The sequence below is a fragment of the Lampetra fluviatilis genome, chromosome 3 (genome assembly GCF_964198595.1).
Source record: "Lampetra fluviatilis chromosome 3, kcLamFluv1.1, whole genome shotgun sequence".
NCBI classification, from domain to species: Eukaryota; Metazoa; Chordata; class Hyperoartia; order Petromyzontiformes; family Petromyzontidae; genus Lampetra; species Lampetra fluviatilis.
Window position 1 is genome coordinate 763,606 of NC_136277.1, and position 70,998 is coordinate 834,603.

General features: G+C 55.9%; 2 protein-coding genes across 2 annotated transcripts; both read right to left on the bottom strand.

Annotated features, from left to right (window-relative positions):
- Positions 1-17,456: 17,456 nt before the first annotated feature.
- LOC144948767 (uncharacterized) lies at positions 17,457-28,349 on the bottom strand. Its single transcript, XM_078878417.1, has 3 exons — positions 28,256-28,349; positions 27,834-27,975; positions 17,457-18,439 (listed from the first exon to the last, which is right to left on the bottom strand). Exons 1-3 carry the CDS (start codon positions 28,340-28,342, stop codon positions 18,273-18,275), a joined length of 396 nt encoding a protein of 131 aa, XP_078734543.1. The 5' UTR covers positions 28,343-28,349; the 3' UTR covers positions 17,457-18,272.
- Positions 28,350-28,620: 271 nt separating this feature from the next.
- On the bottom strand, positions 28,621-36,507 carry LOC144947940 (uncharacterized). The gene is made up of 2 exons (XM_078877363.1): positions 36,316-36,507; positions 28,621-28,751 (listed from the first exon to the last, which is right to left on the bottom strand). The coding sequence occupies exons 1-2, from the start codon at positions 36,503-36,505 to the stop codon at positions 28,621-28,623; spliced, it is 321 nt and encodes a 106-aa protein (XP_078733489.1). The 5' UTR covers positions 36,506-36,507.
- Positions 36,508-70,998: the final 34,491 nt, after the last annotated feature.

The following is a 70,998-nucleotide window of genomic DNA, read 5'->3' on the forward strand; positions in this document are numbered from 1 at the left end:
GCCTCATATATCTAGACGATATAATTGTCTTTAGCCGAACGTTCGAGGAACATCTCCAACGCCTTGAGACAGTTTTTCAAAGAATGCGTGCGGCTGACCTTAAGTTTAAACCGAGGAAATGCCACCTCCTGCAACACTCCGTCCGTTACCTGGGTCATATTGTCAGTTCGGACGGTGCATCCACTGACCCTCTGAAAACGAAGTGTATACGTGAGTGGCCCACACCCACTTCAGTGGGTGATGTTCGGCGGTTTATTGGATTCGCTTCCTATTATCGCCGCTTCGTTAAGAACTTTGCGACGTTGGCAAAACCATTACACGTTCTGACTGGCAAAAATCAAAGGTTTAAATGGGGGGCGGAGGAAGAAAGTTCCTTTATGGCACTTCGGGACCACCTCGCCACGGCGCCTACGTTAGATTACCCAGATTTTTCACAGCCGTTCATCCTTGATACGGATGCTAGTGATATCGGCATTGGGGCCGTTTTGTCGCAACGTAAGGACGGGGTTGAGAGGGTGGTGGCGTATGGCAGCAGGGTTCTGTCCCCTGCGGAAACGCGATATTGCGTGACAAGGCGGGAACTTTTGGCAATTGTCCATTTTGTTCGATTGTACCGACCGTACCTGTATGGACGGAAATTCCTGGTCCGCACAGATCATGCGGCTTTGCAATATTCCCTCAAATTGGATCAGCCGTCAGGCCAATTGGCCCAGTGGTTGGAATCGTTACAGGAATTTTCCTTCGATATAACATACCGAAAGGGGGCCCGTCATGCGAATGCTGATGCGCTCTGAAGGCTGCCGCCCGTTCCTCCGTGCACTTGCCTGACGGGCACGCACCGCTGCGCCGCACCGCCCACGTCGCCCTGCCCGGTTATGGGGGCGATAGCGAATGAGGACGACGCAGGGGCGAAAGCGAAAGAGGAGGACCAGCAGGTGTCGGTGGACACCGATGATACCTTACGGCTGCCGCACGCGGTCTGGTTGCGCGAGCAGGAGGCCGATGCCTCGCTGTCTCTGCTACGTAAATTGGTTGGGAAACAGAAATCGCAATTGGCGGGCTGGAAGTGGCAGATGTTCCGGGGTAAGTCGGGATTGCTAATGTGTACCGATGGGGTGTCTGACCGACCACGCTTGGTGGTGCCTACTTCGCTTCGCTACGACCTGCTCCGTGCTCTGCACGCTGATAAGTTGATGCACCTCGGCGTCCAAAAGACTGTGGCCGCGATGCAAAAGGATTTTTTCTGGGCCGGTATGACGGCGGACATCAATGATTTTGTCCGCTCGTGCCATGACTGTGCGAAAAGGAAGCCGCCTCAGAACCACTATGTACCACCGTTGCGTTCTATTGAACTGTCCCGTATCAACGAATTAGTGGCTCTCGACATTCTGGGGCCGTTTCCCCCATCGGCTAGGGGCAATAAATACCTTCTGGTCGGGGTGGAATATTTTTCTCGATGGCCGATGGCCTGGCCTCTGCCCGACCAAACGGCAGCGTCCATCACCGATGCTTTCTTGAATGGGTATGTCATGGACAAGGGGGCACCTGAAAGGCTGCTCACAGTTCAAGGCCGGAATTTCTCCTCTAAATTGCTTAGGGAAGTTTGTGACGCGCTAGGTACAAAGAAAGTTCGCACCTCCCCATACCATCCACAAACAGATGGTATGGTGGAACGATTCAACCGTACCCTTTCCGCTATGCTTTGTCACACGGTCAGTGAAAAGCAAACCGATTGGGACTTGCACATACCAGGCGTCTTGGCGGCATACCGCATGGTTCCGCACACGTCCACGGGATACTCACCGTTTTTTTTTATGTATGGCCGTGAAAATGTTCCACCCATCGATGTGCAACTGGGTACGCCGAGTAAACAACCGTCCCGCTCCCTGCCTGACCACGTGCGTGACTCGCTTGAACGAGTAACGGAAGCGCGAGAGGCTGCCCGGTGTGCGACGGCCCGTGCTCAGGCAAGGAACGAACGGTACGCGCGTCGATCGCATACTCGCATGCCTTGGTCAGTGGGAGACCTGGCGTGGCTCCACTGCCCCCAGGTACCGGCGGGCACATCCCCTAAACTGCATAGGCCATGGCAGGGGCCTGTGACGCTCGTAGATGTTCGGAACTCGCAAAGTATCCGCGTTCAATACGGCAAACGTCGGTGGTATGTTCATTCCTCGCGACTTAAACCCTATGTTGACGCGCGTGTCGGTCATTCATCCCCAATAGCTGACCTGCCGGGTTCTGCTGGGCCGACTGCGCCGCTTGACACGCCCGTTGATCCCAGGGGGGACTGTGTTGTGCCTCCTGCAGATGAACAGGTTCTGAGGGCTGAGGAAGCCCCCGCTGCCCCCCCTCCAACGGGGCCCGCCCTGGACGTGACCAAGCACCAACAACCGACTTCTTCTTCGAGCCTGCCACCTCCTGTCCATCCGGAAGCAAAGCGACCTTGCGCTGGGAGCGGAGAGGGTCCCGCGTCGCGTACGCGGTCGAAATCTCTTCTGTTTTGTTAACGTTTGATCGTTCGCTGATTCCCTGTCGTTACCTCGCTGCAGGGGCGCCCTAATGTATGTTGTGATTTTTTTATAATTATTATGGGTGACTGTTTTACATGTTGTTAGGCGCGGGAACGCCGGTTCACCCTCAAATTGTTAAACGCACCTTGGTGCCCTAATAAGATGTTGCGGAATTGGTTCTTCACCATTTTCCCAGCCGAGACGGCTAAATTTTTTTCACCGGGGGGGGGGGGGGTGATGTAATAACAGCCATCGAGGGTTCACGTGGGGATTGGCTTGCCGGTTCTGCTTGTAGCCAATAAGGGTTGAGATAGGGACCATGGCCCATGCGTCATCACGACAGGTCATCAGGAGTGATTGGCCTAGCCATTCTGGGCCCCAGCTAATTGGGAGCCGGATGAGGGGCGTGGTCCCGGGATTGACAGGGAACCATCGAGAATGGTCGAAGCTGTCCATGAACGATTGGCTGGGGGAACCACGTGAAGAAGGTATTAAGAGCGAGTGAGAGAGAACGATCGGGAGCAGACTGAAACTGACAAGAGCAGGGTCACGCGCGGACGGGGGCTCGGGTTGCCACGTGCGCGGTGGGGACTTAGTGCGTAGTCTGTCCTCTCTCCGTTGTCTGCCAGCAACGGAGAGTGAGTGAGCAAAGTGTATTGTGGAGTGGAAATAAAAGGACTGATTCCGAAGCCGTCTCCTGAAGGATTATTACACCTACACACACACACTCACCAGTCCCTAACCGACACACACACACACACACTCACCAGTCCCTCACCTACACACACACACACTCACCAGTTCCTCACCTACACACACACACACTCACCAATTACTCACCTACACACACACACCAGTCCATCACCTACACACACACACTCACCAGTTCCTCACCTACACACACACACCAGTCCCTCACCTACACACACACACACCAGTCCATCACCTACACACACACACACACCAGTTCCTCACCTACACACACACACACACTCACCAGTTCCTCACCTACACACACACACTCACCAGTTCCTCACCTACACACACACTCACCAGTTCCTCACCTACACACACACACACACTCACCAGTCCATCACCAACACACACACACACACCAGTTCCTCACCTACACACACACACACACCAGTCCATCACCTACACACACACACACACACTCACCGGTTCCTCACCTACACACACACACACCAGTTCCTCACACACACACACTCTCCAGTTCCTCACCTACACACACTCACCAGTTCCTCACCTACACACACACACACCAGTCCCTCACCTACATACACACACTCACCAGTTCCTCACCTACACACACTCACCAGTTCCTCACCTACACACACACACTCACAAGTCCATCACATACACACACACTCACCAGTTCCTCACCTACACACACACACACTCACCAGTTCCTCACCTACACACACACTCACCAGTCCCTCACCTACACACACACACCAGTCCCTCACCTACACACACACACACCAGTCCCTCACCTACATACACCCACTTACCAGTTCCTCACCTACACACACTCACCAGTCCCTCACCTACACACACACACACTTACCAGATCCTCACCTACACACACACACACTCACCAGTTCCTCACCTACACACACACTCACCAGTCCCTCACCTACACACACACACACCAGTCCATCACCTACACACACACAGACACTCACCAGTCCCTAACCAACACACACACACTCACCAGTTCCTCACCTACACACACACACACTCACCAGTTCCTCACCTACACACACACACTCACCAGTTCCTCACCTACACACACACACTCACCAGTTGCTCACCTACACACACACACTCACCAGTTCCTCACCTACACACACACACACTCACCAGTCCATCACCAACACACACACACAGACCAATTCCTCACCTACACACACACACACCAGTCCATCACCTACACACACAGACACTCACCAGTCCCTAACCTACACACACACACTCACCAGTTCCTCACCTACACACACACACACTCACCAGTTCCTCACCTACACACACACACACTCACCAGTTCCTCACCTACACACACACACTCACCAGTTCCTCACCTACACACACACACTCACCAGTTCCTCACCTACACACACACTCACCAGTTCCTCACCTACACACACACACACTCACCAGTTCCTCACCTACACACACACTCACCAGTCCCTCACCTACACACACGCACACACTCACCAGTCCCTAACCTACACACACACACACACTCACCAGTCCCACACCTACACACACACACTCACCAGTTCCTCACCTACACACACACACCAGTCACTCACCTACACACACACACCAGTCCATCACCTACACACACACACTCACCAGTTCCTCACCTACACACACACACACTCACCAGTTCCTCACCTACACACACACACACCAGTTCCTCACCTACACACACACACCAGTCCATCACCTACACACACACACACTCACCAGTTTTTCACCTACACACACACACACTCACCAGTCCCTCACCAACACACACACACCAGTTCCTCACCTACACACACACACACCAGTCATTCACCTACACACACACACACACTCACCAGTTCCTCACCTACACACACACACACCAGTTCCTCACACACACACACTCACCAGTTCCTCACCTACACACACACACCAGTCCCTCACCGACATACACACACTCACCAGTTCCTCACCTACACACACTCACCAGTTTCTCACCTACACACACACACTCACAAGTCCCTCACCTACACACACACCAGTCCCTCACCTACACACACACTCACCAGTCCCTCACCTACACACACACTCACCAGTCCATCACCTACACACACACACACTAACCAGTCCCTCACCTACACACACACACTCACCAGTTTCTCACCTACACACACACACACTCACCAGTTAATCACCTACACACACACACACCAGTTCCTCACCTACACACACACACACTCACCAGTTCCTCACCTACACACACACACTCACCAGTTCCTCACCTACACACACACACCAGTCCCTCACCTACACACACACACCAGTCCATCACCTACACACACACACACACTCACCAGTTCCTCACCTACACACACACACACTCACCAGTTCCTCACCTACACACACACACTCACCAGTTCCTCACCTTCACACACTCACCAGTTCCTCACCTACACACACACACACCAGTCCCTCACCTCCATACACACACTCACCAGTTCCTCACCTACACACACTCACCAGTTCCTCACCTACACACACACACACACCAGTCCCTCACCTACACACACACACCAGTCCCTCACCTACACACACTCACCAGTTCCTCACACACACACACCAGTCCCTCACCTACACACACACACACACTCACCAGATCCTCACCTACACACACACACACACCAGTCCCTCACCTACACACACACACTCACCAGTTCCTCACCTACACACACACACCAGTCCCTCACCTATACACACACTCGCCAGTTCCTCACCTACACACACACACACCAGTTACTCACACACACTCACCAGTTCCTCACCTACACACACTCACCAGTTCCTCACCTACACACACACACCAGTCCCTCACCTACACACACACTCACCAGATCCTCACCTACATACACACACACCAGTCCATCATCTACACACACACACACCAGTTCCTCACGAACACACACTCACCAGTTCCTCACCTACACACACTCACCAGTACCTCACCTACACACACACACACCAGTCCCTCACCTCCATACTCACACTCACCAGTTGCTCACCTACACACACTCACCAGTTCCTCACCTACACACACACACACACCAGTCCCTCACCTACACACACACACCAGTCCCTCACCTACACACACACACTCACCAGTTCCTCACCTACACACACACACTCACCAGTTCCTCACCTACACACACACACACCAGTCCCTCACCTACACACACACTCACCAGTTCCTCACCTACACACACACACACCAGTTACTCACACACACTCACCAGTTCCTCACCTACACACACTCACCAGTTCCTCACCTACACACACACACTAGTCCCTCACCTACACACACACTCACCAGATCCTCACCTACACACACACACCAGTTCCTCACCTACACACACACACCAGTTCCTCACACACACACACTCACCAGTTCCTCACCTACACACACACACACTCACCAGTTCCTCACACACACACACTCACCAGTTCCTCACCTACACACACACATCAGTCCATCACCTACACACACACACACACTCACCAGTTCCTCACCTACACACACACACACCATTTCCTCACACAAACACACTCACCAGTTCCTCACCTACACACACACACACCAGTCCTTCACCTACACACACACACATTCACCAGTTTCTCACCTACACACACACACACTCACCAGTTCCTCACCTACACACACACACCCACACCAGTCCCTCACCTACACACACACTCACCAGTTCCGCACCTACACACACACACCAGTTCCTCACACACACACACTCACCAGTTCCTCGCCTACACACACTCACCAGTTCCTCACCTAGACACACACACACCAGTTCCTCACACACACACTCACCAGTTCCTCACCTTCACATACTCACCAGTTCCTCACCTACACACACACACTCACCAGTCCCTCACCTACACACACACATTCACCAGTCCCTCACCTACACACACCCACACACACTCACCAGTCCCTGACCTACACACACACAAACACCAGTTCCTCACACACACACACTCACCAGTTCCTCACCTACACACACACACACCAGTCCCTCACCTACATACACACACTCACCAGTTCCTCACCTACACACAATCACCAGTTCCTCACCTACACACACACACTCACAAGTCCATCACATACACACACACTCACCAGTTCCTCACCTACACACACACACACACCAGTTCCTCACCAACACACACACACCAGTTCCTCACACACACACACTCACCAGTTCCTTATCTACACACAGTCACCAGTTCCTCACCTACACACACACACTCACCAGTCCCTCACCTACACACACACACACTCACCAGTCTCTCACCTACACACACACTCATCAGTTCCTCACCTACACACACACACACTCACCAGTCTCTCACCTACACACAAACTCACCAGTTCCTCACCTACACACACACACACTCACCAGTTCCTCACCTACACACACACAAACACCAGTTCCTCACACACACACACTCACCAGTTCCTCACCTACACAAACACACACCAGTCCCTCACCTACACACACACACACCAGTTCCTCACCTACACACACACACCAGTTCCTCACACACACACACACATCAGTCCATCACCTACACACACACACACACACTCACCAGTCCCTTACCTACACACACACACACCAGTCCTTCACCTACACACACACACACTCACCAGATCCTCACCTACACACACACACACACCAGTTCCTCACCTACACACACACACCAGTTCCTCACACACACACACTCACCTGTTCTTCACCTACACACACTCACCAGTTCCTCACCTACACACACACACATCAGTCCATCACCTACACACACACACACACTCACCAGTTCCTCACCTACACACACACACACCAGTTCCTCACACAAACACTCTCACCAGTTCCTCACCTACACACACACCCCAGTCCCTTACCTACACACACACACACCAGTCCTTCACCTACACACACACACACTCACCAGTTTCTCACCTACACAGACACACCCACACCAGTCCCTCACCTACACACACACTCACCAGTTCCACACCTACACACACACACCAGTTCCTCACACACACACACTCACCAGTTCCTCACCTACACACACTCACCAGTTCCTCACCTACACACACACACACCAGTTCCTCACACACACACACACACACCAGTTCCTCACACACACACACTCACCAGTTCCTCACACACACACACACACCAGTCCCTCACCTACACACACACACACTCACCAGATCCTCACCTACACACACACACACACCAGTTCCTCACCTACACACACACACCAGTTCCTCACACACACACTCACCAGTTCCTCACCTACACATACTCACCAGTTCCTCACCTACACACACACACTCACCAGTCCCTCACCTACTCACACACACACTCACCAGTTCCTCAACTACACACACACATTCACCAGTCCCTCACCTACACACACACACACACTCACCAGTTCCTCACCTACACACACACTCACCAGTTCCTCACCTACACACACACACACTCACCAGTCTCTCACCTACACACAAACTCACCAGTTCCTCACCTACACACACACACACTCACCAGTTCCTCACCTACACACACACAAACACCAGTTCCTCACACACACACACTCACCAGTTCCTCACCTACACACACACACACACACCAGTCCCTCACCTACACACACACACACTCACCAGATCCTCACCTACACACACACACACACCAGTTCCTCACCTACACACACACACCAGTTCCTCACACACACACACACACTCACCTGTTCTTCACCTACACACACTCACCAGTTCCTCACCTACACACACACACACAAACACCAGTTCCTCACACACACACACTCACCAGTTGCTCACCTACACACACATACTCACCAATTCCTCATCTTCTCACCAGGCTCTCACCTCCATACACACATAACCAGTCCCTCAGCTACACACTAAAACCCCCCCGTATAGCCTGTAGCGAGCACCTATGAAGGCCGGCACGGCACACGAGGGGGTGGGTGGCCAGCACCACGCCCGGCCGCCTTTGTCTCCCCAGGGACAATGTTTTGACGCACCACACCAGGTACTCATTTGAGGCTGAGTCGACCTAGGGGCTGCCCAAAACCGGTTCAGATAATCGTCAACGGGTATTGGCCGCGAGCGGGAATCGAACTCGGGTCGCCGGGTTCGTAGTGCAGAGCGCTGACCACTACATCACCGCTCCCCACACACACACACAAATGACAAAAATCCCCGTATAGCCTCAGCATTATTTTGGAGCAAGTGCTGTTAGAAAATAGCAGCACCTATGAAGTCCAGAACGGAACACGAGGGGGTGGGTGGCCTAAAACCACGCCCGGCCGTCTTTGTCTTCCCAGTGGTGATGTTTACACACCGCACTAGTCACACACACAGCAGGCTCACACATACACACACCAGGATCACACACACACACCAGGCTCTCACACACACACCAGGCTCTCACACACACACCAGGCTCTCACACACACACCAGACTCTCACACACACACCAGGCTCTCACACACACACCAGGCTCTCACACACACACACCAGGATCACACACACACCAGGTGCTCACACACACACCAGGCTCTTGTGATGCCGCCGCCGCGAAGCCGCTCTGCGGGCGCCCCATCTACGACCTCGCTACCACCAAGCGACGAGGCCGACACTGCTTCCCCCTCACCACCCCCCACATAAACACACCCTCACACATTCCCCCCCCATAGAGCTCCGAGGGGAGGTCACCTGGCCGACAGGTAATAAATAGGAGAGAGAAAGCCGGGAGACGGGCTCGCTGCGGCCACGCCCAAGCGAGAGGGAACCTCTCTGGCCGCTGGTTGTATACCCCTCCCCCACCCCACAAGCTCCGACACAGCGCCCTGCCTCTGCTTAAAACAATAGTTATCAAGGGTACAATACAACGCACACGCAACACGCACACGAAGAAGACTATTTCAAAAAGTTATCTTTGTGTTTCGAAAAGGGTTGCCATTTCAAGGTGGTGCGTTCAATATCAACTGATTGTGCAATGCCGTTGCTGCCGTCGAGTTACATGAATAAGAAGTGTTGTAGTCATTCATTTTCGTTAATTGCATAATCTTGCTCATGAATCTATTGACGTTTGCTTTCGCCTTTGCATATTAGAGTGTCATAATTTTGTTTAGAATAAAAATTGCTTAACAAAAGCGTTTGAGTTTTTCTTTCCAAGTCCATGCAAAACTCTTATTTATAAAAACTGTATCCTGCGTTGAGATATGAATTTGGAGACCTAACATAACATAAACACACTAAGATAATCAATAAATGATTAATCAAAGAATCGTTTTATCCTGATTGATACAACTCTGGATAACGAAGCTAAGCCTAATTATCATAACTGCACACATTAACATAATTGCAAGCATTCGCATAAATTAATACGATTACCTCCGTGATTATCATAATTTATACATATAATTATATACATTAGCATAATTTATGCGAATTACGCATATTTTAAACATATTTATTGATTTTTTTAATTTTTTATCAAAATTTCTTAACCCGACATATACAACACACCCCAATGTAGACTGTGCACGCCTTCCCTTTGACACCCTTGTCGAGTGCGCGCGTGCATGTGAGAGACTCTCTGGTGAGCGCACGCAGTGCCGAGGAACGGGGAGAGCCGTTTGAGTGGAGGAGAAGACCGCCGCGGGAACCCCAGAGGACGGAGCCACCCGCCCCGAGACCAGTCACGAGGTCCGGATGGATCCCCCGGACCCCGCAGCACTACCTCGTGGGGGCAGCCCAGGCGAGGTGCTCCAGTCAACCCGGGACGGGGACTGGCACCTCGGGGGGCTATGTGATGCCACCGCCGCGAAGCCGGTCTGCGGGCACCCCATCTACGACCTCGCCAGCACCAAGCGACGGGGCCGTCACTGTTTCCCGCTCACCACCCCCCACATAAGCAATCCCTCACACATTTCACCCCCCACCCCCCCCATAGAGCTCCGAGGGGAGGTCACCTGGCCGACATGTTTTCACCCAGAAGCCCTCTCATAGGGATAATCTTCACGGTTTCCTGCGGCCAGGGAATTGGGCGACCTCCCCCGATGCTAATTCGCACCGCAGCGCTGTGACTTGGGTTGAGATTACATGGTCACGGCGGGGTTACCCAGCCACCGCGGTTAAAACGCACCCCCACACACGGATCGGCAGGCAGGTAGGGGGGCGCAGCCACGAATGGCGGGAAGCCAGGGTGGGCGTCTGATTGGCAGGGCGAATGTGCTTGTGCACGGCCGCCGGCGCAGCAGCCAACGGCGGGCCCTTTGATATGGAAACCGGGATGTGGGCGGCGATGAGGACGCCAAGTGCTATGGCGCAAGACGAGCAATCTGATTGACCGATAAAGCCCTAGGATTAGCGATGGCTTTCTTTGATCTGGGTTAACACTAAAAGGGGGACGCAGAAAGGTAAAAGGTCTCTTGCTTCTCGAGTCAGCCACCGGGGCGGTCGTCTCTTCAGGGCAGCTAATCGAACGTCCGTGAGAAGAGTCGAAGTGCTGCGAGGACAGGCGCACGGGAGCGGCGAACTATGAGTAAGGGAGAGAGAGAGAGAGCCGGTATTGAGCATAATAGCCAAAGAGGCTTAAGTCACAACCGACCAGGGTACAGACCATCAGGAAATAGTGTAAGCCTACATTGCCGATTTCTACTGACTCAACAGTGGCTCACAGTCAGCCGGTAATAAATAGTTAATAACTCACCACAGTATCGTGTGGATTCTACGAGTGTGTTGAGAGTGAATTGTAGTGTGTGTGCGCTCGCTTTAACGTGTGTGGCTGGGTGCACCGCATCCCGGTGGAAGAAACGCTGCGCCCGCAGGACTCCGCGAGGGCGCGTCTCGTCCTGTGGCCCCTACCCTCCGCGCCGCGTGTGTGTGCATAGGCGTGAACGACGGGTTAACGCGCGGATCTGACCCCCTATTAGGTTATCCTTACGTTTGCACTGCGTTAACTGTTTAGCGTATGCCCACGGGGAGCGACGGTAGACTCGCAAGGGTACATGTGAGATAATTCATACGGCCTTGGTTTAGTGTGTGCCCACGGGGGGGGGGGGGGTGCTGAAAGCGCGTGGTGCTGTGTGTGTACGCTCGTAACGTGGGTGGTCGGTGTTTCCGCGAGTGCGCGCTCCGTTCTGTGGCTGTGGAAACTCGTGCTGCGTGGGGGCTCACAACTACCGTAAACACCTGTCCCACGGCCCTTTAAACGAGCGCTATCACCCGCTCACGGCGGCCGCGCGTGTGCGAGCAACGCCACTGCCCTCCGACCTCCGACCACCAGCTGCCGTGCTATTTTTAGAGTGTGCACGGGGTTGAGCAGTAGCGTGCGGGTAGTTATTACCAATGTTTGAGGGAAGGCACGCGGAGGGTGTTTGAATGACCAAGGTGGCCAAGGGGCCAGCCGAGAGTTATGTCTCACAGAGAGTAATCGGGGTTTCAGTAGCCCCGACAAATTGGTGTCAGAAGCGGTACGATCCCCCGCACCTCCAAGGGAAAGAGGCGCTTCACCCCACGCTAAGGTAAGACATGTATTCACCGGGCGAGGGATTCCTTCATTGAAATCGTTCGCCCGCAGAATGACGTGTGCTAAAGATATTAATGGCTGGACGGACGCGCAGGCGTTACAGCAGCTTAATATGCATTTGGATGGGCGGGCAGCCGACTTTGTGGAAGCTTTACCCGCAAGCACACTCTCACACACACACACACCAGGCTCACACACACACACCAGGCGCACACACACACACACCAGGCTCACAAACACACACACCAGGCTCACAAACACACACACACACCAGGCTCACAAACACACACACACCAGGCTCACAAACTCACACACACCAGGCTCACAAACACACACACACCAGGCTCACAAACACACACACACCAGGCTCACAAACACACACACACACCAGGCTCACAAACACACACACACCAGGCTCACAAACACACACACACCAGGCTCACAAACACACACACACCAGGCTCACAAACACACACACACCAGGCTCACACACACACACACCAGGCTCACACACACACACACACCCCAGGCTCACACACACACCCCAGGCTCACACACACACGCCCCAGGCTCACACACACACACCCCAGGCTCACACACACACGCCAGGCTCTCACACAAACACCAGTCTCTCACACACACACACACCAGGATCACACACACACACCAGGATCACACACACACACTCACACACCAGGCACTCACACACACACACACTCCAGGCTCAGACACCAGGCACTCACACACACACCAGGCACACACACACACCAGGCTCACACACACACACCAGACGCACAAACACACACAGCAGGCTCACACACACACACACCAGGCTCACACACACACACACACACCAGGCTCACAAACACACACACACCAGGCTCACAAACACACACACACACACACATACACCAGGCTCACAAACACACACACACACCAGGCTCACAAACACACACACACACCAGGCTCACAAACACACACACACCAGGCTCACAAACACACACACACACCAGGCTCACAAACACACACACACCAGGCTCACAAACACACACACACCAGGCTCACAAACACACCAGGCTCACACACACACACACCAGGCTCACACACACACACACCAGGCTCACACACACACACACCCTAGGCTCACACACACACACCCCAGGCTCACACACACACACCCCAGGCTCAACAACACACACCAGGCCTCACACACACACCAGGCTCACACACACACACGCCAGGCACTCACACACACACACCAGGCTCTCACACACACACACACCAGGATCACACACACACACCAGGCTCACACACACACTCACACACCAGGCACTCACACACACACTCCAGGCTCACACACCAGGTACTCACACACACACACACACACCTGGCACACACACACACCAGGCTCACACACACACACCAGGATCACACACACACACACCAGGATCACACACGCACACACACCAGGCTCACACACACAAACACCAGGCTCACACACACACCAGGCTCACACACACACCGGGCTCACGATCCTCCGACTCCTGCTCCCCCCGACTCACCTCCCGTACCGTGGGACGTGGAGTTCCTCAGCTCCCTGGTGGATGTCGCTGGCGCTTCCACCACCACTAGCACCACCACCAGCACCATCAGCTGCAGCAGCAGCAGTGTGCGAGTTGCAGCTCCTGCCGCTGTCACCGCGAGCTGCATCGCCCCGAACAGCAGCATCAGCAGCCCTGTGCGTGTCTGTGTCTGTGTGTGTCTGTGTGTGTGTCTGTGTCTATGTGTGCGCGTGTCTATGTGTGTGCGTGTCTACGTGTGTGCGTGTCTACGTGTGTGCGTGTCTACGTGTGTGCGTGTTTACGTGTGTGTCTGTGTCGATGTGTGGGTCTGTGTCTATGTGTGCACGCGTCTATATGTGTCTGTGTCTATGTGTGTGTGTACGTGTGTCTGTGTGTGCGTGTCTACGTGTGTGCGTGTCTGTGTGTGAGCGTGTCTGTGTTTATGTCTGTCTGTGTCTATGTGCGTGCGTGTCTATGTGTGCGTGTCTGTGTCTATGTGTGTGTCTGTGTCTGTGTGTGTCTGTGCCTATGTGTGCGTGTGTCTATGTGTGTGCGAGTCTGTGTGTCTATGTGTGAGCGTGTCTGTGTTTATGTCTGTCTGTGTCTATGTGCGTGTCTCTATGTGTGCATGTGTCTGTGACTATGTGTGTGCGTGTGTGCGTCTCTGTGTGTGTGCGTGTCTATGTGTGCGTGTCTGTGTGTGTGTTTGCATGTCTATGTATGTGCCTGTGTGTGCTTGTCTTTGTGTGTGCGTGTCTTTGTGTTTTCGTGTCTATTTGTGTCTGTGCGTGTGCGTCTATGTGTGGCTTTGTCTTTCTGACTTTGGTGTGTATGTGTGTGCAAGTGTGCCCGTGTCTACGTGTGTGTCTGTGTGCTTATGTGTTTCTGTCTTTGTCTGTGTGTTCAAGTGTGTCCGTGTCAATGCGTACCCGCCCCTCCCGGACATCTGTAGAAAAAGAGCTTTATAGCTCATCGGATTTCTCCGGTATTCTGATGCTGCGGCGATGTGCGTCTGTGTGTGTGCACCAGTGACCGTGTCGACCTATGTACGTGCGAAGTGTGTCTCTGTAAGTGAACCCGACTATCCGCGCCTGTGTGTGTGTCCGTGTCTGTGTGTACCCGTGTGTGTGTCTAAGCGTATATGCGTGTGCGTAGTCAGTTATACGTGTACACGGGGCTCTCTCTCACTCTGTGTGTGCGTGCACGGATCGATATCTTATGCGTGTTTGTGTGTGCGCCTGGGTCTGGGCACGTACTTGGGTAGTTCTGGGGCCGCAGTTTCCGCTGCTGGAAAAAGTGCAGCTGGGTGCGATAAGCGGCCAACATGAACTCGTTGCACACTCCACGCGCATTCCATTCGCGAACCCCTACCGAGGCCGGCTGGCGACAGGACACGATGGGGTGGGTGGCCAGCAGCACCACGCCCGGCCACCTTTCGTCTGCCCCAGTGGCGATGTTTTTACGCACCGCGCCAGCTACTCATTTGAGGCAGAGTCGACCTAGGGGAGGCCCAGGACCGCTTCAGAGAATCTCGTCACCTGGTCTTGGCCCCTGAGCAGGAATCGAACTCGGTTGCACCGGTGTTCGGAGCATAGCGCACACGCAAGCATACGCTCGTAGATACACACACCTACACACGGTTACGCCCAGGTGCCATGGGTTAACTCAACAGGGATTCCTTGACAAGATGCACCACCCATGCTCCCCCACTCTGTTTTATCCACCCGGCGTTCCAACGAGCGTCGCTCCTCCGCCTCAAGCTGCCCAATAAGCCTCGCGGTGCACCTAGCCTGGCACTGCCCAGTATCGTCCATTTCTCGATCCTCCCTTGTAGTGGCCGATTTCCTCCCACACCACATCAGCCTCATCTCCTCCCCAAGCCCGTGCCGAAGCCCGTTTCGCCTCCTCTGCCGATGCACAGCAAACGCCGCCTTCGTCTCCCCAGTGGATGATGTTTACACGTGGACACCAGGTTACTCATTCAAGGCCGAGTCGACCTAGAAGCTCTGATATCACTGCCAAGTCGAGTTGCCGGTGGGGGAGGGGGGGGTCATAGCCCAATGCACGAACTTGTAACGTGCTGCACAGTGTGCGTGCGTACGCATATGCTGAACTTCTTTCGCGCCGTACGTAGCCAGCCGTGCTAATCGGAGGCGCGAGTGTTCACTCTGGAGGAGCGAAGAGGCGCGAGGAAGGAACCACAGACAGGCGGGAAAGGCGTGAAGCCGGCGCCAATCCCACCATCCGAGCCCTGCGGCTTCTTAACGCGCGGAGGTGCCTGTTGGTCGACTCATGAGTTGCTGTTGACGCGCGCGAAGACAGCGGTGCAGCGAGGGAAAAGCCGCGATTCCGCGGGAGCAACGCTTCCATGCCATACGGATGGAACAGGTGGAATACCAAGTTTGCTGTGCCGCTGGTAACAACAAATCGCACCTCGCACCCACCCCACTCGCACGCCACTTGCACGCGGTGCGTACCGTGTGTGCTTAATGTGCGTACTGCGTGCGCACAACTCTGCGTGCGTGCGTACTGTGTGTGTGCGTACTGTGTGTGTGCGTACTGTGTGCATACTGTGTGCGTACTGCGTGCGTGTGCGTGCGCGAGCTATGGACGGCGAGCGGGGAGAGGAGATGGATCCGAGTTTAATCCGAGATAAATCCACAACAACAATCCACACCCACAGCCCCCCTCCACCGGCACCCCCCCGCCCCGTGCCATGCACCACAAAAAACGTGTAAAGAAAAATAAATGTCTCCCGTTCGCCCGAGAGGCTCTCTTTAAACGACAACGGCGATCGACTTCTCACTGAAGCAGCGATACATTCTGCGGTCTCTGGAGAAATGAATGATTGGCCGAAGAGGTCCCCAGCCGGGTGCCGAACTCGTGCGCTCGAGACTACAAGCCGAGGAGCGCCACCGGTTCTGGAACGATATATACCGCCCCCCCACCGCCCACCACCCACCACCGTACCCCCCCCACCCACGCGCCGCCCGTGTCGACCGTGTTCACAAAATGCCACTTTAACCAAAAACCACACTCGACGTAAACAACCGAGCGGATGCGGAAAACGCAACGTTTAAATTAACGCAAAGTCACGGCCAAGCCGCGCACTATCGCCAAAATCTGCCCGACGGCACACAGACACACAGGGAAAATAAAGAGACGGGAGCTTCAGGGCAGGGAATTCTGGGGCGTGAAAATCAGGTGCAGGGAACTCTCGGGCAGGAAACTAAACTATGATCTATTTTTTATTTTACCAGGTAAGGCCCACTGAGCTATGTAGCTCTTTTTCAGACGACCTGGCCACAAAGAATAGCTCAATGAAGTGGCGTATCACGTGGTAATGTATAGCAGCCAAACACTCAAAACGCGTGATGTTGTTTCTAAATGCGAGGGAAAAACCGGAGGACCCGGAGAAAAATCCAAGCGACCACGGGGAGAGAGAGAGAGACACGCAGACTCCAAAATATACAGCAGGTGTCAGGGTCGAGATCGAACCCACGCCCCTCGTGCATACCAGGCGAGGTAGTTAACATCTCGCCACAGCGGCACCCCTAAAAATCAGGGGCAAGAAACCCAGACGCAGGGAATTCTAGGGCAAAACAATTAGGGGCAGGGATCAAGAGGGAGGAAAATCGGGGACAGGGAAGCCAGGGGGCAGGGCTCTCGGCGCTAGGGGATAAGCGAGGCCATGGTCCACGAACACAGCAATCCTCGAGCCAAGCGAGGGCACGGCTGCCGGGGCAGGGGGGCACAAGGCAGTGGTGGGCCCCCGTGCTCCGTGTAAACGGCGGCGCGGAGAGCCGTCAGGCGGCACGGACGCCGCAGGGGGAGCCGCCGAGCTGCTGGCACGGCCACTCGTCCGGCACGAGCACCACGGTGGCGGCGCGGTCGCCCTCGCACGGCGTCGCTGCCGCCGCCTCTTCCTGGCCGGGCAACGCCCGCCGCAGCCTCGCATCGCTCGCTGGGGTCACTGGCAGCGGCGTGCGGGGGACAAAGGGGGGACGCAGGGACAATCGGGGGCAAAGGGGGTCACAGAGGCGGAGTATTAGAATGCGACTGACAAAAACTGGGACATTTAATGCCTTGGGAAGATTTACAGATGTCCCAGGATGGCTACCAGGAAAGGAAGGCAAATCCTGGGATCCTAGGAAAACTCGATGGCAACTCTATCATAACTACCCACTCACCCAAACACCAACCCAACCACATACCCACCCACTAACCCACTCACCCAAACACTAACCCACCCACCTACCCACTAACCCACCCACCTACCCACTCACCCAAACACCAACCAACCCACTTACCCACTCACCCAAACACCAACCCAACCACCTACCCACCCACTAACCCACAAACCCAAACACTAACCCACCCACCTACCCACTAACCCAAAGACCAACAAACCCACCTACCCACTCACCGAAACACCAACCCACTACTTACCCACTAACCCACCCACCCAAACACCAACCCAACTACCTACCCACCCAAACACCAACCCAACCACCTACCCACTCACCCAAACACCAACCCACCCACCCACCTACCCACTAACCCACCCACCCAAACACCAACCCAACCACCTACCCACCCACTAACCCACTTACCCAAACACTCACCCACCCACCTACCCACTAACCCACTCACACAAAGACCAACAAACCCACCGACCCAAACACTAACCCAACCACCTACCCACTCACCCAAACACCAAACCATCCACCTACCCACCCACGAACCCACTCACCCAAACACCAACCCACCCACCTATCCACTCACCCAAACACCAACCCACCCACCTACCCACCCACTCACCCATTCACCCAAACACTAACCCACCCACACACTAACCCACCCACCCACACTCACTGAAACACCAACCCACTAACCCGCCCACCCAAACACCAACCCAACCACCTACCCACCCAATATCCCAGGAGGACTCACCGGACTTAGGGATATCCCAGGACAGCTATCGATCACTACCTCAACAACAATAGGAAGATCCTAGGGCAAACCAGGACAGGTGGCGGGGGGGGGGGTCTGTGGTGCCACAGCGACGGGGCCGCTCGGCCGAGCCAGGGAGCCGCCCGGCTTCCACCGCCGCACTGCCCCCCATCACCCCCCCCACATAAACACGCACCCGCACCCACGTAGGGCCTCGTGGTCGGGTCACCTACCCTGAGTTTTCACCCGAGGGCCCCCTAGGGGGGTTACCCCACGGTTTCTCAGGGCCAGGGAATTGGACAGGACCCTTCCCAGGCCAAGTAACACTGCGGCGCCGTGGGCGGATTTGAGATCGCACGACCACGGCGAGCTCAGAGAGCCCCGCAGTTAGAAACGCATACAAACACAAACACGGGTCAGCAAGGCAGATAGCTGGGATCAGGACCCGGGACGACTGATTGGTCGAAAGTTCAAAGGCCGGCGGGATCGCAAAAGAGCGGGAAATCCTAGGCTCAGGATTGGTCGAGAGACCAAGGCGGTCGGGATGGGGGCTCCTAGCCTTTGAGGTGAATAGTTGAAAAGAAAACGCAGGGGCAGTAGGGAACTCTCTTCTTCTGGAGTTTGGACACGGGGTCAGCGACGAAGGAGTCATCGGGCGAGCCGCTAGATTGTCTGCAGGACGATCTGAGCGCCGCAAGGTCACCAAGGACTACAGACGGTATCGTGTTGCGCGCCTTACAACACCTCAGAGCGGAGGGTAGGATCCGTAGGAGAGGGTTAGTTCGGGGTAAGGACGAGTAGGAAAGCGGTTTAGCAGAGAGCGCAGCATAGAATAGGGCTACACGGCACCAGAGTGTGGGTTAGAAGCGCCTTGCTGTCCCGCACACACACACGGGTGGCTCGGTTGGTTAGCAAGGGCTAATAAAATCTCGAGCGTAGTAACAAAACCGTGTTGTTGGGTGTTTTTGGAACGTGGTATTAGCGTGCACTGCATTCGCGAGTGTGTGGTCGTTGTACGCATAAAGGCCGTGGTCTCTGTACGATTGTGCGGGTACGGAGGTGTGTGCGTTAACGCCCGGGGAGAGCACTTTTGGTGTGTTGGCGTGACTACGCAGCCGTGTGAGAGGAGAATCGTCCTTGTCCGATATTTGTGTTGACGTGCACGCGCGAGTGGGGGAGGGGACGAGTCGTCGTGTCGGCGTGTGCCCCGCTTGCGTGCGCTCGTTACTTGCGTAAGCTCTCGGCGTGCGTAATCGGCGTGCCCAAGGTGCGCGATCGTAACGTGGGCGGCCAGCGCGGCGCAGAGCGGCGCAGGAGTGGGTATCGCGTGTGGAGCTGTATGCGTGTGTGCGCGCACGTTCACGACGTGTGTAACACAGGTGCGCGAACCTAACGTGAGTGGTCAGGGTTGGGTGAGTGCCGTGCAGAGCTGTGTGTGGGTGTGCGCGTGCGTGGTTATCCATGCCTGCTACGCGGACCCGCGGTGGAGGGGAATCCTCGGGTGACGGCTCCCACACCCTGGGTGAGGAGCCTAGCGGCGGTTCGCTTAGCAGCGGGGGGGCGATTGATGATGTTAGTCCGGCCGTTAGTATTATCGAGGGAGGGATCTCGGGGGCTAGCGACCCCCACAAATTGGTGTCGGAAGCGGTACGGACCCCCGCGTTACCTCACGCTAAAATAAGACTGATATTTACCGGCCGGGGGGCCCCTTCGTGGAAGGCATTCGCCCGCAATCTCTTAGGGGCCAAGGAAATTAATGGATGGACGGACGCGCAGGCAGTACGTCAACTTAATATGAATCTTGATGGGCGGGCAGCCGATTTTGTAGAAGCGTTACCCGCGAGCGCACAGACACAGCTAGAGGAGCTGATGCGCCGACTCGATCAGCGTTTTGGCACACGGGACGAGGAGGAAGCAAAATCGGCCTTAGAGGCGCGCCGTCGCCAACCTGGCGAAGATCTCCGTGATTACGCCGAGGATGTGCGCGAGTTAACAAAGATCGCACGCCCGGGGTACGCAACTGAGGTTATTGAGGAACTGGCTGCCGAGAAAATCCAGCGGTACCTGTCTCGCACGGCGTGGTGGCAGCCAGACATGAGCTGCCCACGTCTTCCCTTTAACACCCTTGTCGAGCGCGCACGTAAGTGTGAAAGAATTCACAGCGAACGCGCGCAGCTCCGGGGGCTGGGACGAGAGCGCGCCATTGCGAGCCTGCTCTCGGAAGACGAGGAGGAGGAACAGGAGCTCGCGAGGACGGTAAGGGGCCGGGAAAGAGAACCTCCAGTGTCCCGCGAGACAACCCCGGGTTGGGTAGCTGGGTTACAGACCGGCATGGGAGATATAGCCGGCCAGGTAACCCAGGTGCAATCCTCCGTTGAGACCATCCGATCCGAAATGGGGGACCTACGCGCCACGGTGGGAGGGTTATCTGGGAGGGTAGCCCGACTAGAGGCAGAGTCGGGGCAGCGGCGTGCCGGAGGGGGGATAGGAAACGGACGGGGGGGCTCCTACGGGACGGCCCCCCGTGCGTGTTACCTGTGTGACCGGCGAGGGCATCTCGTGAGAGACTGTCCGCAGATCGCCCGCGCTAGAAACGCGCCGGGGTTAAACCCCAACGCCCCCTAGAGAGTGGACCATCTGGGGGTGCATTCGAAGCGGTCCCGATGCAAAAAGACGGTAATAATGGCGAGCGAGTGATCTCCACACAGGTTCCAACAACAACGCCCACGGAAACGGTGACTCCTGGCGACTGGCTACGGGAGCTGGTGGCGGGGATCACGGGGGCCACGTCGCTCGTGGAAGGGGAGGTAAACGGAGTGCGTACCCGAATTCTGCTGGACACGGGGGCGGTGGCCTCGCTCGTGAGCGCAGCGCACTGCAGCGCGATCGGGGTCGACGTGCGTCACCTGCAGGCACCGGACCGCGCGCTGCACACGGCGAGCGGAGCCGGAATGGGGCTGCTGGGGAGAGCCACCCTAGAGGTCCGCATAGGCAGTCAGGTGTGCACCCAGGAGTTCTACGTGTCGAGTGCGTTGTGTCACGAGTGTATCGCAGGTACCGACCTCTTAGAACGGCTGGGACTCAACGTGCAACCCCGCCAGCGATGCGCCACCATGGAGAGCAACGGCGAGCGGATACCGTTCCTGGGACGAGAACCAACGCGCCCCCGCTTCGCACCTGTGGTCGCTATCCTGGCGACGGCAGTCACCATCGACCCACTCACCGAGATGCTGGTGCCGGTGGCAACATCCCCAACCGACCCCGCGCTCCGACCATCAGGAGAGGTAATGCTAACTCCTCACCCGGAGTTGGCAAAACGGTATGGGATAGTGGGATCCGCCACGTTGGTAAACGCAGATGGGGACCGATTGTTTATACGTGTGTTTAACCCACACAGTACCCCGGCAATGATACGACGACGCACCCCGGTAGCCACCGTACACCCCCTGCACGCTCGCCACTCGAACGACTCGGTGTTCGCACTCTGGGCGGAGGACCCTGGCCGCCCCGAGGACAGCCAGGATCTGGCCTGGCGGGTCGGCCCGACCCCCCGAGCCGAGATTGTTCCCCTGCAGGATGCGTTACATGTGCCTTGGGCAGCCTTACCTAAGGGGGAGGCCGATCAGCTGCGCGGGTTATTGCGGGAGTACGCCGACGTGTTCAGTGAGCACGATTCGGACGTGGGCCGGACCGACCTGGTCAAGCACCAAATTGACACAGGTGCAGCCCGACCCATCAAACTCCCCGCATACCGAGTGGGCGCGCCTGAACGGACCCAGATCAAAGAGGCAGTCACGGATATGCTACGCGATAACATAATCCAGCCCTCCGCGAGCCCTTGGTCTGCCCCGGTGGTACTGGTAACGAAAAAGGACGGATCGACTCGGTTCTGCGTTGACTACCGAAAATTGAACGCAGTCACCCTCGGCGACGCTTTTCCCATCCCACGCATCGACGACACCTTCGACAGTCTCGCAGGAGCGCGGTATTTTTCCACCCTCGATCTCGCGTCCGGGTACTGGCAGGTGGAGATGACGGAGGAGGATCGGCCAAAAACAGCATTCACCACCCCGATGGGCCTGTTTGAGTTTCGAGTGTTGCCGTTCGGACTCACTAACGCGCCCGCGACGTTCCAGCGGTTGATGGAGTTGGTGATGCGGGGCTTGCAGTGGGAACAGTGCCTGATTTACTTGGACGATGTGATAGTGTTCAGTAGATCTTTGTCGGAGCATTGGTCCAGGCTTCGAGAGGTGTTCCAGCGACTGCGAGCGGCTCATCTCAAGCTCAAGCCACGTAAGTGTTACATCGCACAACGCGAGGTGGGGTACCTCGGGCATCGCGTCAGCGAGGCAGGCGTGCACACCGATCCGGAGAAGGTACGCGCCGTAGTGGAGTGGCCACGGCCAAGGAATCTGACGGAGATCAGATCATTTTTGGGGCTCGCCACCTATTATCGTCGATTTGTAAAGGGATTCAGTGAGATTGCACGCCCTCTCACCCAACTCACCTCCCCTAAGCACCCCTACCAGTGGACGGGGGCCTGCCAGACGGCCTTCACCACTCTCAAAGATCACCTCACCCACGCCCCCACCCTCGCTTTCCCCGATTTTACCACCGATTTTATTTTGGACACCGACGCCTGCAGCAGCGGGCTGGGCGCGGTGTTGTCACAGGTACAGGATGGGACGGAACGAGTCATCGCGTACGCCAGCCGGACCTTGAGTGGGGCCGAGCTGAACTATTGCGTGACCCGCCAAGAGTTGTACGCCGTAATTTTCGCATGCAAACAGTTCCGGCCGTATTTGTACGGCAGGAGATGTCGCGTACGCACTGACCATTATGCTCTGCAGTTCCTTCTTACATTCAAGGAGCCGCGGGGGCAGATGGCCCGGTGGTTGGCGCAGTTGCAGGAGTACAACCTGCAAATCGAGTATCGGGCTGGCCGGACGCACGCAAACGCGGACGCCTTGTCGAGGCGACCCACGGTGTTCGCCGAGACGAGGGCGGAGGAGGCCTGCCCGTGTTTCACGGGGGGACGCTGCCGGCAGGCAACGGACCCCCGAGAGGCCGCGGCCACTGACCCCCCCCCAGCGAGAGAGAGTGCAGTGTGCGCCACAGAGACCCTTGCAGGTGGCACCGAGGATCCCGTCGACCGCCCGGCAAGCGCGGGACCCGCAGCTCGGGACCCGATCGGACGGATCCAGGAGGACGTCGGCTGCGCCTTCCCGGGCCTGAACGACGAGCAGCTGAGACAGACCCAGCAGCGAGATCCGGATCTGGCGGCGGTGGAGGCGGCACTGCGAGAGAAGGAGGATGCACTACCAGGGCCCTGGAGCGGTTTGTATGCCCGGTTGTGTGTGGAAAACGGGGTGGTGAGGGAACTGGCCGACGCTGGGCAGCCTGGGTGCATCTGCGTTCCCGCCCATGTGCGACCCCAACTACTACGACTGGTACACGACCACCCGCTCGGGGGCCATGATGGGGAACGGCGCACCCGGGAGACTCTGCGTCGCCAGTATCTCTGGCCTAAATTGGCACAAGATGTGGCCGCCTGGGTGCAGGGCTGCCGGGCCTGCCAGCAGTGTGGGCAAAAGCCGGCGAGGTACCAGGTACCCCTGAGGCCGTTCCGAGTCAGTCGGACGAATCAGTTGGTCGGAATCGACTTGCAGGGGCCCTTTCCACGATCCCACCGGGGCAACCGATATATTCTTGTAGCGGTGGAGTACTTCACCCGCTACCCCGTGGCGGTGGCTATCCCGGATAAAACAGCCCTCGTAGTGGCCCGGGCCTTCGTGGAAAACTACGTACTTAAGTGCGGGATCCCCGAACGAGTCATTACCGACCAGGGTAGTGAATTCGAGGCCGAACTATTCCAGGCGCTGTGCCGAGAGTTCGGGATCCAGAAGGACCGAACCACGGCATATCACCCCCAGGCAAACGGGATGGTAGAGAGGATGAACCAGACTCTGGCCGGGAAGCTTAAACGCATGGCGGCCGCGAATCAACAGGACTGGGACGAACACCTCCCCTATGCCCTGTTCGCCTACACCACCGCCGTTCACACATCTACAGGACAGACCCCGTTCCTAATGATGTTTGGTCGCGAGTCTCGCCTGCCCGCAGATCTGCTGTTCGGTGTCCCTCCGCCGCAACGGGAGGAAGGGAGCCACCCCATGGAGCACTTGCTGGAGACCCTGCGAGAGGCCAGGGGCCGAGCCTACCCGCACGGAGAGGCCGCGCACCAGCGGCAAGAGCAGGGCGCCCGACCCCGTATGGAGCCCCCCTTCTACACTGCGGGCTCCGAGGTGTGGCTGTACACTCCCCGCGTCAGTGCCGGACAGGTGGGGAAGCTGACCACCTACTGGCGAGGACCCTGGATTGTGAGACGGCAGATCTCACCATGGACGGTGCTGATTCAGGGAGGAGAGAGGGGCCGGGAGATGGTGGTCAACATCCGCCGACTGAAGCCGTGGCGAGCAGCCCCCGAGGGGGGGAGCCCCGCCGTCCAAGTACCCCGAAACCCCGGGGTCCCCCCACCCCCCGTGCCCGGGGGCCTCGCGCAGTATATGGGCCCCACGGAGCCCCGGGCTCCGAGGGGCCCCGGGCGGGGCCGGGGGCGACGAGGACGGCGACCCTTAAACCCCACCGCCTCTGAGTTTGTTCCCCAGCCCGCAGGTGCCGGAGACCGAGGGGAGCCGTTGGAATGGAGGAGGAGACCACCGCCGGAGCCCCAGGAGACGGAGCCGCCACCCCCGAGGCCAGCCACAAGGGCCGGGCGAATCCCGCGGACCCCGCGGCGATACCTCGTGGGGGCAACCCAGGCGAGGTGCTCCAGTCAACCCGGGACGGGGACTGGCACCCCGGGGGGCTATGTGGTGCCACAGCGACGGGGCCGCTCGGCCGAGCCAGGGAGCCGCCCGGCTTCCACCGCCGCACTGCCCCCCATCACCCCCCCCACATAAACACGCACCCGCACCCACGTAGGGCCTCGTGGTCGGGTCACCTACCCTGAGTTTTCACCCGAGGGCCCCCTAGGGGGGTTACCCCACGGTTTCTCAGGGCCAGGGAATTGGACAGGACCCTTCCCAGGCCAAGTAACACTGCGGCGCCGTGGGCGGATTTGAGATCGCACGACCACGGCGAGCTCAGAGAGCCCCGCAGTTAGAAACGCATACAAACACAAACACGGGTCAGCAAGGCAGATAGCTGGGATCAGGACCCGGGACGACTGATTGGTCGAAAGTTCAAAGGCCGGCGGGATCGCAAAAGAGCGGGAAATCCTAGGCTCAGGATTGGTCGAGAGACCAAGGCGGTCGGGACGGGGGCTCCTAGCCTTTGAGGTGAATAGTTGAAAAGAAAACGCAGGGGCAGTAGGGAACTCTCTTCTTCTGGAGTTTGGACACGGGGTCAGCGACGAAGGAGTCATCGGGCGAGCCGCTAGATTGTCTGCAGGACGATCTGAGCGCCGCAAGGTCACCAAGGACTACAGACGGTATCGTGTTGCGCGCCTTACAACACCTCAGAGCGGAGGGTAGGATCCGTAGGAGAGGGTTAGTTCGGGGTAAGGACGAGTAGGAAAGCGGTTTAGCAGAGAGCGCAGCATAGAATAGGGCTACACGGCACCAGAGTGTGGGTTAGAAGCGCCTTGCTGTCCCGCACACACACACGGGTGGCTCGGTTGGTTAGCAAGGGCTAATAAAATCTCGAGCGTAGTAACAAAACCGTGTTGTTGGGTGTTTTTGGAACGTGGTATTAGCGTGCACTGCATTCGCGAGTGTGTGGTCGTTGTACGCATAAAGGCCGTGGTCTCTGTACGATTGTGCGGGTACGGAGGTGTGTGCGTTAACGCCCGGGGAGAGCACTTTTGGTGTGTTGGCGTGACTACGCAGCCGTGTGAGAGGAGAATCGTCCTTGTCCGATATTTGTGTTGACGTGCACGCGCGAGTGGGGGAGGGGACGAGTCGTCGTGTCGGCGTGTGCCCCGCTTGCGTGCGCTCGTTACTTGCGTAAGCTCTCGGCGTGCGTAATCGGCGTGCCCAAGGTGCGCGATCGTAACGTGGGCGGCCAGCGCGGCGCAGAGCGGCGCAGGAGTGGGTATCGCGTGTGGAGCTGTATGCGTGTGTGCGCGCACGTTCACGACGTGTGTAACACAGGTGCGCGATCCTAACGTGAGTGGTCAGGGTTGGGTGAGTGCCGTGCAGAGCTGTGTGTGGGTGTGCGCGTGCGTGGTTATCCATGCCTGCTACGCGGACCCGCGGTGGAGGGGAATCCTCGGGTGACGGCTCCCACACCCTGGGTGAGGAGCCTAGCGGCGGTTCGCTTAGCAGCGGGGGGGGCGATTGATGATGTTAGTCCGGCCGTTAGTATTATCGAGGGAGGGATCTCGGGGGCTAGCGACCCCCACAGGTCCTCACCGCATGCGGCGGGCGTGACGAGCGGCACGTGCTGGTGGTTGCACCGCATGACGTAGGCGGCCGCCAGGCTGCATGCGGCGCGGGACCCCGGCTCGCGGCACGCGTCCTCCTCGCACGCCGACAGGAACGGCGCCGGGTCCACCTGGGGGGGAAGGGGGGAGGGGAGGGGAGGGGGGGAGGGGAGGGGAGGAGGGGAGGGGAGGGGAGGGGGGGAGGGCCCGCCAGTGTCACGGGCGGCAGTGCCAAGGAGACAGGGGCGGCACAGGGGGAGCGCGGAGGGAAGCATGGGGGAGCACGAGGGGAGCGCGGAGGGCAGCACGGGGGAGCACGAGGGGAGCACGGGAGCAGCACAGGGCAGCACGGGGCAGCACTTGATGCTCCGGGGCAGCACGGGGGTAGCACAGAGTCGCGGAAGCGCTCACCACGCGGAAGCAGCTGCCCAGGGAGGAGGTGGAGTCGAGGAAGAGCTCCTGGCATAGGCGACTCGGGCAGCGAGGCCGCTCCTCCATTGGCTCACACCGCCCTCCCACCTGCACGCGCACGCGCGGAGACACACACATGTACACACACGCACGGGGACACACACACGTACACACGCACGGGGACTTACACACACGTACACACACACGGGGACTTACACACACACACGTACACACACGGGGACTTACACACACACGTACACACACGGGGACTTGCACACACGTACAGACACACACACGTGGGTGTGTGGTGCGGCTGAACAGGGTGGTGAGGAGGAAAGGTGTGGTGGAGCGGATGGGTGCGTTGCTTATGGCTGGTGTGGCCGTGCCTTCCAGCTGAGCGCCAGCGCATCGGGGCTGGGCGCCGGCTCGCCCTGCGGCGTTGTCCACTCGTCCGCCGGCTCCAGGTTATTGGTGCCGAACAACCCGACCGAGCGCGCTGGGGGCGGCATGGAGACAACCACGATCACCCACCATCAACCACGATCACCCACAATCAACCACGATCACCCACAATCAACCACGATCACCCACAATCAATCACGATCACCCACGATCAATCACGATCACCCACGATCAATCACGATCACCCACAATCACCCACAATCAACCACGATCAACCACTAACAACCACGATCACCCACCATCAACCACCATCAACCACGATCACCCACTATCAACTACGATCACCCACAAACACCCACAATCACCCACGATCAACCACCATCTACCACGATCAACCAAAATCACCTACGATCAATCACGATCAACCACGATCGACCACAATCACCCACAATCACCCACGATCAATCACCATCAACCACGATCATCCACCATCAACCACCATCAACCACGATCACCCACCATCAACCACGATCAACCACGATCAACCACCATCACCCACGATCACCCACAATCACCCACAATCACCCACAATCAACCACGATCAACCACTAACAACCACGATCACCCACCATCAACCACGATCACCCACTATCAACCACGATCACCCACAATCACCCACAATCACCCACGATCAACCACCATCTACCACGATCAACCAAAATCACCTACGATCAATCACGATCAACCACGATCGACCACAATCACCCACAATCAACCACCATCAACCACGATCACCCACCATCAACCACCATCAACCACGATCACCCACCATCAACCACGATCAACCACGATCAACCACCATCAACCACCATCAACTACCATCAACCACGATCACTCACCATCAACCACCATTAACCACAATCACCCACCATCAACCACTGTTAACAACGATCACCCACGACCACCCACGACCACCCATGAGCAATCACTATCAACCACGATCACCCACAATCAATCACGATCACCCATCATCAACCACAATCACCCACAATCAACCACAATCACCCACGATCGCCCACCATCACCCACGATCACCCACAATCACACACAATCAATCACTATCACCCACCATCACCCACCATCACCCACGATCACCCACGATCACCCACAATCAACCACAATCACCCACAATCACCCACCATCAACCACTATCAACCACGATCACCCACAATCAACCACGATCACCTGCAATCAACCACAATCACCCACGATCACCCACTATCAACTACGATCACCCACAGTCGACCACGATCACCCACCATCAACCACGATGAACCACCATCAACCACGATCACCCACCATCAACCACCATCAACCACGATCACCCACCATCAACCACAATCAACCACGATCACCCACCATCAACCACAATCAACCACGATCACCCACCATCACCCAACATTAACCACAATCACCCACCATCAACCACTATTAACCACGATCACCCACGATCACCCACGATCACCCACGATCACCCACAATCACCCACAATCACCCACGATCAACCACCATCTACCACGATCAACCAAAATCACCTACGATCAACCACTATAAACCACTATCAATCACGATCACCCACAATCAACCACGATCACCTGCAATCAACCACAATCACCCACGATCACCCACCATCAACCACGATCACCCACAGTCAACCACGATCACCCACCATCAACCACGATGAACCACCATCAACCACGATCACCCACCATCAACCACCATCAACCACGATCACCCACCATCAACCACAATCAACCATGATCACCCACCATCAACCACAATCAACCACGATCACCCACCATCAACCACCATTAACCACAATCACCCACCATCAACCACTATTAACCACGATCACCCACGATCACCCACGATCACCCACGATCACCCACGATCAACCACAATCACCCACGATCAACCACCATCAACCACAATCACCCACCATCAACCACAATCAACCACGATCAACCACGATCACCCACCATCAACCACCTTCAACCACGATCATCCACCTTCAACCACGATCATCCACCATCAACCACAATCAAACACCATCAACCACCATTAACCACAATCACCTACCATCAACCACTAGTAACCACGATCACCCACGACCACCCACGACCACCCATGATCAATCACTATCACCCACGATCACCCACAATCAACCACGATCACCCACAATCAACCACAATCACCCACGATCGCCCACCATCATCCACGATCACCCACAATCACCCACAATCACCCACGATCACCCACAATCACCCACAATCACCCACAATCAACCACTATCACCCACCATCAACCACGATCACCCACGATCACCCACAATCAACCACAATCACCCACGATCACCCACCATCAACCACTATCAATCACGATCACCCACCATGAACCACGATCAACCACCATCAACCACAATCAACCACGATCACCCACGATCGGCCACCATCACCCACGATCACCCACAATCAACCACAATCACCCACGATCACCCACCATCAACCACTATCAATCACGATCACCCACCATCAACCACGATCAACCACCATCAACCACGATCACCCACCATCAACCACCATCAACCACGATCAACCACCATCAACCACGATCACCCACCATCAACCACAATCAACCACGATCACCCACGATCGCCCACCATCACCCACAATCACCCACAATCACCCACGATCACCCACAATCACCCACAATCACACACAATCAACCACTATCACCCACCATCACCCACGATCACCCACGATCACCCACAATCAACCACAATCACCCACGATCACCCACCATCAACCACTATCAATCACGATCACCCACCATCAACCACCATCAACCACAATCACCCACCATCAACCACGATCACCCACCATCAACCACGATCACCCACCATCAACCACAATCAACCACCATCACCCACCATCAACCACCATTAACCACAATCACCCACCATCAACAACTATTAACCATGATGACCCACGACCACCCACGACCACCCATGATCAATCACTATCAACCACGATCACCCACAATCAAGCACGATCACCCATAATCAACCACAATCAACCACAATCAACCACAATCAACCACGATCGCCCACCATCACCCACCATCACCCACAATCACCGACAATCACTCACGATCACCCACAATCACCCACAATCACACACAATCACCCACCATCAACCACCATCAACCACTATCAACCATCTTCTTGGTTCTTTCGGTAAAGTCACGTAGAAGGGAAGTAATAAAATAATAAAAATAAAACATAACAAAATAAAATAATTCTCACGACGTTTCGGCCACAACGCAAGCAGCCGTCTTAAGGTGAAGAATGAGACACTGCCAGGCTAGGAGCTTATATATAAGCTGGGTTGGAGGTGTTAGAAGAAGAGGGCCTTAACAAAAAGAATGTGCATATCAAGAGGAATTTAGCATATTCATGGGAAATGCGTAGGAGGTGGGCGGGGGGGTTTCAAAGTCATATTATGCCCATGCATTATGCAGGATCAGCAGCACCAAGGGAGGGTGCAGGGAGTAGCATTAACAAAGGAAAGGAATGTTAATAGTATGTAGCTGCAGTTACTAAACAACCACGTAGAAAACTAAAGTATAAACTACATAAAAAAACTAAAGTATAAACTGCATAGCATCATCAGTATACTTACTATACTCTACAATAAGCTGAGTTACTAACAGCAAGTAATACATTACAATTCTACGTCGTAACAATTATATAATATGCTTCCATCTAAACTTTATTCTCTTACATCACACGAGCATACACCGTACTATATACTGCCATAGATAAACCCAATATTAAATTATATACTGTATTGCTATAAACCACCGTATACCTTATACATTTTAATAAAACACTATGTATTATTCTACCCACCCTAATGTGTATCACACTGCTATATGTTTACTATACAATTACGATACTATATATTACTTTGTACATTGTATTAAGCATATAAATGTTATACTATTTGTTATTATACACTGTACCATTGACCGTCGTGTCAATGGGTGAGTCGTGGTGAGAAAACTTGCAGCGGAGCAAAGAATCCATTCCCTGCGGAGAATACAATGCCAGTGAGTGGAACGCGGCCTGAAAGTCACCGTAAATGTGAACACAATCAGTTAAGATCCGAAATGGTTTATTACATCCTTCCAATGATTGCTAAGCCAGAATCCATCTTCTCGGTTGAAATTGTCTCTGTGTTTGTATATGTGAATCGCCTCATGAACGAATCTCTCATGATAGCCAGATGGCTTGCAGAGAACCTCTGTCTTGGAGAAGTCAATGTCATGTGAGCCCACTGAGTTGTAACAGTGATCTGCCACGGCTGAGGTGTTGTCCTACCGTGTTTCAGGTCTGCTTTATGTTCACGGATGCGGTCTGAGACATGTCATTTAGTTTCCCCAATGTAACTGCTACCACAGAGGCAACTTAGTTTGTAGACGCCAGGGTACTGTATGTCTGGAACCACATCTTTTACAGACGGGACCAGATCACGGATTTTATGTACTGTGTTGAATCGGACCTGGATCTTGTGTTTAATCAGGATTTTGGAGATCTTTTTTGTGACCCCAGCAATGTAGGGTAAGGTGATGGTCTTGAAAGACTCCTCAATAGGATCCTTCTTGATGGTTGGAGTGATGGCTTTGCGGATTGTGTAGTCGGAGTAACCATTAGCCTTAAGAGCTTGGCGTACGTGTTTGAGTTCACTGGCAATGTGTTCCTGGTCGGAGATGCATTGGGCTCTATTGTATAGAGTCTTGATGAGGGAATTCTTCTGGGATGGATGGTGGTGGGAATCCGGTTTTAGGTAAGCATCCGTATGGGTGGCTTTCCTGTAGACAGAGTGGCTCATTGAACCATCAGGTCTCCTTTTAATTAGGACATCCAAAAAGGGTAGCTTGCCATCTTTTTCGACTTCCATGGTGAATCTGATGGCTGGGTGTATGGAATTGATGTGGTCGAGAAATTGGTCTCGAGCAGGCCGGCCATGTGGCCAGATGACAAAAGTGTCGTCTACGTACCTCTTCCATAAGGTCGGGCGTAGAGTGGCAGTCTGGATGGCGTCAGTCTCAAATTTCTCCATGAAGATGTTGGCTACAACCGGAGATAGGGGGAGCCCATTGGGGTGCCCTCAGTTTGCTTGTAGGGTGGTTGTATAGGGTGGTTTATAGCAATACAGTATATAATTTAATGTTGGGTTTATCTATGGCAGTATATAGTACGGTGTATGCTCGTGTGATGTAACAGAATAACGTTTAGATGGAAGCATATTATATAATTTTTACGACGTAGAATTGTAATGTATTACTTGCTGCTAGTAACTCAGCTTATTGTAGAGTATAGTAAGTATACTGATGATGCTATGCAGTTTATACTTTAGTTTTTTATGTAGTTTATACTTTAGTTTTCTACGTGGTTGTTTAGTAACTGCAGCTACATACTATTAACATTCCTTTCCTTTGTTAATGCTACTCCCTGCACCCTCCCTTGGTGCTGCTGATCCTGCATAATGCATGGGCATAATATTACTTTGAAACCCCCCCCGCCCACCTCCTACGCATTTCCCATGAATATGCTAAATTCCTCTTGATATGTACATTCTTTTTGTTAAGGCGCTCTTCTTCCACCTTCAAACCAGCTTATATATAAGCTCCTAGCTTGACAGTGTCTCATTCTTCACCTGAAGATTGCTGCTTGCGTTGTGGCCGAAACGTCGTGAGAATTATTTTATTTTGTTATGTTTTATTTTTATTATTTTATTACTTCCCTTCTACGTGACTTTACCGAAAGAACCAAGAAGATGAATCCCTGCAGTCACGAAAGCTTTAAATCCAAACACTATCAACCACTATCAACCACGATCACCCACAATCAACCACGATCACCCACCATCAACCACGATCAACCACCGTCAACCACCATCAACCACCATCAACCACGATCATCCACAATCAACCACGATCACCCACTATCAACCATGATCAACCACTATCAACCACTATCACCCACGATCACCCACGATCACCCACGATCATCCACAATCAATCACGATCACCCACAATCACCCACATTCAACCACGATCAACCACTAACAACCACGATCAACCACTAACAACCACAATCACCCACCATCAACCACGATCACCCACCATCAACCACGATCACCCACGATCACCCACTATCAACCACGATCACCCCCCATCAATCAAAATCAACCACGATCAACCACTATCAACCACAATCACCCACCATCAACCACGATCACCCACCATCAACCACGATCACCCACCATCAACCACAATCAACCACCATCAACCACCACCACCCACCATCAACTACAATCACCCACGATCACCCACTATCAACCACGATCAACCACTATCAACCACGATCACCCACCATCAACCACAATCACCCACGATCACCCACCATCAACCACGATCACCCACAATCAACCACGATCACCCACCATCAACCACGATCAACCACTATCAACCACTATCAACCACGATCACCCACGATCACCCACGATCACCCACCATCAACCACGATCAGCCACGATCACCCACTATCAACCACGATCACCCACAATCAATCACGATCACCCACCATCAACCACGATCATCCACCATCAACCACAATCACCCACCATCAACCACGATCAACCACTATCAACCACGATCACCCACCATCAACCACGATCACCCACCATCAACCACAATCAACCACCATCAACCACCATCAACCACGATCAACCAATATCAACCACTATCACCCACGATCACCCACCATCAACCACGATCACCCACGATCACCCACTATCAACCACGATCACCCACAATCAATCACGATCACCCACCATCAACCACGATCATCCACCATCAACCACAATCACCCACTATCAACCACGATCAACCACTATCAACCACGATCACCCACCATCAACCACGATCATCCACCATCAACCACAATCAACCACCATCAACCACCATCAACCACAATCACCCACAATCACCCACCATCAACCACTATTAACCACGACCACCCACGATCAACCACGATCAACCACCATCAACCACCATCAACCACGATCAACCACAATCACCCACGATCAACCACTATCAACTACGATCAATCACGACCACCCACGATCAAGCACCATCATCCACGATCAACCACAATCACCCACGATCAAACACCATCAACCACCTCAACCACGATCAACCACAATCACCCATGATCAACCACTATCAATCACGATCAACCACAATCACCCACAATCAACCACGAACATCCACCATCAACCACAATCACCCACAATGAACCACGATCATCCACAATGAACCACGATCACCCACAATCACCCACGATCACCACCCAGAGAGAGAGCCATCAACCATAATCCACCACAATCCACAATGAACCACACACACATAGCCATCAACCACCAGCACCGAGACATCTATATCAACATCAACCACGGAGATGGTGAGCGTGGCGAGGGTCGTGTGGTGAGCGTGGCGAGGGTCGTGTGGTGAGCGTGGCAAGGGCAGCTCACCGTGGTCCCAGTAGGCGAGCGTGAGGCTGCACACGCGGCTCTCCGTGTCGCAGCGCAGCACGGCTCCCCGCGGACCCGACACCTCCACCGCCCCCGCCGAGCGCCGCACCAGCACCGCGCCGCCGGCCCGGCTCGCCGGCAGATCCAGCACGCGGCAACCCTCCAGCACCTGCACACACGGCACACGCATCGTGCCATGTACACACCATACAACCCCCCCCCCACACACACACACCAGGGACGTGCGGTCAGGGGAGGCAGGGGAGGCAGTGCCTCACCTGACATGCTCCAATGAAAGGAGCTGTTACGAAAAGTAAAAAAAAAGAATAATTAAGTAAAATAAATATCAAGATTTTTCCACTGATCTGTGTTATAAATGTCATTTCTGTACGATTCCAATCATTTTTATAGTCAATCGCCAAATTTGCGGAGCTCCGCTGCAAATACAGGGAGAGACGAGAGGTGAGGCAGTGACGAGCTCAGCCTCCCCTCCGATTGCGCAACCCCTTACTAACTGGATGGAGCGCGGGCAATAAGCGCGTGCCTGTTATTATCTCAGTATGTCACCAATGTAATGTTTGTAGACCCCTTCATTTCATGTCCTCGCCTTCCATACTCCAGGTAACCTACTTCACGTACCTGTATAAAGATATTTAGGCTCGCTGGTCTCGTCATGAAACTGCAATGAAAAAGCACCAGGGGAGGCAGCTATCATAGAGGGGGGTGTGTCCTCACTGAGGGGGACGTGTCTAACACGCCCCTCTCAGTGAGGACACACCCCCCTCCATGAGGCCACGCCCCCTTCAGTGTGTGAATCTGGCTCTGACACTCGGCCAGTGCCTCCCCATCCATTGACCTCACCGCACGTCACTGCTACACACCTCATGTACAACACACACAGCCCACGCACATCACGAACACCATATATACACCATACACACCAAACAAACCATCAGACACACACCACACCACACACCTACTCACCCTCACCGGATCTCTGTGGGATCCACCGTCACCGCACTCACCCAGTGAGGTTGAGATGGGGTGGGGAGAGGTCTCACCGTGCCGTTGGCGTGGATGAGCAGGGTGACGGGGCCCATGGTCACCAGCAGGGAGGGGTCCTCCGAGGGGTCCCCGGGGAGGGGGGGTCTGGGCGCGAGCGCCACGCGGAACGTGGCGTCGGGGCGCACGTCCTGCGCAAGCAGCACGGCGCAGCCCATGGGCAGCGCCAGCCAGCGGCCGTCGAACTGCAGCACGCGGCGCCCGCCGCTCAGCAGCATCGCCTGGGCTGTGCGGGGCACGGCGGTTTGGGGGGGGGGCGGGGGAAAGGGGGCACACGCGGCCGTGTTGGGGCCGCCGCGTTCGTCGCGCGGCACGCTGACCGCCGCACCACCGCTCCCCAACGTGGTACTCGGCACGACGATCAAAGATCCCCCCCCCCCCCGTGTAGCCTCAACAGACTGTTGGGGGCAAGTGCTGTTAGCGAGTAGCGCCTATGAAGGCCGGCGATGGTTACACACCGCACCGGGTACTCATTTGAGGCTACACCACCGCTCCCCACACACACACACACGCGGTTGCTCACGCAGCGGAGACACGCACAGTGTGGGGGGGGGCGGGGGTGGTGCTTCTCTCATGTAGGGGATGGTGAGGGGGGGGCAGCTGTGATGGTGTTGGCGGGACGGCCCGCGGTGGCGACGGACCGTGCGCCGGCTGCCCCAGCAGCTCGTGCTTGAGGCGGTAGAGCTCGGCGCTGGGGCTCAGCGAGCGCAGCCACCGCGCCGTGTCGCTGCTCAGCGCGGCGTCGCGCAGCGCCAGCGCGCCCGTCGACACGTCCAGCGGCACCCACGCAGACAGCCGGTGCTCGCTGGGGGGGAGGGGGTGCACGGAGGAAGATGGTTGGGGTCGTAGGGGTCAGGGGGAGGCACAGGGGTCAGGAGGGATGGAGAGGGATAAGGGAGATACAAAAGGGGTTAGGGAATACGCAGGGGATAGAGTAGACACAGGGGCTGCGGCGTGCGATGGGAGAGTATTCAGTGTTAAAGTATTGTTTTTATGTTACCAGGTGAAGCCCACTGAGCTACGTAGCTCTTTTTCAAGGGTGGACTGGCCATCACAAATGATAGCTTAACGAAGTGGCCCATCACGTGGGAATGCGTAGCAGCCAAATCATGTTAAGTGCGTGACGTTGATTCTAAACGTGCAGTGGAAAAACCGGGAGGACCCGGAGAAAAATTCACACGACCACGGGGAGAGAGACACCGCAAACTTCAAATACACAACAGGCGTCAGGGTCGGGATCGAACCCCACGACCTCCCGTATACGAGGCGAGGTAGTCAACATCTCGCCACCGCAGCCAGGTGATGGGATGTTTGGCTGATAGGAGGGTGATGACCCCATGACCCCGTGGCCTCACTGTGGCTGCAGCTCATAGACGCCCTGCAGGGGGTGGCTGATGCTGCGCACCGCCTGCATGAGACGGCGCTGAGCCCAGGTCGTCAGGTGTGTCACGGCCTGCACACACGCACAGTACACACAGCACACAGTGTATACAAAACACAGTACACAGGCTGCATATAGCACACGTTACATAGTACACACAGCACACACACACTTCACAGAGCACACACAGTTCATATAGCACACACAGTACACAGCAGGTATGCGTCCGTGTGCTTGTGTAGTGACACAGCGCCGACTGCTGTCCAGCAGCGGCAACTGCGGTGGACAGGTCGCGCACACGCCGTCGAGCACATACACGGTGTGTGTGCCGAAAGGGCGGAGAAACTGGAGCAAAGGTGACGGAAGACCTCATCTGGAAGCCCCTGGAACCCGCTAGTGGGTTCGAGAAGGGAAGCGCGGCGTGGCTCTGCCCTGGCCGAGTAGAATAAAAGCAGCGGAGAGAGAGAGCTCAGGGCTGCCGGTACTGGGAGTGGACTCGTCTCGTCGTCGCTGCTGCCTTCGCCCGACAGTTGCACGGCCGGACAGTTGTTGGCTGTCTCGGTCGATGCTGTCGACCGGGGTGTACGGCAACGTGGTTGAGAGAGAGGCGGCAATCCATGTGAATGCCAACGGCCGGAGTGGTGTAACGGAATAAAAGAGAAGGTGCCTCCTGCAACGACCTCGTCTCCGACCGTGTGCGACACACACACACCGACCACTACACATGCGGTGTAGCGCAGCGGTTAACGTGCTGCGCTGCGAACCAGACGCCCCCACGTTCATTCCCGCTCACGACCATCAGCAGTGGTGAGACAAAGTTGGCCGGGCGTGGTGTTGGCCACCCACCCCTTCGTGTGCCGTGACGGTCTTAACAGCCGCCGCTCGCTAACAGCACTTGCCCCAACGGTCTGTTAGAGCTTCACGGGGGATCTTTGTCTTCGTGTGCGTGCATGCGCGTGCTTGCACGTGCGTGCACACGTGTGTCCGCGAACCTCCTGGCCCCATCCTCCGAGCGCTTGCAGCGCGTCCTGTGTCTCGTTAGCAGTCACCGCGGCGACCAGGGCTGTGGGCAGGCCCTCCATGGCCTGGCGGCGCGCGTCCTTCGCGGCCAGGTGAGCTGCCTCGGCCCAGCGGTCCCACGCACTGCGCAACCTCTCTGCACACACGCAAAGACAAAGATCCCCCGTGTAGCCTGTAACAGACTGTTCGCGCAAGTGCTGTTGTGATGCCGCCATCGCCACGAAGCCGTTCAGCAGGCGCCCTAGCTACGACCTTGCCACCACCAAGCGACGGAGCCAACCCCGCGCCCCCCTCGCCTCACCTCACATGAACACACCCGCACGCATTTCCCCCCCCCCCCCATAGAGCTCTGAGGGGAGGTCACCTGGCTGACCGGTTTTAATCCGAGAAGCCCGTATCGGGATAACTTTCACGGTTTCCGGTGACCAGGGAATTGGACGACCTCCCCCGATGCTACTTCGCGGCGCTGCGACCGGCATTAAGATTGCAAGGTCGTGGCGAGGGGCCACTCGGCCACTGCGGCTGAAACGTACCCCCCACACCCACGCACGTATCGACGAAGCAGGCAGGGGAGGGACGGCATGATTAGCATGACCGCAGGGGCTCTTGCGCGTAGTCGCTGATGATTAGGATAATTATGCTTGAGCGCGCAGGCACCATTGTTAGGGAAGTTAAAGGATAAAGCTGAAAGTATGAATAATCAGGAGAGCGGAGGCACGCGGGGAGCCCGTACACAAATTCCTACGGCGAGCCTTTGTGATGGACGCCGCCGCATAATGTGCATAACCAAGGCACCCTGCATAAGAAAGCGATTGAATAGCACATGCCCCACACATGGCAGGAGAGGGAGCGAAGAGTACGTGGGAAGGGGGGGGGGCCTGAGTCCTGGAATTAGGATAAAAGGGAGCGTAGCAAGGTAGAGCGTTCTCACGTCACTTCAAGAGGCCCCCGTTCAAGTCGGCTCCCAGCTCTGCCCTCCGGACGTCCGCGTGACGTGTCCAGACGAGCATCGAGGAAAAGCCACAGGACGCCGAATACTTCGAACCGTGAGTAGCAAAGTGAAAGGGTATCGTAAGCCGATAAATAGGGAATAGGCCCAGGGGTAGTAGGATAGGCCAGCCTCGTCGATACGTACTGATTTAACAACAAGTCCCAGGTAGCAGACAATAAATCATTAATAGCTGATCGTGGCCTCGTGTGATCTCGTTGAGAAGTGTGAACGCGTGTAGTGCTTCGTATACAGCGGCTCGCCTCGTGGGAGCGCTGCGCAGAGCGGCGCGAGAGTGGGTGTCGTGTGTGGAGCTGCGTGTGTGCGCGTGCGTTCACTCCGTGTATGATACAGGTGCGCGATTGGTAACGTGGTTATTCGACGTGGAGACGAGTGCTGCATAGGGCGGTAGACGGGCACACGCTCGCAGCGTGCGAGAGCTGTACGTAACGGTGTATGGCGTTTGATTGATCATGCTGTGCGTACGTATGCTCGCAGCGTGGGAGCGCTGCGCGAGGCTGTAACAGTAGGGGCGTCGCGTTCGAATGCCAGCGAAACCCTAGCGGGTAATCGGGCGGTGCGGCAACGCAACTGGAACAGGGGATGCGTGAGGGAGAGACCCTGGGGGCCAACGGCCCCCACACTGTTAGCGAGCAGCACCTATGAAGGCCGGCACGGAACACGAGGGGGTTGGTGGCCAACACCACGTCCGACCGCCTTTGTCTCCCCAGTGGCGATGTGTTACACACCGCACCGGGTACTTATTTGAGGCTGAGTCGACCTAGGGGAGGCCCAGGACCAGTTCAGATAATCGTCATTAGTGTTGGTTGTGAGCGGGAATCGAACTCGGGTCGCCGGGTTCATAGCGCAGCCAACAACAAACACACACTGACATACACTTTAAGTTTCACGAAGTTGTTTTTTGTTTCAGTGTGATTCAACTGGAGTATCATTATAATCTACGGCGCCATTGTTGTCGGCCATTACGGGGGGCCAGGCGGAGTTCGTGGAGGTTGTCGGGGTGGCAGTTATTGCGGTGGTCGCGGTTGCCGTGGTTACTGCGGTTGCAGTGGTGGTGGTAGTGGCTCAATGTGACGTTGGTGATGTTTGCAGCAGTGGTTGAAGTGTTTGTTGTGCTAGCGGTGGTTGTCGTCGTGATGACGGTGGTTGTGGTGGTGGCAGTGATTGCAGTGGCGATTGTGGTGCTTGCAGTGGCAGCTATTATGGTCGTGGTTATCGTGGTTATCGTGGTTATCGTGGTTGTCGCGGTTGTCGCAGTTGTCGTGGGTATTGTGGTTGTCATGGTTATCGTGGTTGTCGTGCTTATCGTGCTTGTCGTGGTTGTCGTACTTATCGTGGTTATCGTGGTTGTTGTGGTTATCGTGCTTATCGTGGTTGTCGTGGTTATCGTGGTTGTCGCGGTTGTCATGGGTATTGTGGTTGTCGTGCTTATCGTGCTTGTCGTGGTCATTGCGGTTATCGTGGTTGTCGTGCTTATCGTGGTTGTCGTGGTTATTGTGGTTGTCGTGGTTATCGTGGTTGTCGTGCTTATCGTGGTTGCCGTGGTTATCGTGGTTATCGTGGTTGTCGTGGTTATCGTGGTTATCGTGGTTGTCGTGCTTATCGTGGTTGTCGTGCTTATCGTGCTAATCGTGGTTATCGTGGTTGTTGTGGTTATCGTGCTTATCGTGGTTGTGGTTATCGTGCTTATCGTGGTTATCGTGGTTGTCGTGCTTATCGTGGTTGTCGTGCTTATCGTGGTTGTCGTGGTTATTGTGGTTGTCGTGCTTATCGTGGTTGTCGTGGTTATCGTGGTTGCCGTGCTTATCGTGGTTGTCGTGGTTATCGTGGTTGCCGTGGTTATTGTGGTTATTGCGGTTATCGTGGTTGTCGTGCTTATCGTGGTTATCGTGGTTATCGTGCTTATCGTGGTTGTCGTGGTTATCACCGCGGGCGAGCTCCAGGCCGCGCCGCGCCGGTTCCCATGCGGCGTCGGCGGAGCGCCGCGCGCGCCCCTCCCCCCACGCCGCGCCCCCCACCGCCGTCGCCTCGAGCAGCAGCAGCCGCTCCAGCACCAGGTGCATGGTTCGCGCCAGCACGCGCTGGGGCCACACCTCGTGCGGACACACGCGGGAAGAGAGACACGGGGAGAGGCAAGGGGAGAGACAAGGGGAGAGAAACGGAAATGAGCGGAGAGGCACGGGGAGAGTCACGGGAGGACGCATGGGGAGAGACACGGGGTTGAGCGGAGAATCAAGGGGAGAGACACGAGGAGAGACACGGGAGGACACACAGGGAGAGACACAGGGAGAGACACGAGATTGAGAAGAGAAACACGGGGTCCTCCGAGAAGAGACACGAGATTGTACGGCGCGATACACAGAGAGGCACGGGGAGGCATGAGGATGAGCGGAGAGACACAAGGACACATGGGGAGGCACGGGCGAGACATGGGGGGGGGGGGGGGGGGTGTAGCGCCGTAGCTCAGGTCACGTGGGTCACGGTGGGTGAGGACGGGGCCGCTACCTTGCCCTTGAGGTCCTGCAGCATCTGCTCCGTCCTCTTGACGGCCTCCTTCACTCCCTTGCGCAGCCGCGCGCCCAGCTGCTCCAGCTTTTTCTGAACGAAACGAGACGGAAAGGCGACACGCGCCACGTCCGTGAGCCGCAAGCGTCCCTCCCCCTCCGCTCGGCAAAGTCGCGACGCCTGGGGCCGCTGGGCCACAGCGGGGCCGCGGAACGCCTACCTGCGCGTCGCGCAAGTTGTCCGCGTCGGCGCGACCCACGACGCGCACCGTCGTCTTGTTGAGCAGCTCCACGGTGGCCTCGAGCAGCACGCGGTCCCCGTCGCTCCTCCGCCGCTCCCGGCCGGCGACCCCCGACCCGTCTGGGCCCCCCTGCGTCGCGGCGGAGCGCTTGACTGGGCGGCCCGCCGGCGACGCGGCCATCGCCCCCCTCCGCGCGGGTGGCTCCCGGCCGGGCCTCGTGAAGGCCTTGAAGCGCACCCGCGTGCTGGTCTCCAGGCAGGCGGAGGCGTGCGCCTCCTCTGAGCTGGTGCCTGCGCCGCCAGCATCGCCACGACAGCGCTCTCGGTTAGCCAGCGGCGGCGGTGGTGGTGGTGGCGTCACCGCGGGTAGTGCTGCCCGTGGCTCCGCACACGCCGGTAGTCACCTCCAGCGGCCACCGGCACGCAATCAACCCCGGCGTAAATTAACCCGGCGAGGCCCGATCACTCGGGCCACTTACATGCCATACACTAACACTGCCCAAAGACTCAACACTGCCCATAGACTCAACACTGGCCATAGACTGAACACTGCCCATAGACTCAACACTGCCCATACACTCAACACTACCCATAGCCTCAACACTGCCCATAGACTCAACACTGCACCATATATTCAACACTGCCCATCGACTCAACACTGCACCATAGACTCAACACTGAGCATAGACTCAAAACCGCACCTCCGATTAGCACGGTTGGCTACGTATGGTGCGAAAGAATTTAAACGTACGCACACACGGCCGTGTTGGATGATCTCCCCCCCCACTCCCCTCCCGTGTTGCGATGGGGGTGGGGAGGGGGGTGTCAGTGGGGGGGGAACGGGAAGGGGGTGTCAGTGGGGGCGGCACCTGAGGCGAGCGCGGAGAACAGACGCAGGCATTTGTTGGTTCTTTGCAGCTGCAGATTGAGCCGCTCGGAGGGCCCCGCCGTGGCCTCCAGCGACACGCGGTCGTCGCCGCGCGCGCCGACGTACGTCGCCCGCAGCGCCAGCGGCCCCGTCGGCGGGAAGTGCGCCTGCTCCGAGCGGGGAGGGGGCACGTGGGTGGTGGAGGGAGGGCACGGGGCGAGTTGGAAGGTCATGGTCAGAAGATGGAGGGGCAAGGGAAGAGAATAGGACAGGCCCACATTCGGGTTTGACACGGGGGCAGATGGAGACCCGCGGAGACGTGGGGACGCATGGAGACGTGGGGGCACGCGGAGACGCTGGGACACATGGAGGGACACATGGAGACACTGGATTACAGGAAAACTCGTTGTAGTGTGGTTACATTAGCTTTTTGCGCGCGTGTGCCTGTGCATGCGTGCGCGCATGCCCGCTCGCAGCAGTAGCTCCAACAGTCTGTTGAGGCTACACGGGGGACCTTCGTCTCTGTCTGTGTGCATGTGCGTGAGCGTGCACCTCTGCATTAAGGACGCCGTTGCAGCGGTCCAGGGCGCCACTCAGCGCCCAGTCCACCTGCTGGTCGTGCCGGGCGAGGTAGCTGAGCGCCGAGCTGGCGCTGTGAGCGCACGGGCTCAGCGCCAGCATGGAGCGCCAGCCCAGCACCGTGTTACTCGACACCTGCGAGCCCTGCTCGGGGGACACGGGACGCGAGAGATGGAGAGAGAAAGAGAGATGGAGAGACAGAGAGATGGATCAGAGATAGACGGGCGCGGAACATGAGACACGGTGACACAGGGGGACACGAGGACATCGAACACACAAGATTGGGACACCAGAGACAGAGAGACACATGAACGCAGGTCACCAGACACGGTACGTTAGGACACGGTACACGGGCACACGGGCGATGGGACACAGGTCACCAGACACGGTACGTTGGACGTGGAGGAACGTGGGACTAGGTAAGCGGAATCTGTCGTACGGGACCCGAATCGGCAACTTGAAGAGCGCGAAGGCAGGAGACAGAAGACGTGGAAATGAGGCAGGAGGGTTTGAGACAGGAGGACGCAGGGTGCACAGTCCAACAAGAGGAGGCCTGAGGACAGTAGACGGGAGGCTCGGGATGGGGATGCGGCGGCGTCTGAGGAAGAGGAGGAGGCTGCCCCCGTCGTGCGTGTCTCACCGTGACGTCGAGCGTGTAGTTGCGGCGGGCCCCGTCGCGCGTCTCCGCGTTCCTGAGCGCGAGCGACAGGTGAACGTCATCGGCATCGCGCCGCGTCAGCTGCAGCCTCACGCGGCTGCCGAGCAAGTGGCGCCCGCGCAGCAGCTGGTGCTGCCCGCTCACCCGCACGGGCTGCGCGGGGTGACACGGTCACGCGGGATGACACGGGCACGCGGGGCTCACCGACGCATGCCGCTCGCGAGCGCCCAACGTTCATAACCACTCGCTCACTCACGACCACTCACTACCACTCACTCACTACCACTCCCTCGCTCACTCACTACCACTCACTCACTACCACTCCCTCGCTCACTCATTACCACTCGCTCACTCATTACCACTCGCTCACTCATTACCACTCGCTCACTCACTCACTACCTCGCTCACTCGCTCACTCACTCGCTACCACTCACCAACACTTGGTAGTTCTTCCTACCACCATCACTCCTTTGACTGCTTACCATCTATATCGGGCGGGTGTATGGGTGTGGGCACTGTGGCCTCGGCTGTCTGTGTGTCTGTGTATCTGTGTGTCTGTGTGTCTGGGTGTCTGTGTGTCTGTGTTTCAGGGTGTCAGTGTGTCTCTGTGTCTGTGTGTCTGGTTGTCTGTGTGTCTGGGTGTCTGTGTGTCTGTGGGTCTGGGTGTCTGGGTGTCTGGGTGTCTGTGTGTCAGGGTGTGGGTACTGTGGCCTCGGTTGTCTGTGTGTCTGTGGGTCTGGGAGTCAGGGTGTCTGTGTGTCTGTGTGTCTGTGTGTCAGGGTGTCAGTGTGTCAGGGTGTTTGTGTGTCAGTGTGTCAGGGTGTCTGGGTGTCTGTGTGTCAGGGTGTCTGTGTGTCAGGGTGTCTGTGTGTCAGGGTGTCAGGGTGTCAATGTGTCAGGGTGTCTGTGTGTCAGTGTGTCAGGGTGTCTGTGTGTCAGTGTGTCAGGGTGTGGGTACTGTGGCCTCGGTTGTCTGTGTGTCTGTGTGTCTGTGTGTCTGTGTGTCAGGGTGTGGGCACTGTGGCCTCGGTTGTCTGTGTGTCTGTGTGTCTGTGTGTCTGTGTGTGGGTACTGTGGCCTCGGTTGTCTGTGTGTCAGGGTGTCTGGGTGTCTGTGTGTCAGGGTGTGGGTACTGTGGCCTCGGTTGTCTGTGTGTCTGTGTGTCTGTGTGTCTGTGTATCTGTGTGTCTGTGTGTCAGGGTGTGGGCACTTTGGCCTCGGTTGTCTCTGTGTCTGTGTGTCTGTGTGTCTGTGTGTCTGTGTGTCTGTGTGTCAGGGTGTCAGTGTGTCAGTGTCAGTGTGTCTGTGTGTCTGGGTGTCTGGGTGTCTGTGTGTCTGGGTGTCTGTGTGTCAGGGTGTGGGCACTGTGGCCTTGGTTGTCTGTGTGTCTGGGTGTCTGTGTGTCTGTGTGTCAGGGTGTCAGTGTGTCTGGGTGTCTGTGTGTCAGGGTGTCAGGGTGTCAGTGTGTCAGGGTGTCAGTGTGTCAGGGTGTCAGTGTGTCTGTGTGTCTGGGTGTCTGTGTGTCTGGGTGTCTGTGTGTCAAGGTGTGGGCACTGTGGCCTCGGTTGTCTGTGTGTCTGTGTGTCTGGGTGTCTGTGTGTCTGTGTGTCAGGGTGTCAGTGTGTCTGGGTGTCTGTGTGTCAGGGTGTCAATGTGTCAGGGTGTCAGTGTGTCTGTGTGTCTGGGTGTCTGTGTGTCTGGGTGTCTGGGTGTCTGGGGACTGTGGCCTCGGTTGTCTGTGTGTCAGTGTGTCAGTGTGTCAGTGTGTCTGTGTGTCTGGGTGTCTGTGTGTCAGGGTGTCTGTGTGTCTGGGTGTCTGGGTGTCTGGGTGTCAAGGGACTGTGGCCTCGGTTGTCTGTGTGTCAGTGTGTCAGTGTGTCAGTGTGTCTGTGTGTCTGTGTGTCTGGGTGTCTGTGTGTCAGGGTGTCTGTGTGTCTGGGTGTCTGGGTGTCTGGGTGTCTGTGTGTCAGTGTGTCAGGGTGTCTGTGTGTCTGTGTGTCTGAGTGTCTGTGTGTCTGGGTGTCTGTGTGTCTGGGTGTCTGTGTGTCTGGGTGTCTGTGTGTCAGGGTGTGGGTACTGTGGCCTCGGTTGTCTGTGGCTGTGTGTCTGGGTGTCAGGGTGTCTGTGTGTCTGTGTGTCAGGGTGTCAGTGTGTCTGTGTGTCTGTGTGTCTGTGTGTCAGGGTGTCAGTGTGTCTGGGTGTCTGTGTGTCTGGGTGTCTGTGTGTCAGGGTGTCAGTGTGTCAGGGTGTCAGGGTGTCTGTGTGTCTGTGTGTTTGTGTGTCTGTGTGTCAGGGTGTCAGTGTGTCAGGGTGTCAGTGTGTCAGGGTGTCTGTGTGTCTGTGTGTATGGGTGTCTGGATGTCAGTGTGTCAGTGTGTCAGGGTGTCTATGTGTCTGTGTGTCTGGGTGTATGTGTGTCTGGGTGTCTGGGTGTCAGGGTGTCAGTGTGTCAGTGTGTCTGGGTGTCTGTGTGTCTGGGTGTCTGGGTGTCTGGGGGTCTGTGTGTCTGGGTGTCTGTGTGTCAGGGTGTGGGCACTGTGGCCTCGGTTGTCTGTGTGTCTGTGTGTCTGTGTGTCAGGGTGTCTGTGTGTCTGTGTGTCTGTGTGTCAGGGTGTCAATGTGTCAGGGTGTCTGTGTGTCTGTGTGTCTGGGTGTCTGTGTGTCAGGGTGTGGGCACTGTGGCCTTGGTTTTCTGTGTGTCTGTGTGGCTGTGTGTCTGGGTGTCTGGGTGTCTGTGTGTCAGGGTGTGGGCACTGTGGCCTCGGTTGTCTGTGTGTCTGTGTGTCTGTATGTCTGTGTGTCTGGGTTTCAGGGTGTCTGTGTGTCTGGGTGTCTGTGTATCTGTGAGTCTGTGTGTCAGGGTGTGGGCACTTTGGCCTCGGTTGTCTGTGTGTCAGGGTGTCAGTGTGTCAGAGTGTCAGTGTGTCTGGGTGCCTGTGTGTCTGTGTGTCTGTGTGTCTGTGTGTCAGGGTGTCAGGGTGTCAATGTGTCAGGGTGTCAGTGTATCTGTGTGTCTGGGTGTCTGTGTGTCTGGGTGTCTGGGTGTCTGGGTTTCAGGGTGTCTGTGTGTCTGGGTGTCTGTGTATCTGTGAGTCTGTGTGTCAGGGTGTGGGCACTTTGGCCTCGGTTGTCTGTGTGTCTGTGTGTCAGGGTGTCAGTGTGTCAGGGTGTCAGGGTGTCTGTGTGTCTGTGTGTCTGGGTGTCTGTGTGTCTGGGTATCTGTGTGTCTGGGTGTCTGTGTGTCAGGGTGTGGGTACTGTGGCCTCGGTTGTCTGTGTGTCTGTGTGTCTGTGTGTCTGGGTGTCTGTGTGTCTGGGTGTCTGTGTGTCTGGGTGTCAGTGTGTCTGTGTGTCAGGGTGTGGGCACTTTAACCTCGGTTGTCTGTATGTCTGTGTGTCTGTGTGTCAGGGTGTCAGTGTGTCAGGGTGTCTGTGTGTCAGTGTGTCAGGGTGTCTGTGTGTCTGTGTGTCTGGGTGTCTGTGTGTCAGGGTGTGGGCACTGTGGCCTCGTTTGTCTGTGTGTCTGTGTGTCTGGGTGTCTGGGTGTCTGTGTGTCCGGGTGTGGGCACTGTGGCCTCGGTTGTCTGTGTGTCTGTGTGTCTGGGTGTCAGGGTGTGGGCACTTTGGCCTCGGTTGTCTGTGTGTCTGTGTGTCTGTGTGTCAGGGTGTCAGTGTGTCTCGGTGTCTGTGTGTCAGGGTGTCAGGGTGTCAGAGTGTCAGGGTGTCAGTGTGTCAGGGTGTCAGGGTGTCAGTGTGTCAGGGTGTCAGTGTGTCTGTGTGTCTGGATGTCTGTGTGTCTGTGTGTCAGGGTGTGGGCACTGTGGCCTCGGTTGTCTGTGTGTCTGTGTGTCTGTGTGTCTGTGTGTCTGTGTGTCTGGGTTTCAGGGTGTCTGGGTGTCTGGGTGTCTGTGTGTCTGGGTGTCTGTGTGTCAGGGTGTGGGCACTGTGGCCTCGGTTGTCTGTGTATCTGTGTGTCTGGGTGTCTGTGTGTCTGTGTGTCAGGGTGTCAGTGTGTCTGTGTGTCTGTGTGTCTGTGTGTCTGGGTTTCAGGGTGTCTGTGTGTCTGGGTGTCTGTGTGTCTGTGTGTCAGGGTGTCAGTGTGTCTGGGTGTCTGTGTGTCTGTGTGTCAGGGTGTGGGCACTTTGGCCTCGGTTGTCTGTGTGTCTGTGTGTCTGTTTGTCTCTGTGTCTGTGTGTCAGGGTGTCTGTGTGTCTGGGTGTCTGTGTGTCTGTGTGTCTGCGTTTCTGGGTGTCTGGGTGTCAAGGTGTCTGGGTGTCTGGGTGTCTGTATGTCTGGGTTTCAGGGTATCTGTGTGTCAGTGTGTCTGGGTGTCTGGGTGTCTGTGTGTCAGGGTGTCAGGGTGTCAGTGTGTCAGGGTGTCAGTGTGTCTGTGTGTCTGGGTGTCTGTGTGTCTGGGTGTCTGTGTGTCAGGGTGTGGGCACTGTGGCCTCGGTTGTCTGTGTGTCTGTGTGTCTGTGTGTCTGTGTGTCAAGGTGTCAGTGTGTCAGGGTGTCTGTGTGTCTGTGTGTCTGTGTGTCAGGGTGCCAGTGTGGCAGGGTGTCTGTGTGTCAGTGTGTCAGTGTGTCTGGGTGTCTGGGTGTCTGTGTGTCTGGGTGTCTGTGTGTCTGGGTGTCTGTGTGTCAGGGTGTGGGCACTTTGGCCTCCGTAGTATGTGTGTCAGTGTGTCTGTGTGTCAGTGTGTCAGGGTGTATGTGTGTCTGTGTGTCTGGGTGTCTGTGTGTCTGGGTTTCAGGGTGTCTGTGTGTCTGGGTGTCTGTGTGTCAGGGTGTGGGCACTGTGGCCTCGTTTGTCTGTGTGTCTGTGTGTCTGGGTGTCTGTGTGTCTGTGTGTCAGGGTGTCAGTGTGTCTGGGTGTCTGTGTGTCAGGGTGTCAGGGTGTCAGTGTGTCAGGGTGTCAGTGTGTCTGGGTGTCTGGGTGTCTGTGTGTCTGGGTGTCTGTGTGTCAGGGTGTGGGCACTGTGGCCTCGGTTGTCTGTGTGTCTGTGTGTCTGTGTGTCTGGGTTTCAGGGTGTCTGTGTGTCTGGGTGTCTGTGCATCTGTATGTCTGTGTGTCAGGGTGTGGGCACTTTGGCCTCGGTTGTCTGTGTGTCTGTGTGTCTGTGTGTCAGGGTGTCAGTGTCTGGGTGTCTGTGTGTCAGGGTGTCAGGGTGTCAGAGAGTCAGGGTGTCAGTGTGTCTGTGTGTCTGGGTGTCTGTGTGTCTGGGTGTCTGGGTGTGGGCACTGTGGCCTCGGTTGTCTGTGTGTCTGTGTGTCTGTGTGTCTGTGTGTCTGGGTTTCAGGGTGTCTGTGTGTCTGGGTGTCTGTATATCTGTGTGTCTGTGTGTCAGGGTGTGGGCACTTTGGCCTCGGTTGTCTGTGTGTCTGTGTGACTGTGTGTCAGGGTGTCAGTGTGTCTGGGTATCTGTGTGTCAGGGTGTCAGTGTGTCAGGGTGTCAGTGTGTCTGTGTGTCTGGGTGTCTGTGTGTCTGTGTGTCAGGGTGTGGGCACTGTGGCCTCGGTTGTCTGTGTGTCTGTGTGTCTGGGTTTCAGGGTGTCTGTGTGTCTGGGTGTCTGTGTGTCAGGGTGTGGGCACTGTGGCCTCGGTTGTCTGTGTATCTGTGTGTCTGGGTGTCTGTGTATCTGTGTGTCTGGGTGTCTGTGTGTCTGTGTGTCAGTGTGTCTGTGTGTCTGGGTGTCTGTGTGTCTGTGTGACTGTGTGTCTGGGTTTCAGGGTGTCTGTGTGTCTGGGTGTCTGTGTGTCTGTGTGTCTGTGTGTCAGGGTGTCAGTGTGTCTGGGTGTCTGTGTGTCAGTGTATCAGGGTGTCTGTGTGTCTGTGTGTCAGGGTGTGGGCACTTTGGCCTCGGTTGTCTGTGTGTCTGTGTGTCTGTGTGTCTGTTTGTCTGTGTGTCTGTGTGTCAGGGTGTCAGTGTGTCAGGGTGTCTGTGTGTCAGTGTATCAGGGTGTCTGTGTGTCTGTGTGTCTGGGTGTCTGTGTGTCTGTGTGTCTGGGTGTCTGTGTGTCAGGGTGTGTTCACTGTGGCCTAAGTTTGTTTGTGTGTCTGTGTGTCTGTGTGTCAGGGTGTCAGTGTGTCTGGGTGTCTGTGTGTCAGGGTGTCAGGGTGTCAGTGTGTCAGAGTGTCAGTGTGTCTGTGTGTCTGTGTGTCTGGGTGTCTGGGTGTCTGGGTGTCTGTGTGTCTGGGTGTCTGTGTGTCAGGGTGTGGGCACTGTGGCCTCGGTTGTCTGTGTGTCTGTGTGTCTGTGTGTCTGTGTGTCTGGGTTTCAGGGTGTCTGTGTGTCTGGGTGTCTGTGTATCTGTGTGTCCGTGTGTCAGGGTGTGGGCACTTTGGCCTTGGTTGTCTGTGTGTCTGTGTGTCTGTGTGTCAGGGTGTCAGTGTGTCTGTGTGTCTGTGTGTCAGGGTGTCAGTGTGTCTGTGTGTCTGGGTGTCTGTGTGTCAGGGTGTCAGGGTGTCAGTGTGTCAGGGTGTCTGTGTGTCTGGGTGTCTGGGTGTCTGGGTGTCTGGGTGTCTGTGTGTCTGGGTGTGGGCACTGTGGCCTCGGTTGTCTGTGTGTCTGTGTGTCTGTGTGTCAGGGTGTCAGTGTCTGGGTGTCTGTGTGTCAGGGTGTCAGGGTGTCAGAGAGTCAGGGTGTCAGTGTGTCTGTGTGTCTGGGTGTCTGTGTGTCTGGGTGTCTGGGTGTCTGGGTGTGGGCACTGTGGCCTCGGTTGTCTGTGTGTCTGTGTGTCTGTGTGTCTGTGTGTCTGGGTTTCAGGGTGTCTGTGTGTCTGGGTGTCTGTGTATCTGTGTGTCTGTGTGTCAGGGTGTGGGCACTTTGGCCTCGGTTGTCTGTGTGTCTGTGTGTCTGTGTGTCAGGGTGTCAGTGTGTCTGGGTATCTGTGTGTCAGGGTGTCAGGGTGTCAGTGTGTCAGAGTGTCAGTGTGTCTGTGTGTCTGTGTGTCTGGGTGTCTGGGTGTCTGTGTGTCTGTGTGTCAGTGTGTCAGTGTGTCAGTGTGTCTGTGTGTCTGTGTGTCTGTGTGTCTGGGTGTCTGTGTGTCTGTGTGTCTGGGTTTCAGGGTGTCTGTGTGTCTGGGTGTCTGTGTGTCTGTGTGTCTGTGTGTCTGTGTGTCAGGGTGTCAGTGTGTCTGGGTGTCTGTGTGTCTGTGTGTCAGGGTGTGGGCACTTTGGCCTCGGTTGTCTGTGTGTCTGTGTGTCTGTGTGTCTGTTTGTCTGTGTGTCTGTGTGTCTGTGTGTCAGGGTGTCAGTGTGTCAGTGTGTCAGTGTGTCAGTGTATCAGGGTGTCTGTGTGTCTGTGTGTCTGGGTGTCTGTGTGTCTGTGTGTCTGGGTGTCTGTGTGTCAGGGTGTGGGCACTGTGGCCTCGGTTGTCTGTGTGTCTGTGTGTCTGTGTGTCTGTGTGTCTGGGTTTCAGGGTGTCTGTGTGTTTGGGTGTCTGTGTGTCAGGGTGTGGGCACTTTGGCCTCGGTTGTCTGTGTGTCTGTGTGTCTGTGTGTCAGGGTGTCAGTGTGTCTGGGTGTCTGTGTGTCTGGGTGTCAGGGTGTCAGGGTGTCAGTGTGTCTGTGTGTCTGTGTGTCTGGGTGTCTGGGTGTCTGTGTGTCTGGGTGTCTGTGTGTCAGGGTGTGGGCACTGTGGCCTCGTTTGTCTGTGTGTCTGTGTGTCTGTGTGTCTGGGTGTCTGTGTGTCTGTGTGTCAGGGTGTCAGTGTCTGGGTGTCTGTGTGTCAGGGTGTCAGGGTGTCAGAGAGTCAGGGTGTCAGTGTGTCTGTGTGTCTGTGTGTCTGTGTGTCTGGGTGTCTGGGTGTGGGCACTGTGGCCTCGGTTGTCTGTGTGTCTGTGTGTCTGTGTGTCTGGGTTTCAGGGTGTCTGTGTGTCTGTGTGTCTGGGTGTCTGTGTGTCTGTGTGTCTGTGTGTCAGGGTGTCAGTGTGTCTGGGTGTCTGTGTGTCTGTGTGTCAGGGTGTGGGCACTTTGGCCTCGGTTGTCTGTGTGTCTGTGTGTCTGTGTGTCTGTTTGTCTGTGTGTCTGTGTGTCAGGGTGTCAGTGTGTCAGGGTGTCTGTGTGTCAGTGTATCAGGGTGTCTGTGTGTCTGTGTGTCTGGGTGTCTGTGTGTCTGTGTGTCTGGGTGTCTGTGTGTCAGGGTGTGGGCACTGTGGCCTCGGTTGTCTGTGTGTCTGTGTGTCTGTGTGTCTGTGTGTCTGGGTTTCAGGGTGTCTGTGTGTCTGGGTGTCTGTGTATCTGTGTGTCCGTGTGTCAGGGTGTGGGCACTTTGGCCTCGGTTGTCTGTGTGTCTGTGTGTCTGTGTGTCAGGGTGTCAGTGTGTCTGTGTGTCTGTGTGTCTGTGTGTCTGGGTTTCAGGGTGTCTGTGTGTCTGGGTGTCTGTGTGTCAGGGTGTGGGCACTTTGGCCTCGGTTGTCTGTGTGTCTGTGTGTCTGTGTGTCTGTGTGTCAGTGTGTCTGGGTGTCTGTGTGTCTGTGTGTCAGGGTGTCAGGGTGTCAGTGTGTCAGGGTGTCAGTGTGTCTGTGTGTCTGTGTGTCTGGGTGTCTGGGTGTCTGTGTGTCTGGGTGTCTGTGTGTCAGGGTGTGGGCACTGTGGCCTCGTTTGTCTGTGTGTCTGTGTGTCTGGGTGTCTGTGTGTCTGTGTGTCAGGGTGTCAGTGTCTGGGTGTCTGTGTGTCAGGGTGTCAGGGTGTCAGAGAGTCAGGGTATCAGTGTGTCTGTGTGTCTGGGTGTCTGTGTGTCTGGGTGTCTGGGTGTCTGGGTGTGGGCACTGTGGCCTCGGTTGTCTGTGTGTCTGTGTGTCTGTGTGTCTGTGTGTCTGGGTTTCAGGGTGTCTGTGTGTCTGGGTGTCTGTGTATCTGTGTGTCTGTGTGTCAGGGTGTGGGCACTTTGGCCTCGGTTGTCTGTGTGTCTGTGTGTCAGGGTGTCAGTGTCTCAGTGTGTCTGGGTATCTGTGTGTCAGGGTGTCAGGGTGTCTGTGTGTCTGGGTGTCTGTGTATCTGTGTATCTGTGTGTCAGGGTGTGGGCACTTTGGCCTCAGTTGTCTGTGTGTCTGTGTGTCTGTTTGTCAGGGTGTCAGTGTCTGGGTGTCTGTGTGTCAGGGTGTCAGGGTGTCAGAGTGTCAGGGTGTCTGTGTGTCTGTGTGTCAGGGTGTGGGCACTGTGGCCTCGGTTGTCTGTGTGTCTGTGTGTCTGGGTTTCAGGGTGTCTGTGTGTCTGGGTGTCTGTGTGTCTGGGTGTCTGTGTGTCAGGGTGTGGGCACTGTGGCCTCGGTTGTCTGTGTATCTGTGTGTCTGGGTGTCTGTGTGTCTGTGTGTCTGTGTGTCAGGGTGTCAGTGTGTCTGGGTGTCTGTGTGTCAGGGTGTCAGTGTGTCAGTGTGTCAGTGTGTCAGTGTGTCTGGGTGTCTGTGTGTCTGTGTGTCTGTGTGTCTGGGTTTCAGGGTGTCTGTGTGTCTGGGTGTCTGTGTGTCTGTGTGTCAGGGTGTCAGTGTGTCTGGGTGTCTGTGTGTCTGTGTGTCAGGGTGTGGGCACTTTGGCCTCGGTTGTCTGTGTGTCTGTGTGTCTGTGTGTCTGTTTGTCTGTGTGTCTGTGTGTCAGTGTGTCAGGGTGTCTGTGTGTCAGTGTGTCAGGGTGTCTGTGTGTCTGTGTGTCTGGGTGTCTGTGTGTCTGTGTGTCTGGGTGTCTGTGTGTCAGGGTGTCAGTGTGTCAGGGTGTCTGTGTGTCAGTGTGTCAGGGTGTCTGTGTGTCTGTGTGTCTGGGTGTCTGTGTGTCTGTGTGTCTGTGTGTCAGGGTGTGTTCACTGTGGCCTCGTTTGTCTGTGTGTCTGTGTGTCTGTGTGTCAGGGTGTCAGTGTGTCTGGGTGTCAGTGTGTCAGGGTGTCAGGGTGTCAGTGTGTCAGGGTGTCAGTGTGTCTGTGTGTCTGTGTGTCTGGTTGTCTGGGTGTCAGGGTGTGGGCACTGTGGCCTCGGTTGTCTGTGTGTCTGTGTGTCTGGGTTTCAGGGTGTCTGTGTGTCTGGGTGTCTGTGTATCTGTGTGTCCGTGTGTCAGGGTGTGGGCACTTTGGCCTCGGTTGTCTGTGTGTCTGTGTGTCTGTGTGTCTGTGTGTCTGGGTGTCTGTGTGTCAGGGTGTGGGCACTTTGGCCTCGGTTGTCTGTGTGTCTGTGTGTCTGTGTGTCAGGGTGTCAGTGTGTCTGGGTGTCTGTGTGTCTGTGTGTCAGGGTGTCAGGGTGTCAGTGTGTCAGGGTGTCAGTGTGTCTGTGTGTCTGGGTGTCTGTGTGTCTGGGTGTCTGTGTGTCTGTGTGTCTGGGTGTGGGCACTGTGGCCTCGGTTGTCTGTGTCTGTGTGTCTGGGTTTCAGGGTGTCTGTGTGTCTGGGTGGCTGTGTGTCTGGGTGTCTGTGTGTCAGGGTGTGGGCACTGTGGCCTCGGTTGTCTGTGTATCTGTGTGTCTGGGTGTCTGTGTGTCTGTGTGTCAGGGTGTCAGTGTGTCTGGATGTCTGTGTGTCTGTGTGTCAGGGTGTCATGGTGTCAGTGTGTCAGGGTGTCAGTGTGTCTGTGTGTCTGGGTGTCTGTATGTCTGTGTGTCTGGGTTTCAGGGTGTCTGTGTGTCTGGGTGTCTGTGTGTCTGTGTGTCTGTGTGTCAGGGTGTCAGTGTGTCTGGGTGTCTGTGTGTCTGTGTGTCAGGGTGTGGGCACTTTGGCCTCCGTTGTCTGTGTGTCAGGGTGTCTGGGTGTCTGTGTGTCTGTGTGTCTGTCTGTCAGGGTGTGGGCACTGTGGCCTCGGTTGTCTGTGTGTCTGTGTGTCTGTATGTCTGCGTTTCAGGGTGTCTGTGTGTCAGTGTGTCTGGGTGTCTGTGTGTCTGTGTGTCAGTGTGTCAGGGTGTCAGTGTGTCTGGGTGTCTGTGTGTCTGGGTGTCTGTGTGTCAGGGTGTGGGCACTGTGGCCTCGGTTGTCTGTGTGTCTGTGTGTCTGGGTTTCAGGGTGTCTGTGTGTCTGGGTGTCTGTGGGTCTGGGTGTCTGTGTATCAGGGTGTGGGCACTGTGGCCTCGGTTGTCTGTGTGTCTGGGTTTCAGGGTGTCTGTGTCTGGGTGTCTGTGTGTCAGGGTGTCAGTGTGTCAGTGTGTCTGGGTGTCTGTGTGTCAGGGTGTCAGGGTGTCAGTGTGTCAGGGTGTCAGTGTGTCTGTGTGTCTGGGTGTCTGTGTGTCTGTGTGTCTGGGTGTCTGTGTGTCAGGGTGTGGGCACTGTGGCCTCGGTTGTCTGTGTGTCTGTGTGTCTGTGTGTCTGGGTTTCAGGGTGTCTGTGTGTCTGTGTGTCTGTGTATCTGTGTGTCTGTGTGTCAGGGTGTGGGCAGTTTGGCCTCGGTTGTCTGTGTGTCTGTGTGTCAGGGTGTCAGTGTGTCTGGGTTTCTGTGTGTCTGGGTGTGGGCACTGTGGCCTCGGTTGTCTGTGTGTCTGGGTGTCTGTGTGTCTGGGTGTCAGTGTCTGGGTGTCTGTGTGTCAGGGTGTCAGGGTATCAGTGTGTCAGTGTGTCAGGGTGTCAGTGTGTCTGTGTGTCTGGGTGTCTGTGTATCAGGGTGTGGGCACTGTGGCCTCGGTTGTCTGTGTGTCTGGGTGTCTGTGTGTCTGTGTGTCAGGGTGTCAGTGTGTCTGGGTGTCTGTGTGTCAGGGTGTCAGGGTATCAGTGTGTCAGTGTGTCAGGGTGTCAGTGTGTCTGTGTGTCTGGGTGTCTCTGTGTCTTGGTTTCAGGGTGTCTGTGTGTCTGTGTGTCTGTGTGTCAGGGTGTAGGCACTTTGGCCTCGGTTGTCTGTATGTCTGTGTGTCTGTTTGTCTGTGTGTCTGTGTGTCAGGGTGTCTGTGTGTCTGTGTGTCTGGGTGTCTGGGTGTCTGGGTGTCTGTGTGTCTGTGTGTCTGTGTGTCAGGGTGTCTGTGTGTCTGTGTGTCTGGGTGTCTGTGTGTCTGTGTGTCTGGGTGTCTGTGTGTCTGTGTGTATGGGTGTCTGTGTGTCTGTGTGTCTGGGTGTCTGGGTGTCTGCGTGTCTGTGTGTCTGGGTGTCTGGGTGTCTGTGTGTCTGGGTGTCTGTGTGTCTGTGTGTCTGTGTGTCTGGGTGTCTGTGTGTCTGTGTGTCTGGGTGTCAGGGTGTCAGGGTGTCTGTGTGTCTGGTTGTCTGGGTGTCTGTGTGTCAGGGTGTCTGTGTGTCTGTGTGTCTGTCTGTCAGGGTGTGGGCACTGTGGCCTCGGTTGTCTGTGTGTCTGTGTGTCTGTATGTCTGGGTTTCAGGGTGTCTGTGTGTCTGTGTGTCTGGGTGTCGGTGTATCTGTGTATCTGTGTGTCAGGGTGTGGGCACTGTGGCCTCGGTTGTATGTGTGTCTGTGTGTCTGTGTGTCTGTGTGTCAGGGTGTCTGTGTGTCTGTGTGTCTGTGTGTCTTGGTGTCTGGGTGTCTGTGTGTCTGTGTGTCTGTGTGTCTGGGTGTCTGGGTTTCTGGGTGTCTGGGTGTCTGGGTGTATGTGTGTCAGTGTCAGGGTGTCTGTGTGTCTGTGTCTCTGGGTGTCAGGGTGTGGGCACTGTGGCCTCGATTGTCTGTGTGTCTGTATGTCAGTGTGTCTGTGTGTCTGTGTGTCAGGGTGTCTGTGTGTCTGTATGTCTGTGTGTCAGGGTGTCTGTGTGTCTGGGTGTCTGTGTGTCTGGGTGTCTGTGTGTCTGTGTGTCAGGGTGTGGGCACTGTGGCCTCGGTTGTCTGTGTGTCTGTGTGTCTGGGTGTCAGGGTGTCTGTGTGTCTGTATGTCTGGGTGTCTGTGTATCTGTGTGTCTGTGTGTCTGTGTGTCTGGGTGTCAGGGTGTCTGTGTGTCTGGGTGGCTGGGTGTCTGTGTGTCTGTGTGTCTGTTTGTCTGTGTGTCTGGGTGTCTGTGTGTCTGTGTGTCAGGGTGTGGGCACTGTGGCCTCGGTTGTCTGTGTGTCTGTGTGTCTGTGTGTCTGGGTGTCTGGGTGTCTGGGTGTCTGTGTGTCTGGGTGTATGTGTGTCTGTGTGTCAGGGTGTCAGGGTGTCAGTGTGTCAGGGTGTCAGTGTGTCTGGGTGTCTGTGTGTCTGGGTGTCTGGGTGTCTGTGTGTCTGTGTGTCAGGGTGTGGGCACTGTGGACTCGGTTGTCTGTGTGTCTGTGTGTCTGGGTTTCAGGGTGTCTGTGTGTCTGGGTGTCTGTGTGTCTGGGTGTCTGTGTGTCAGGGTGTGGGCACTGTGGCCTCGGTTGTCTGTGTATCTGTGTGTCTGGGTGTCTGTGTGTCTGTGTGTCTGTGTGTCTGTGTGTCAGGGTGTCAGTGTGTCTGGGTGTCTGTGTGTCTGGGTGTCTGTGTATCTGTGTGTCCGTGTGTCAGGGTGTGGGCACTTTGGCCTCGGTTGTCTGTGTGTCTGTGTGTCTGTGTGTCTGTGTGTCTGGGTGTCTGTGTGTCAGGGTGTGGGCACTTTGGCCTCGGTTGTCTGTGTGTCTGTGTGTCTGTGTGTCAGGGTGTCAGTGTGTCTGGGTGTCTGTGTGTCTGTGTGTCAGGGTGTCAGGGTGTCAGTGTGTCAGGGTGTCAGTGTGTCTGTGTGTCTGGGTGTCTGTGTGTCTGGGTGTCTGTGTGTCTGTGTGTCTGGGTGTGGGCACTGTGGCCTCGGTTGTCTGTGTCTGTGTGTCTGGGTTTCAGGGTGTCTGTGTGTCTGGGTGTCTGTGTGTCTGGGTGTCTGTGTGTCAGGGTGTGGGCACTGTGGCCTCGGTTGTCTGTGTATCTGTGTGTCTGGGTGTCTGTGTGTCTGTGTGTCAGGGTGTCAGTGTGTCTGGATGTCTGTGTGTCTGTGTGTCAGGGTGTCATGGTGTCAGTGTGTCAGGGTGTCAGTGTGTCTGTGTGTCTGGGTGTCTGTATGTCTGTGTGTCTGGGTTTCAGGGTGTCTGTGTGTCTGGGTGTCTGTGTGTCTGTGTGTCAGGGTGTCAGTGTGTCTGGGTGTCTGTGTGTCTGTGTGTCAGGGTGTGGGCACTTTGGCCTCCGTTGTCTGTGTGTCAGGGTGTCTGGGTGTCTGTGTGTCTGTGTGTCTGTCTGTCAGGGTGTGGGCACTGTGGCCTCGGTTGTCTGTGTGTCTGTGTGTCTGTATGTCTGCGTTTCAGGGTGTCTGTGTGTCAGTGTGTCTGGGTGTCTGTGTGTCTGTGTGTCAGGGTGTCAGGGTGTCAGTGTGTCAGGGTGTCAGTGTGTCTGGGTGTCTGTGTGTCTGGGTGTCTGTGTGTCAGGGTGTGGGCACTGTGGCCTCGGTTGTCTGTGTGTCTGTGTGTCTGGGTTTCAGGGTGTCTGTGTGTCTGGGTGTCTGTGGGTCTGGGTGTCTGTGTATCAGGGTGTGGGCACTGTGGCCTCGGTTGTCTGTGTGTCTGGGTTTCAGGGTGTCTGTGTCTGGGTGTCTGTGTGTCAGGGTGTCAGTGTGTCAGTGTGTCTGGGTGTCTGTGTGTCAGGGTGTCAGGGTGTCAGTGTGTCAGGGTGTCAGTGTGTCTGTGTGTCTGGGTGTCTGTGTGTCTGTGTGTCTGGGTGTCTGTGTGTCAGGGTGTTGGCACTGTGGCCTCGGTTGTCTGTGTGTCTGTGTGTCTGTGTGTCTGGGTTTCAGGGTGTCTGTGTGTCTGTGTGTCTGTGTATCTGTGTGTCTGTGTGTCAGGGTGTGGGCAGTTTGGCCTCGGTTGTCTGTGTGTCTGTGTGTCAGGGTGTCAGTGTGTCTGGGTTTCTGTGTGTCTGGGTGTGGGCACTGTGGCCTCGGTTGTCTGTGTGTCTGGGTGTCTGTGTGTCTGGGTGTCAGTGTCTGGGTGTCTGTGTGTCAGGGTGTCAGGGTATCAGTGTGTCAGTGTGTCAGGGTGTCAGTGTGTCTGTGTGTCTGGGTGTCTGTGTATCAGGGTGTGGGCACTGTGGCCTCGGTTGTCTGTGTGTCTGGGTGTCTGTGTGTCTGTGTGTCAGGGTGTCAGTGTGTCTGGGTGTCAGTGTGTCAGGGTGTCAGGGTGTCAGTGTGTCAGGGTGTCAGTGTGTCTGTGTGTCTGTGTGTCTGGTTGTCTGGGTGTCAGGGTGTGGGCACTGTGGCCTCGGTTGTCTGTGTGTCTGTGTGTCTGGGTTTCAGGGTGTCTGTGTGTCTGGGTGTCTGTGTATCTGTGTGTCCGTGTGTCAGGGTGTGGGCACTTTGGCCTCGGTTGTCTGTGTGTCTGTGTGTCTGTGTGTCTGTGTGTCAGGGTGTCAGTGTGTCTGTGTGTCTGGGTGTCTCTGTGTCTTGGTTTCAGGGTGTCTGTGTGTCTGTGTGTCTGTGTGTCAGGGTGTAGGCACTTTGGCCTCGGTTGTCTGTATGTCTGTGTGCCTGTTTGTCTGTGTGTCTGTGTGTCAGGGTGTCTGTGTGTCTGGGTGTCTGGGTGTCTGGGTGTCTGTGTGTCTGTGTGTCTGTGTGTCAGGGTGTCTGTGTGTCTGTGTGTCTGGGTGTCTGTGTGTCTGTGTGTCTGGGTGTCTGTGTGTCTGTGTGTATGGGTGTCTGTGTGTCTGTGTGTCTGGGTGTCTGGGTGTCTGCGTGTCTGTGTGTCTGGGTGTCTGGGTGTCTGTGTGTCTGGGTGTCTGTGTGTCTGTGTGTCTGTGTGTCTGGGTGTCTGTGTGTCTGTGTGTCTGGGTGTCAGGGTGTCAGGGTGTCTGTGTGTCTGGTTGTCTGGGTGTCTGTGTGTCAGGGTGTCTGTGTGTCTGTGTGTCTGTCTGTCAGGGTGTGGGCACTGTGGCCTCGGTTGTCTGTGTGTCTGTGTGTCTGTATGTCTGGGTTTCAGGGTGTCTGTGTGTCTGTGTGTCTGGGTGTCGGTGTATCTGTGTATCTGTGTGTCAGGGTGTGGGCACTGTGGCCTCGGTTGTATGTGTGTCTGTGTGTCTGTGTGTCTGTGTGTCAGGGTGTCTGTGTGTCTGTGTGTCTGTGTGTCTTGGTGTCTGGGTGTCTGTGTGTCTGTGTGTCTGTGTGTCTGGGTGTCTGGGTTTCTGGGTGTCTGGGTGTCTGGGTGTATGTGTGTCAGTGTCAGGGTGTCTGTGTGTCTGTGTCTCTGGGTGTCAGGGTGTGGGCACTGTGGCCTCGATTGTCTGTGTGTCTGTATGTCAGTGTGTCTGTGTGTCTGTGTGTCAGGGTGTCTGTGTGTCTGTATGTCTGTGTGTCAGGGTGTCTGTGTGTCTGGGTGTCTGTGTGTCTGGGTGTCTGTGTGTCTGTGTGTCAGGGTGTGGGCACTGTGGCCTCGGTTGTCTGTGTGTCTGTGTGTCTGGGTGTCAGGGTGTCTGTGTGTCTGTATGTCTGTATGTCTGGGTGTCTGTGTATCTGTGTGTCTGTGTGTCTGTGTGTCTGGGTGTCAGGGTGTCTGTGTGTCTGGGTGGCTGGGTGTCTGTGTGTCTGTGTGTCTGTTTGTCTGTGTGTCTGGGTGTCTGTGTGTCTGTGTGTCAGGGTGTGGGCACTGTGGCCTCGGTTGTCTGTGTGTCTGTGTGTCTGTGTGTCTGGGTGTCTGGGTGTCTGGGTGTCTGTGTGTCTGGGTGTATGTGTGTCTGTGTGTCAGGGTGTCAGGGTGTCAGTGTGTCAGGGTGTCAGTGTGTCTGGGTGTCTGTGTGTCTGGGTGTCTGGGTGTCTGTGTGTCTGTGTGTCAGGGTGTGGGCACTGTGGCCTCGGTTGTCTGTGTGTCTGTGTGTCTGGGTTTCAGGGTGTCTGTGTGTCTGGGTGTCTGTGTGTCTGGGTGTCTGTGTGTCAGGGTGTGGGCACTGTGGCCTCGGTTGTCTGTGTATCTGTGTGTCTGGGTGTCTGTGTGTCTGTGTGTCTGTGTGTCTGTGTGTCTGTGTGTCAGGGTGTCAGTGTGTCTGGGTGTCTGTGTGTCAGGGTGTCAGTGTGTCAGTGTGTCAGTGTGTCAGTGTCTGGGTGTCTGTGTGTCTGTGTGTCTGTGTGTCTGGGTTTCAGGGTGTCTGTGTGTCTGGGTGTCTGTGTGTCTGTGTGTCAGGGTGTCAGTGTGTCTGGGTGTCTGTGTGTCTGTGTGTCAGGGTGTGGGCACTTTGGCCTCGGTTGTCTGTGTGTCTGTGTGTCTGTGTGTCTGTTTGTCTGTGTGTCTGTGTGTCAGTGTGTCAGGGTGTCTGTGTGTCAGTGTGTCAGGGTGTCAGTGTGTCTGTGTGTCTGGGTGTCTGTGTGTCTGTGTGTCTGGGTGTCTGTGTGTCAGGGTGTCAGTGTGTCAGGGTGTCTGTGTGTCTGTGTGTCTGGGTGTCTGTGTGTCTGTGTGTCTGGGTGTCTGTGTGTCAGGGTGTGTTCACTGTGGCCTCGTTTGTCTGTGTGTCTGTGTGTCTGTGTGTCCGGGTGTCAGTGTGTCTGGGTGTCAGTGTGTCAGGGTGTCAGGGTGTCAGTGTGTCAGGGTGTCAGTGTGTCTGTGTGTCTGTGTGTCTGGGTGTCTGGGTGTCAGGGTGTGGGCACTGTGGCCTCGGTTGTCTGTGTGTCTGTGTGTCTGGGTTTCAGGGTGTCTGTGTGTCTGGGTGTCTGTGTATCTGTGTGTCCGTGTGTCAGGGTGTGGGCACTTTGGCCTCGGTTGTCTGTGTGTCTGTGTGTCTGTGTGTCTGGGTGTCTGTGTGTCAGGGTGTGGGCACTTTGGCCTCGGTTGTCTGTGTGTCTGTGTGTCTGTGTGTCAGGGTGTCAGTGTGTCTGGGTGTCTGTGTGTCTGTGTGTCAGGGTGTCAGGGTGTCAGTGTGTCAGGGTGTCAGTGTGTCTGTGTGTCTGGGTGTCTGTGTGTCTGGGTGTCTGTGTGTCTGTGTGTCAGGGTGTGGGCACTGTGGCCTCGGTTGTCTGTGTCTGTGTGTCTGTGTGTCTGTGTGTCTGGGTTTCAGGGTGTCTGTGTGTCTGGGTGTCTGTGTGTCTGGGTGTCTGTGTGTCAGGGTGTGGGCACTGTGGCCTCGGTTGTCTGTGTATCTGTGTGTCTGGGTGTCTGTGTGTCTGTGTGTCAGGGTGTCAGTGTGTCTGGGTGTCTGTGTGTCTGTGTGTCAGGGTGTCATGGTGTCAGTGTGTCAGGGTGTCAGTGTGTCTGTGTGTCTGGGTGTCTGTATGTCTGTGTGTCTGGGTTTCAGGGTGTCTGTGTGTCTGGGTGTCTGTCTGTCAGGGTGTGGGCACTGTGGCCTCGGTTGTCTGTGTGTCTGTGTGTCTGTATGTCTGCGTTTCAGGGTGTCTGTGTGTCAGTGTGTCTGGGTGTCTGTGTGTCTGTGTGTCAGGGTGTCAGGGTGTCAGTGTGTCAGGGTGTCAGTGTGTCTGGGTGTCTGTGTGTCTGGGTGTCTGTGTGTCAGGGTGTGGGCACTGTGGCCTCGGTTGTCTGTGTGTCTGTGTGTCTGGGTTTCAGGGTGTCTGTGTGTCTGGGTGTCTGTGGGTCTGGGTGTCTGTGTATCAGGGTGTGGGCACTGTGGCCTCGGTTGTCTGTGTGTCTGGGTTTCAGGGTGTCTGTGTCTGGGTGTCTGTGTGTCAGGGTGTCAGTGTGTCAGTGTGTCTGGGTGTCTGTGTGTCAGGGTGTCAGGGTGTCAGTGTGTCAGGGTGTCAGTGTGTCTGTGTGTCTGGGTGTCTGTGTGTCTGTGTGTCTGGGTGTCTGTGTGTCAGGGTGTGGGCACTGTGGCCTCGGTTGTCTGTGTGTCTGTGTGTCTGTGTGTCTGGGTTTCAGGGTGTCTGTGTGTCTGTGTGTCTGTGTATCTGTGTGTCTGTGTGTCAGGGTGTGGGCAGTTTGGCCTCGGTTGTCTGTGTGTCTGTGTGTCTGTGTGTCAGGGTGTCAGTGTGTCTGGGTTTCTGTGTGTCTGGGTGTGGGCACTGTGGCCTCGGTTGTCTGTGTGTCTGGGTGTCTGTGTGTCTGGGTGTCAGTGTGTCAGGGTGTCAGGGTATCAGTGTGTCAGTGTGTCAGGGTGTCAGTGTGTCTGTGTGTCTGGGTGTCTGTGTATCAGGGTGTGGGCACTGTGGCCTCGGTTGTCTGTGTGTCTGGGTCTCTGTGTGTCTGTGTGTCAGGGTGTCAGTGTGTCTGGGTGTCTGTGTGTCAGGGTGTCAGGGTATCAGTGTGTCAGTGTGTCAGGGTGTCAGTGTGTCTGTGTGTCTGGGTGTCTCTGTGTCTTGGTTTCAGGGTGTCTGTGTGTCTGTGTGTCTGTGTGTCAGGGTGTAGGCACTTTGGCCTCGGTTGTCTGTATGTCTGTGTGTCTGTTTGTCTGTGTGTCTGTGTGTCAGGGTGTCTGTGTGTCTGTGTGTCTGGGTGTCTGTGTGTCTGTGTGTCTGGGTGTCTGTGTGTCTGTGTGTCTGGGTGTCTGTGTGTCTGTGTGTCTGGGTGTCTGGGTGTCTGCGTGTCTGTGTGTCTGGGTGTCTGGGTGTCTGTGTGTCTGTGTGTCTGTGTGTCAGGGTGTCTGTGTGTCTGTGTGTCTGGGTGTCTGTGTGTCTGTGTTTCTGGGTGTCTGTGTGTCTGTGTGTCTGGGTGTCTGTGTGTCTGTGTGTCTGGGTGTCTGGGTGTCTGCGTGTCTGTGTGTCTGGGTGTCTGGGTGTCTGTGTGTCTGGGTGTCTGTGTGTCTGTGTGTCTGTGTGTCTGGGTGTCTGTGTGTCTGTGTGTCTGGGTGTCAGGGTGTCAGGGTGTCTGTGTGTCTGGTTGTCTGGGTGTCTGTGTGTCAGGGTGTCTGTGTGTCTGTGTGTCTGTCTGTCAGGGTGTGGGCACTGTGGCCTCGGTTGTCTGTGTGTCTGTGTGTCTGTATGTCTGGGTTTCAGGGTGTCTGTGTGTCTGTGTGTCTGGGTGTCGGTGTATCTGTGTATCTGTGTGTCAGGGTGTGGGCACTGTGGCCTCGGTTGTATGTGTGTCTGTGTGTCTGTGTGTCAGGGTGTCTGTGTGTCTGTGTGTCTGTGTGTCTTGGTGTCTGGGTGTCTGTGTGTCTGTGTGTCTGTGTGTCTGGGTGTCTGGGTTTCTGGGTGTCTGGGTGTCTGGGTGTATGTGTGTCAGTGTCAGGGTGTCTGTGTGTCTGTGTCTCTGGGTGTCAGGGTGTGGGCACTGTGGCCTCGATTGTCTGTGTGTCTGTATGTCAGTGTGTCTGTGTGTCTGTGTGTCAGGGTGTCTGTGTGTCTGTATGTCTGTGTGTCAGGGTGTCTGTATGTCTGTGTGTCAGGGTGTCTGTGTGTCTGTGTGTCTGTGTGTCTGGGTGTCTGTGTGTCTGGGTGTCTGTGTGTCTGTGTGTCAGGGTGTGGGCACTGTGGCCTCGGTTGTCTGTGTGTCTGTGTGTCTGGGTGTCAGGGTGTCTGTGTGTCTGTATGTCTGGGTGTCTGTGTATCTGTGTGTCTGTGTGTCTGTGTGTCTGGGTGTCAGGGTGTCTGTGTGTCTGGGTGGCTGGGTGTCTGTGTGTCTGTGTGTCTGTTTGTCTGTGTGTCTGGGTGTCTGTGTGTCTGTGTGTCAGGGTGTGGGCACTGTGGCCTCGGTTGTCTGTGTGTCTGTGTGTCTGGGTGTCTGGGTGTCTGGGTGTCTGTGTGTCTGGGTGTATGTGTGTCTGTGTGTCAGGGTGTCAGGGTGTCAGTGTGTCAGGGTGTCAGTGTGTCTGGGTGTCTGTGTGTCTGGGTGTCTGGGTGTCTGTGTGTCTGTGTGTCAGGGTGTGGGCACTGTGGCCTCGGTTATCTGTGTGTCTGTGTGTCTGTGTGTCAGGGTGTCAGTGTGTCTGGGTGTCTGTGTGTCAGGGTGTAGGCACTTTGGCCTCGGTTGTCTGTATGTCTGTGTGTCTGTGTGTCTGTGTGTCTGTGTGTCTGTGTGTCTGTGTGTCTGGGTGTCTGGGTGTCTGTGTGTCTGTGTGTCTGGGTGTCTGGGTGTCTGGGTGTCTGGGTGTCTGGGTGTCTGGGTGTCTGGGTGTCTGTGTGTCTGTGTGTCTGGGTGTCTGTGTGTCTGTGTGTCTGTGTGTCTGTGTGTCTGGGTGTCAGGGTGTCTGTGTGTCTGGTTATCTGGGTGTCTGTGTGTCAGGGTGTCTGTGTGTCTGTCTGTCTGTCTGTCAGGGTGTGGGCACTGTGGCCTCGGTTGTCTGTGTGTCTGTGTGTCTGTATGTCTGGGTTTCAGGGTGTCTGTGTGTCTGTGTGTCTGGGTGTCGGTGTATCTGTGTATCTGTGTGTCAGGGTGTGGGCACTGTGGCCTCGGTTGTATGTGTGTCTGTGTGTCTGTGTGTCTGTGTGTCAGGGTGTCTGTGTGTCTGTGTGTCTGGGTGTCTGTGTGTCTGTGTGTCTGTGTGTCTGGGTGTCTGGGTGTCAGGGTGTCAGGGTTTCTGGGTGTCTGGGTGTCTGGGTGTATGTGTGTCAGTGTCAAAGTGTCTGTGTGTCTGTGTCTCTGGGTGTCAGGGTGTGGGCACTGTGGCCTCGATTGTCTGTGTGTCTGTATGTCAGTGTGTCTGTGTGTCTGTGTGTCAGGGTGTCTGTGTGTCTGGGTGTCTGTGTGTCTGTGTGTCAGGGTGTCGGCACTGTGGCCTCGGTTGTCTGTGTGTCTGTGTGTCTGTGTGTCTGTGTGTCTGGGTGTCTGGGTGTCTGTGTGTCTGGGTGTATGTGTGTCTGTGTGTCAGGGTGTCAGGGTGTCAGTGTGTCAGGGTGTCAGTGTGTCTGGGTGTCTGTGTGTCTGGGTGTCTGGGTGTCTGTGTGTCAGGGTGTGGGCACTGTGGCCTCGGTTATCTGTGTGTCTGTGTGTCTGTGTGTCAGGGTGTCAGTGTGTCTGGGTGTCTGTGTGTCAGGGTGTCAGGGTGTCAGTGTGTCCGGGTGTCAGTGTTTCTGTGTGTCTGGGTGTCTGTGTGTCTGGGTTTCAGGGTGTATGTGTGTCTGGGTGTCAGTGTGTCTGGGTGTCTGTGTGTCTGGGTGTCTGGGTGTCTGTGTGTCAGGGTGTGGGCACTGTGGCCTCGGTTGTCTGTGTGTCTGGGTGTCTGTGTGTCTGTGTGTCTGGGTGTCAGTGTCTGGGTGTCTGTGTGTCAGGGTGTCAGGGTATCAGTGTGTCAGTGTGTCAGGGTGTCAGTGTGTCTGTGTGTCTGTGTGTCTGTGTGTCTGTGTGTCTGGGTGTCTGGGTTTCAGGGTGTCTGTGTGTCTGGGTGTCTGTGTATCTGTGTGTCTGTGTGTCAGGGTGTAGGCACTTTGGCCTCGGTTGTCTGTGTGTCTGTGTGTCTGTTTGTCTGTGTGTCTGTGTGTCTGGGTGTCAGTGTATCAGGGTGTCTGTGTGTCTGTGTGTCTGTGTGTCTGGGTGTCTGGGTGTCTGGGTGTCAGTGTATCAGGGTGTCTGTGTGTCTGTGTGTCTGTGTGTCTGGGTGTCTGGGTGTCAGGGTGTCAGGGTGTCAGGGTGTCTGTGTGTCTGGGTGTCTGTGTGTCTGTGTGTCTGGGTGTCAGGGTGTCTGTGTGTCTGGTTTTCTGGGTGTCTGTGTGTCAGGGTGTCTGTGTGTCTGTGTGTCTGTCTGTCAGGGTCTGGGCACTGTTCCTCGGTTGTCTGTGTGTCTGTGTGTCTGTATGTCTGGGTTTCAGGGTGTCTGTGTGTCTGTGTGTCTGGGTGTCTGTGTATCTGCGTATCTGTGTGTCTGTGTGTCAGGGTATGGGCACTGTGGCCTCGGTTGTATGTGTGTCTGTGTGTCTGTGTGTCTGTGTGTCAGGGTGTCTGTGTGTCTGTGTGTCTTGGTGTCTGGGTGTCTGTGTGTCTGTGTGTCTGTGTGTCTGGGTGTCAGGGTGTCAGGGTGTCTGGGTGTCTGGGTGTATGTGTGTCAGTGTCAGGGTGTCTGTGTGTCTGTGTCTCTGGGTGGCAGGGTGTGGGCACTGTGGCCTCGATTGTCTGTGTGTCTGTGTGTCTGTGTGTCAGGGTGTCTGTGTGTCTGTATGTCTGTGTGTCAGGGTGTCTGTGTGTCTGGGTGTCTGTGTGTCTGGGTGTCTGTGTGTCTGGGTGTCTGTGTGTCTGTGTGTCAGGGTGTGGGCACTCTGGCCTCGGTTGTCTGTGTGTCTGTGTGTCTGTGTGTCTGTGTGTCAGGGTGTCAGGGTGTCAGTGTGTCTGGGTGTCTGTGTGTCTGTGTGTCAGGGTGTCAGGGTGTCAGTGTGTCTGGGTGTCTGTGTGTCTGGGTGTCTGGGTGTCTGTGTGTCAGGGTGTGGACACTGTGGCCTCGGTTGTCTGTGTGTCTGTGTGTCTGTGTGTCTGTGTGTCTGGGTTTCAGGGTGTCTGTGTGTCTGGGTGTCTGTGTGTCTAGGTGTCTGTGTGTCAGGGTGTGGACACTGTGGCCTCGGTTGTCTGTGTGTCTGTGTGTCTGTGTGTCTGTATGTCTGGGTTTCAGGGTGTCTGTGTGTCTGGGTGTCTGTGTGTCTGTGTGTCAGGGTGTCAGGGTGTCAGTGTGTCTGGGTGTCTGTGTGTCAGGGTGTCAGGGTATCAGTCTGTCAGTGTGTCAGGGTGTCAGTGTGTCTGTGTGTCTGGGTGTCTGTGTGTCTTGGTTTCAGGGTGTCTGTGTGTCTGCGTGTCTGTGTGTCAGGGTGTAGGCACTTTGGCCTCGGTTGTCTGTATGTCTGTGTGTCTGTGTGTCTGTGTGTCTGTGTGTCTGTGTGTCTGTGTGTCTGTGTGTCTGGGTGTCTGGGTGTCTGGGTGTCTGGGTGTCTGGGTGTCTGGGTGTCTGGGTGTCTGGGTGTCTGGGTGTCAGGGTGTCAGGGTGTCTGTGTGTCTGTGTGTCTGGGTGTCTGGGTGTCTGTGTGTCTGGGTGTCTGGGTGTCTGTGTGTCTGTGTGTCTGTGTGTCTGGGTGTCTGTGTGTATGTGTGTCTGGGTGTCAGGGTGTCAGGGTGTCTGTGTGTCTGGTTGTCTGGGTGTCTGTGTGTCAGGGTGTGGGCACTGTGGCCTCGGTTGTCTGTGTGTCTGTGTGTCTGTATGTCTGGGTTTCAGGGTGTCTGTGTGTCTGTGTGTCTGGGTGTCGGTGTATCTGTGTATCTGTGTGTCAGGGTGTGGGCACTGTGGCCTCGGTTGTATGTGTGTCTGTGTGTCTGTGTGTCTGTGTGTCAGGTTGTCTGTGTGTCTGTGTGTCTTGGTGTCTGGGTGTCTGTGTGTCTGTGTGTCTGTGTGTCTGGGTGTCTGGGTGTCAGGGTGTCAGGGTTTCTGGGTGTCTGGGTGTATGTGTGTCAGTGTCAGGGTGTCTGTGTGTCTGTGTCTCTGGGTGTCAGGGTGTGGGCACTGTGGCCTCGATTGTCTGTGTGTCTGTATGTCAGTGTGTCTGTGTGTCTGTGTGTCAGGGTGTCTGTGTGTCTGTATGTCTGTGTGTCAGGGTGTCTGTGTGTCTGTGTGTCTGGGTGTCTGTGTGTCTGGGTGTCAGGGTGTGGGCACTGTGGCCTCGGTTGTCTGTGTGTTTGTGTGTCTGTGTGTCTGTGTGTCTGTGTGTCTGTGTGTCTGGGTGTCTGGGTGTCTGTGTGTCTGGGTGTATGTGTGTCAGTGTGTCAGGGTGTCAGTGTGTCAGGGTGTCAGTGTGTCTGGGTGTCTGTGTGTCTGGGTGTCTGGGTGTCTGTGTGTCAGGGTGTGGGCACTGTGGCCTCGGTTATCTGTGTGTCTGTGTGTCTGTGTGTCAGGGTGTCAGTGTGTCTGGGTGTCTGTGTGTCAGGGTGTCAGGGTGTCAGTGTGTCCGGGGGTCAGTGTTTCTGTGTGTCTGGGTGTCTGTGTGTCTGGGTTTCAGGGTGTATGTGTGTCTGGGTGTCTGTGTGTCTGTGTGTCTGGGTGTCAGTGTCTGGGTGTCTGTGTGTCAGGGTGTCAGGGTATCAGTGTGTCAGTGTGTCAGGGTGTCAGTGTGTCTGTGTGTCTGGGTGTCTGTGTGTCTGGGTGTCTGGGTTTCAGGGTGTCTGTGTGTCTGGGTGTAGGCACTTTGGCCTCGGTTGTCTGTGTGTCTGTGTGTCTGTTTGTCTGTGTGTCTGTGTGTCTGTGTGTCTGGGTGTCAGTGTGTCAGGGTGTCTGTGTGTCTGTGTGTCTGTGTGTCTGTGTGTCTGGGTGTCTGGGTGTCTGGGTGTCTGGGTGTCTGGGTGTCTGGGTGTCTGGGTGTCTGGGTGTCAGGGTGTCAGGGTGTCAGGGTGTCAGGGTGTCAGGGTGTCAGGGTGTCTGTGTGTCTGTGTGTCTGTGTGTCTGGGTGTCTGTGTGTCTGTGTGTCTGTGTGTCAGGGTCTGGGCACTGTTCATCGGTTGTCTGTGTGTCTGTGTGTCTGTATGTCTGGGTTTCAGGGTGTCTGTGTGTCTGTGTGTCTGGGTGTCTGTGTATCTGCGTATCTGTGTGTCGGTGTGTCAGGGTGTGGGCACTGTGGCCTCGGTTGTATGTGTGTCTGTGTGTCTGTTTGTCTGTGTGTCAGGGTGTCTGTGTGTCTGTGTGTCTTGGTGTCTGGGTGTCTGTGTGTCTG

Coding starts and splice junctions, on each gene's coding strand:
- LOC144948767 (XM_078878417.1), bottom strand. CDS start 28,342: ATGGAGGAGCGGCCTCGCTGCCCGAGTCGCCTATGCCAGGAGCTCTTC. Junction 27,976..28,255: donor TGGGCAGCTGCTTCCGCGTG/GTGAGCGCTTCC, acceptor CTTCCCCCCCAG/GTGGACCCGGCGCCGTTCCT. Junction 18,440..27,833: donor CGTCACGCCCGCCGCATGCG/GTGAGGACCTGT, acceptor CGCCGCTGCCAG/TGACCCCAGCGAGCGATGCG.
- LOC144947940 (XM_078877363.1), bottom strand. CDS start 36,505: ATGCGTGTGCCGTGTGTGCAGGTGCTGGAGGGTTGCCGCGTGCTGGAT. Junction 28,752..36,315: donor GCTCGCCTACTGGGACCACG/GTGAGCTGCCCT, acceptor TGCCGCCCCCAG/CGCGCTCGGTCGGGTTGTTC.